At 41.3% G+C, this 72,089-nt stretch overlaps 1 long non-coding RNA gene across 1 annotated transcript; it reads left to right on the forward strand.

Moving 5' to 3' along the window:
• The first annotated feature begins 12,835 nt into the window (after positions 1-12,835).
• LOC133227768 (uncharacterized) lies at positions 12,836-49,770 on the forward strand. The gene is made up of 3 exons (XR_009729935.1): positions 12,836-12,911; positions 13,300-13,381; positions 48,246-49,770. It is a non-coding gene; the product is annotated as an uncharacterized LOC133227768 (long non-coding RNA).
• The last annotated feature ends 22,319 nt before the right edge of the window (positions 49,771-72,089 follow it).

A 72,089-nucleotide genomic window follows, 5' to 3' on the forward strand; every position in this document is an offset into this window, starting at 1 on the left:
TCTGAACTTTCTTTTATATAATTTGAAAAGAAGGGCTCATAATTGTGTCTTTTATAGGGTTGTTGGGGAGAGTAAATAAGAAAAAGCATATGAAGTGCTAAATAAGCTGCCTGATACACAAGAACCAATTGGTATTTATCTGTTATTATCATTATTAAGTGCCAGGAGTTTATGTTCATTATCCTTATCTATGTGTGCTTCACTTTTCCATCTGTTAAGTGGAGAGAGATGAGTTTTAAATAGTGAAATGCAGAAATGAAAGTGAGTTCCCAGTGACCTGCTGAAGTGGCCCAGGCAGGAGAGAAACTGGAGGGTGAAACTTCTTTGGAAACTCAAACCAGAAACTACCCTTGTAACCACACAGCATCTGCTAACAATCAGGAAAGGAAAGAGAAGGCTTCTCTGCAGAAGCTGATGATAAAGATAAAAACAAGAAGTCAAGGACACTTCTTGGGTTAGAAGCCTGGATCCCGGGAATAAATCCTGTGTGTCCATATTTTACTGCAATTTCAATGGAGTTCTGATAATTCACGTCACCTTGGTGCCATGAAATTTGCCCTTTGTTTCATACACAACAGTCCCCTGGAAGGGTTGCAGGATTACAGACATGACCGTGTCAGAAGAGGTGGTGTCGCATCCTCCAGCCAAGTGGAAAGCTGCTTTCCCAAATCACTTTCATTAGGGTTTCTCTCCAGGCGCAGAGACACAGGGCTTGTCTAAATAGGTGCCGTGGCAGAAACCTTGATTCAGCTTTGTTTTCCTGGAGCCAGGCTGAAAACAAGGCGTTATCAGAGCTTTTCAGATGTGTACTTTCACAAGCCCAGAATTTTCAAAAGATGAGCATTTAAACCTACTTTCAATATGAGTCCAGGGAGTGAAAGAGAAGGGAATACCTGGCCATTCCTTATAGGTGCCAGTCTAGGGGTCAGCTCATTTGTAAATATTTCTAGGGCCTCCATCTCTCCCCCAAATAATCAGGAAACCCACTATTTAAACCTAGGTTTGCAAAGTCAAGCTACAAAGGGCATTTTAAATTGAGTGTCTCCAAGATCACTCTTGGGCTTCCCTGGTAGCTCAGACGGTAAAGCGTCTGCCTACAATGTGAGAGACCCAGGTTCGATCCCTGGGTCGGGAAGATCCCCTGGAGCGTAAAATGGCAACCCACTCCAGTACTCTTGCCTGGAAAAATCCCATGGACTGAGGAGCCTGGTAGGCTACAGTCCATGGGGTCGCAAAGAGTCGGACACGACTGAGAGACTTCACTTCACTTTTAAGATCACTCTGGCTTTGTCCAGGTGGTGATGAAATTTTTTAAATCGAAGCAGAATGTGTCTGTATTTTTCTGGGAAAAGGATACGGACATTTTCACAGTTTTCAAAGGGTCTTCCAAAAGATAAGAACTACTGTTCAGAGGGATGCTAGTTGAATTTGGACAATTCAGTTAATTAACTGAAATCAATTAATTCAGTTAATGAGAATATTTTTTTATTTGTCTTTATGCTGACAACCTTTTTTATTTCAAAGCAAAGCTGTTGGTAGACAAATCCATTACCCCATTCTTGTTCATAACAATGAGGCTGATATCTTCCCAAATGTATTTTGTTCTTCTAGGCCAAGCCTGACCACAAGCCAGATCTAATCAATAAAGCTATGTTTCAGAAGATACACTGAACCTCTAAGACACAATCATGTGTGCTGGCTTTCATGTGCCTTGAGTTTCAGTGGAAACACAGAGAGGCTTTTCTATGTCCTCAGTGCTTTCTGAAAAATATCTCACTAGTTATCCCATCACACCTGTAAGGTGGAAATAAGAAATTGCCACAGAACTCTCCCAAGCTCTGCCTGAGCAGGTGACTTCGGTCCCACGTCCTCAGCACCATCCTTAACGGTGTAAATAAGGTTACAGCTTCTTCCGAAGATCCCGGAGGCAGGATTGTACTGGTGCCAGGCACTCATTTACAGGAAGCGGCGTCTGCTACCAGCCTTGGGAGCAGAAGGCGGGAGCAGTGATCACTGTCTCAGCACCAGTGGCCTCCCCAACCTAGTTACTTGTTTTAATTAAGAGGACAATGCCACACCTTTACATGTCCTTCAGGGAATTGGAGCATTACAAGTGGAAGGGGCAGGAGAAAATGGTTCTGTGTACCTATCTTGGGTTCTAAAGATAGAAGGCCATGACTAAGCCTTTGTTTCCCTCCTGATGGCAATGGAGGAGCTGGGACAGCAGGCCCCAAGGATAGAGGGTTTTCCAGGAGATGGCAGTGCTCTCTAAGGTTGGATCCTGGCTGTGCCAGCCTTCCCCATCCACTGAAGAATATTGTAATTGAGACATAACATGATAATGCATTCTGGACCACACAGCTGCTCAAGTGTCACCTCAAAATGCTTCTTACCAGCCTCAAAGTCACTGTAAACAGGGAAGAGAGATGGAAGGGAGATGGAGGGTGGGGACACATGGGAGGGGGCCCGTGGAGACGCCAGACAGCGGCTCGGCTTTGCTGTCAGTGGAGTTTCAATACCTCCAGGCCAGGAGCTACCCTGATACATATTTACAACTGTTCCTTGGTTCACCTCTGAAGACCAATAAAAGGAAATTGAAGGACATGTATTGTCTGCATTTTAATTTCCAGGTTTACAAGAAATGTTTCATTATTCTAATTCAGGGGCAAAATAAAACATCTTCCCTTTGGAAATGAAAGATCTCCTTGTTCAGGGTGAAGAGCATAGCAAAGCACTCTCTCTCCTAAGAGGCAGGGCTATTCCCGAAGCTGTCCCCAGATTCCAGACAGCTAGGGGAATGGTGGTGTGGGGGTGATGGAGCGGGGAGACGAGCCAATGGAGAATACTGGCCAGTGACAGAATTGCCCTGTGTGACGCACACGTAAGAAATGAATTCACGTGACTGCAGAACTGATGAAGCAGATCCTGTACTTCCCAGGACCTGACAATGACATCTCAGGACAGACCTAGGGACAGAGGGATGAGAGACAGGGTAAGCAAATACCTTTCCCCTGCAAGAGACTGTTGGCTGAAGTACTAATTTATATAGGCACGTTTATAGGAATGAATGAGCCTGATAAGATCAAGGTCAGAAGGACAGTAATGACTGTTCAGTAACGTCATGTAATTTACTAGATGTGTTCATAGTTCAGGAGTTGAACCTCTACTTTCGGGGCACTTATTTGTAGTTTTTGTTTATTGCTCCTTGGATTTTGCCAGAGACCTGCATGTGGAGGAGACAGCACTGAGGTCAGCCGGGTGGATTGTTTGGGAAATCCTTGCAAAGGAAACTGATCCTTAAAGAGAAAAAGGCCAGTCTTTAATCAGCTTTGAACACCTCCAGAGTCTGTGTGTGGCTTCCTTTTAATTTTTTGTCCAAAACTAGTTGCTTTCTGTTTTCCTTAACCCTCTTCCACTGGACTCTGTTCTGTATTCTCTGCAAATCCTGTCTTCCATGAAACTCTCTCTTATTCCACCCTCTTACCTAAGTTCAAGAGTCATCCTCACTTAGAACCTGGAAAGAGTAGGCAGGAAACACACAGAAGTATTTCTACTCTTTGCTGTTAGCACTTGAAATGTGCCTGCATTTGCCACAGCCAAGTGATGCTTTAAAAGTTAGACGACGAAGCAAGCAAACAAAAATTCACATACAAAATTTTGTTTTGAGGATTGGGATGATATTTTTCCAAGAGGTCAGTCTTTCCTGGTGGAAACCAGGTTGCTTTCTGGGTAAGGAGGAAGAAGTAACCATTTTGCAGAGAGTGAGAAATATTTCTCAGAGAATACCCAGGCTGTTCACTGTGGGTGGTGGCTGTTCAAGGAGCATTGTTGTTTCTCAGTCACTAAGTCATGTCCAACTCTTTGTGAACCCATGGACTGTAGCCTGCCAGGCTCCTAGGTCCATGGGATTTTCCAGGCAAGAATACTGGAGTGGGTTGCCATTCCCTTCTCCAAGGGATCTTCCCAATCCAGGGGATAACCCACATCTCCTGCATTGCAGGCAGATTCTTTACAACTGTGCCACCTGAGAAGCCCTCAAGGAGTATTACCAATAATCAAGTGAGTGAGGTAGGCAGATGGAGGCTGGGAAGACAGACATGCAGGGTGGAGACTCAGCAGAGGGATAGAATGAAGTGGAGTATCCTCTAGGCAGCATGAGACAGAGTTTTCAGACTACAGCCAAAGAATGCTTTACAGGAGGAAGGCGGTGGAGACCGTGGAGGCAATGAAAATGATCAGCAAAACCTATAAACATTTATAGTGGGAGAGAGCAAAGTCCTATAAACAAAATAAATGAACATTGGGCAAATCACAGAGGAATTGCATGGTAACACCCTGCAACCTATGTAACAACAGGTGTTCTAGACAAAACACACAAATAGAGTCCTAAGACATGGACCAGCCCCGACGAGACACCAATTACCAGCCCAGGTGAGAAGCATGTATGGTCCATGCTAAGCACATTCTTGCTACATTTATCTCTGCTGGCTAATTCTGTTTACCTCTTATAATGTTTACGCACTCTCAGACTTAAATTATTTTCCAAAAAAGACTTCGTGTTTGAGTCTCCATCAAAGGAATCAAGCATTTGTCTGATGCTCAAATATCTGAAACCATGTAGTTCCTATTGACCATCTGGCAGGAATGTTATATCATTAGCCATATTTAAACTCGTAAATATCAGCCAGGAAGACTGAGGAGGTGGTGCCAGGATTATACAAATCATTCACCAAAAATGGTGTCTCTATTTTACAGAAATGGCCTATACAAACCTCATTCAAATTCAGCAAGCACACGGAACAATGTTCTTTCTCCTCCATTACAGAGAGAAATTTAGAATGAAATTCACAAGCAAAACTGAGATTACACAGTTCCAGATGTGCAAGTCTGCAGCATTTGGATGTTAGAAAGGGTTAAATTTCAGAGGCCAGCACCGGAAGATTGGTGGGAAAGCTATTGAGAAATCTTTTACATGAGCCTATTACTGACCTAGGTCTCTTTGTGGTTCCTGTTGATTGTAACATTTGCATTAAGTCAGCTGCCAGATCTGCAATAAGCATTTTCTCCTGTTGTTTTTCAAGCTTAAATACATGGGACTAGGACCAACATCGAAAATTATCCTGTCCAAACTCTAATATTTTAGCAGTGGAACTGGGTAAAAAATAAACAAAAACCAATCTTAATGAAACTTTATCCACCTGGGGTTATTTGGTTGTAGGCAACAGAAACTAGTGAGCTAAATAAAGCAAAAGGGGAGGTCCTAGAAAGGTATTAGTGTAGGGAGGATGGAAGCCTGAGGCTGAGAATAAACAAAACAGCAAGAACAGAAGCAGCGCTGGATAAACTCAGACCATTATTTTTGCCTTTGTAGTTACTGGTCTAAGGGTCAAAATCCAGGAGAGAGAGTCTGATTAAGCTTGGATCACATGCTTGGTGGGCTTCCCAGGTGGCTCAGTGGTAAAGAATCTACCTGCCAATGCAGGAGACTCAGGAGATATGGGTTTAATCCCTGAGTTGGAAAGATCCACTGGAGGACGAAATGGCAAGCCACTCCAGTATTCTTACCTTGAGAATCCCATGGACAGAGGAGTCTGGTGGGCTACAGCCCATTGGGTCGCAAAGAATCGGACACAACTGAGAGACTACATACGCATGCGTGCAAGTGCTTGGCTGTACCAAGTGATGAGAGCTTCTGCTAGAAGAAGCCAGTAGCCTCTATGGCTGATGGGCAGGACATTTTGAAGTTGCCCGAAGCATGGAGGACATAGTTTTCCGAATAGAAATTGGGGTGCTGAGGAGGAATGGGTGCTAAAAAGCAAAATACCATCAAATACACACATACATAATAAAACTGATGAAAATAGTTGAAAAAAAAAGAAAAAGAAAAATAGGAGTACCAAGAACCCCATCCCTAACCTCTTACAGAGGCTGTAGAAGCAGTCATTCCATCCATGGCATAGGATGAAAACCACCAACCTGGTTCACAATCTGGCAATCTCAGATGATTAGATTTAAGTTATTATTCCCCAAATTTTGAGGGAATGAAGCCTACACTCTCTTTTCACAATTTCCTTGAGGAATTCTTCATTATCACATTACCTCCTGTCAACTTAATATGAACCTTCAATATTTACTGTTATCATAATCCTATTGGTGCCATCCTGAATCTGTCTTTCTACCTCTGGTCATGTGATATGATTGTGCTTCCTTTTTTTCTTTGAAGTCGGGTGTGACCATGTATTGGCCAGAGAAATGTGAGTGGAAAGTACCCATGTCACTTCTAGGCAGAAGTTCCAATAGCCAGGGCACAATTTGCCGTGTTTTCTGCCTGCTGCTGTGTGATCATGGCAGCATGGGGCAGATCAAGCCTCCACTGGCCTCATCCTTAATTGGTCCAGGGATTCAGTGATACAAGTGCGCTAATTACAGTTTCTTCTGGAGCAAAACAATGGAATGGTGGAGTCCTGTCCAATCCTAGGTGCAAGAGAAAACTATTTAGAGCTCTGGCCTAACTGTGATGATTTCCCCCAACATGGCCTGGGGAGTAGAGAAGGGAGCAATGAAGTAGATGCAGAGAGGAGAGAGAGGAGGAGCGGAGCATTTGAGGCCAATGATGTGAATGGACTTCTACCAAAGCTTGCCTGCAGCCCTGAGCTCATCTGTGCCACCTCCATTTCTATAAGGCATCCTTTCTTTTACATTTGACTCACTTGGGTGGGGGTAGGGTGGGAGGGGGTGGTTACCTGGAAATAGCAAAGTCTTACATTATTTCAGGCGCCTTCCAATTTTTGTAACCTATTAGATCATCAAACTCACCTGAAACCACGTCTTCTGACTTACATTTGTGTGTTCATCTGTGTTTTGCTTTTTCCTCCTCTACACCAAGTCAGGTTCTGTAGAACCAGAGCCTGAGACAGAGATCTGGGTAGTGTGATCTGAGAGGCTGCTCTTCAGGAAGAAGATGTCAGGGAGTGAGGGGATTGGTGTGGGGTGGGTGTCAGCTAAAACCTAGACTTGGCCTGAGGTACAAGGGGCTCAGAAGACAAACTGCTCACCAGATTTGTCTCAGCCTGGGGAATGGGGGCAAGAATTTTGTATCCCATTAGTATCACCCCACTCCGTACTCTTGCCTGGCAAATCCCATGGACAGTGGAGCCTGGTAGTCTGCAGTCCATGCAGTCTGCTCAGAGTCAGACACGACTGAGCAACTTCACTTTCACTTTTCACTTTCATGCATTGGAGAAGGCAATGGCAACCTACTCCAGTGTTCTTGCCTGGAGAATCCCAGGGACGGCGGAGCCTGGTGGGCTGCAGTCTATGGGGTCTCACAGAGTCGGAAACGACTGAAGCGACTTAGCAGCAGTACCAACTGGCTGGGTGTCTGGGAGGGAGCCAAGGTCAACTTGTTGAACAAAGCAGCTCCCATGGGCCAACAGCAGTTCCCCAAAGAGCAGGATGAGAACTAGCTCTTAGCAGCCACCTCTCAAAGCAACTGGGGAAGGGCCCCAGAAGGCCCCTTGAACAGGGATATGAGTGGGGCACCAACTGTGTCTATGACAGCCTTCTAATTATTCTAATTATTAAGTCCATCTTTCTTATTTTAGAAAGTTCTTTCAAGGATAGTTCCTGTCAGATCTCACAGAATAAAAGAAAAATTCTTTCATTTTTTCTGTAAAATACACCAAAATTGGCATCAAAAGTAGTAACTATCAGGTGAAAGGGGACCATTTAGCACAGAGGGTAGTCAGTGGTACTGGTCATGATCCTGAACATTGTAGGTGGTACCTGGAATTTTACTCCTGTATCCCTTTTCCTCCACTTTCATGATGATAGCATTCCAGATTTCCACTGGGGAAAAGTCCCACTTCTCGTAGAAGTTCTGATTGCTGTTGTTGTCCAGTCACTTAGTTATGTCTGACTTTTTGTGACCCTATGGACTGCAGCACACCAGGCTTCCCTCTCCTTCACCATCTCCTGGACTTTGCTCAGACTCATGTCCATTGAGCTTGGTACCATCCAACCATCTCGTCCTCTGTCGTCCCCTTCTCCTCCTGCCTTCAATCTTTCCCAGCATCAGGATCTTTTCCAACGAATTGGCTCCTTGCATCAGTTTAGTTCAGTTCAGTCACTCAGTCGTGTCCAACTCTTTGCGACCCCATGAACCGAAGCATACTAGGCCTCCCTGTCCATCACCAACTCCCAGAGTCCACCCAAACCTATGTCCATTGAGTCAGTGATACCATCCAACCATCTCATCCTCTGTCTTCCCCTTCTCCTCCTGCCCTCAATCTTTCCCAGCATCAGGGTCTTTTCAAATGAGTCAGCTCTTCACATCAGGTGGCCAAAGTATTGGAGTTTCAGCTTCAACATCAGTCCTTCCAATGAACACCCAGGCCTGATCTCCTTTAGGACTGGTTGGATCTCCATGCAGTCCAAGGGACTCTCAAGAGTCTTCTCCAACACCACAATTCAAAAGCTTCAATTCTTCGCTGCTCAGCTTTCTTTATAGTCCAACTCTCACATCGATACATGCTGTTGCTGCTGCTGCTGCTGCTAAGTTGCTTCAGTCGTGTCTGACTCTGTGCGACCCCATAGACAGTAGCCCATCAGGCTCCACTGTCCCTGGGATTCTCCAGGCAAGAACACTGGAGTGGGTTGCCAATTCCTTCTCCAATGCATGAAAGTGAAAAGTGAAAGTGAAGTCGCTCAGTCGTGTCCGACTCTTAGCGACCCCATGGACTGCAGCTTACCAGACTCCTCCGTCCATGGGATTTTCCAGGCAAGAGTACTGGAGTGGGATGCCACTGCCTTCTCCGCATCCATACATGACCATTGGAAAAACCATAGCCTTGACTAGACAGACCTTTGTTGACAAAGTAATGTCTCTGCTTTTTAATATGCTGTCTAAGTTGGTTATAACGTTCCTTCCAAGAAGTAAGCGTCTTAATTTCATGGCTGCAATCACCATCTGCACTGATTTTGGAACCCTCAAAAACAAAATCAGCCACTGTTTCCACTGTTTCCCCATCTAATTGCCATGAAGTCATGGGACCAGATGCCATGATCTTCGTTTTCTGAATGTTGAGCTTTAAGCCAACTTTTTCACTCTCCTCTTTCACTTTCATCAAGAGGCTCTTGAGTTCTTCTTCACTTTCTGCCATAAGGGTGGTGTCATCTGCATATCTGAGGTTATTGGTATTTCTCCCAGCAATCTTGATTCCAGCTTGTGCTTCCTCCAGCCCAGCGTTTCTCATGATGTACTCTGCATATAAGTTAAATAAGCAGGGTGACAATATACAGCCTTGATGTACTCCTTTCCCAATTCGGAACCAGTCTGTGGTTTCATGTCCAGTTCTTGACCTGCATACAAGTTTCTCAGGATGCAGGTAAGCTGGTCTGGTATTTCCATCTCTTTAAGAATTTTCCACAGTGTGTTGTGATCTACACAGTCAAAGGCTTTCCATAGTCAATGAAGCAGAAGTAAATGTTTTTCTGCAAGTCTAGTTTTTTTATGATCCAACAGATGTTGTCAATTTGATCTCTGGTTCCTCTGCCTTTTCTAAATCCAGCTTATATATCTGGAAGTTCTCAGTTCACATTCTGCTGAAGCCTAGCTTGAAGGATTGTGAGCATTACTTTGCTAGCATGTGAAATGAGTGCAATTGTGTTGTAGCTTGAACATTCTTTGGCATTGCCCTTCTTTGGGATTGGAATGAAAACTGACCTTTTCCAATCCTGTGGCCACTGCTGAGTTTTCCAAATTTGCTGGCATATTGAGTGCAGCACTTAAACAGCATCATCTTTTAGGATTTGAAATAGCTCAGCTGGAATTCCATCACCTCCACGAGCTGTGTTCATAGTAATGCTACCTAAGGCCCACTTGACTTCACACTCCAGGATGTCTGGCTCTAGAGAGTGATCACACCATCGTGGTTACCTGGGTCATTAAAATCTTGTTTTGTATAGTTCTTCAGTGTATTCTTGCCACCCCTTCTGAATATCTTCTTCTGTTAGGTCCATACCGTTTCTGGTATGAGCTCTGATAAGCTTAAGCTGATCTGTAAAATCCATCTACCCCTGTCTCAGGCACAAGGATTGCCTTAGAGATGAGCTCATGACCCAACTGGACCAACAAGTGCAAAGAGTCTTTTCTTTGAGATTTTGGGGGAAAATGCTTCCCTACTATGATTAAAGGCTAGGAAAGGCACTTTCTCTTCTGACTGACATGGGAAAAGGATGTTTCAAACCGTGAAACCATTTCTGGAACCTGAGCCTGGGGCCAACCTGAAGAAAAGTCTGACACTAAAGATTGACAAAAGGTTTTCAAATCAATGGACCCTTGTAGTATATGGTGAATCTCTGAGTCAGACTTCACCAGAAGATATATGCCCCTGAATCATCAATCTCTGAGCCAACAAATGCCATCATTTGCCTATGCCAGTTTTGGATGAGTTTTTTTTTTTTTTTTTTTTTAAGATAAATATCCTAAGTGGTAGCTTGTAGGGAATGGCTGGGGGAGTGGACTCTCATCAAGGAATGTTACCACTCACAGTTTCTTGGCAAACTTTCATGTGTAAACCTTCCCCTCCAGTCCCATCATTTTCAGATTTAAATGCAGGAATAAATGATTCAGCATCCCTGATAACCCCTCAACTGGCATCGTGACCCAGAAGCCAAGTGCCTAGCCATCCACTGCAGGCATCCAATTTAGGATTTATTTCTAGTATGCTAAACCATTGACATAATATTAGCTTCATTTGGAAGACCTCCAGTTGCTAGCAGAGTTTTGCAGAAACATCTTCTGAAATGAGAAGGAAATGACCTCCCCTTTGGGGGTCTCTTCTAAAGTTTATTAATAAAATATGTGATTGAAACTGTGCATTAGTGTCCTGCTGAAACTACTTGGGAAATAGTAAAAGTGCTCGAGATAGCTTAGAGCTTGTACGTATCATTTCATACCGTGGTCCACACTGTCCTGGAACTGGTTCCAGGTGTGGGATCATTGCAAGAGTCCACTCAGGGCCACTCAGGGGACACTAGGAGTCCATCTGGTTCATTCCGCCTCTCTCTCTCCCTCTACAGAATCATTCTAGAGCTCTCTAACAAAAGGGCTATTGTTTTTCGCCTCATTCCTAGAGGTTATAGTACCCCAGGATAGTTTTAAAAAATAATAATTCCAGTTATTATCATGGTTAGATATCTCTTTGTTTCTTTTCTCCATCTATGATGCCTAATGCTATCTTTGACCAGATGGAGAATGCAATTAAAATAAATATAATGTAATATAAAAATAAAACAGAACATATTGCTTTTGCAGGGCAATCTGGGACCAAGATTTTCTGCAGTGGAAATTACTGGCTAAATAAACCTATCTCCTCATTGACACAAAGCTAAGAAGAGAGATCAGTTACAACAAAAAAAGAGAAAGAAATGTGATTATTTCCTAAGTTGAGGTAAGAGAAGTTTTGCCCAAATGGAAAATTGTTGAAGTAGAAAGTTAATTTTTTTTTTCTTTTTGCATGAACACCATCAGCAATTTCAATAGTATCACGGGCCAGGTGCTACAGGGGATGAAAAGAAAGATGAGTAAGTACAATCATCTCCCTAAAGATGCTTCCAGTTTAGTTGGAGAGAATGCACATACATGGAAGAGAAAATAGAACTGCACGGCAAGTGAACTTGAACAAAGCGATTGTTGTAGCTTTTTTCTGGCAGAAGCCCTGCTTTCTTGGAGGGAGCATGAGAAACTCATCCTTCCCTACAGGACACCATTGGTACAGAGTAGCTGGATAATAATCTTGACCACTTAATCATCATACACAGTACTATGATACACAATACCTCAGTTAGATTTTTGGAACAAGTGACAGACTCAGATATGAGAAAATTAAAACTTGTTGAAAGAATCCCTGTGTATCTCATAGAACTCAACAACCCTTAGGCTCCAGGAAAAAAGGAAATAGGGACTGGACAATCCATCAGAACCAAGGGGGCTATTGCCAGGTTTTCTGTGACTATGAGGTTATTTGCTTCTGTATGGATGCTCAGTCACTCAGTAGTGTCTGACTCCTTGTGGAGTGTAGCTCACTAACCTCCTCTGTCCATGGAATTTTCCAGGCAAGAATATTGGAGTGGTTTGACATTTCCTCCTCCAGGAGGTCTTCCTGACTCAGGGAAATTAACTCGCATCTCCTACATTGACAAGTGGATTCTTTACCCCTGAGGCACCTGGGAAGCTCTATTTCTCCCCAGGTGCCTTTTTTTTTTCTCTCTCTCTTTACATCAGTTCCTTTTGCACATGGTGGAATATCACAGGCCCGGCCCTAGAACCACATCACCTCCCACCCATTAAGGTTTCCAACTAATTGGATACCAAAATCCTAAAAGAGAATCTCATTAGTCCAGTTTGGGTCCACTCTCCATCTCTAATCCAACCCACTTACGACCAGTGAAAAAGTGTCAGTCAGTATACATAGAGCTACAAAAGCCTATCCACTTGGGTAAGTGAATAGTTCTTAGAAAAATGGCGAAATGGAGACTAGGCAAACACACCAAAATCTACTACAAAATCTGGCTACCATTTGTTACATTGATTTTGGCAGTTTGCTAAATATTTTTATTTATGATCATTTCTGTGGGTACAAGCCCATAAAGATAGGCAGATTTTTTTTTTAAGGGAAAAATAATACTCACTTTATTAAAAATATAATCCAGCAAAGGAAGCAGAAACAAGCACAGTCACTTGTCCGCCCTGGTCACACAGGGGAGTTGGCAGGGCTGGTATCAGGACCCTTACCTCCTCTGCCACTTCTACAATAATCCTTATTTTTGTCAGAAATGGGAGGTTGGAGTGTCAGTCACTGGGGAGACAGATCCATCATGGAGGTTGGCTTCTTATTGCCCTTGCTCAGGTAAGCACTCTGGGGCCCTTTTCCCAACTGTCTTGTTTCTACACTCACAGCCCCTTTTCATGGCCCATCCCCATTCCCACATTTAGAATAGCCTTATCCTCAACTAGAGTTTACGATTTATCATTGGCATTTAGAACCCAACCTTTCGGAATTCTGTTTCCTGTTTCCAAAACTGAGAGCATGACTGACATAGTATGCACAGGCTACAGCCTCAGAAGAACGCCTATCTACAGTCTTTATTCTTTTTAACCATTCTTTCTTTAAAACCCATACACACACTAAATCAGCATATCAAAGATAGGAGATACAAAGCTTTTTGTGACGAATTTAAATAAGGAGGCTTACAAGAGATTAAAAACCTTTATTCTGCCTTAATGCTTGCCAACAGGAATATCTGAAAGGTCATCAAAAGAGGGAAACAAGTATCTGTGCCATGGAGGAGCCTGATCAGAGGCCATATTGCAGTCAAGGTTTGGTATTTCTGTTTGTATCTTGATTTTCCTTAACCAGGTATAGATCTTTTGTTCTGGTTACTCTTGAATAATTTGAGTGTTGACCAAGGCTATTGGAGAGAACACTCTCTAACATTTCTTGAAAAATTTACTACATGACAACTACTTTATGTAATGTAAGGACAACCATGCAATGTTTATGTTAATCCCCATAAGGCAGCTATGATTGTTATTAATTTGCAGATGAGAAAATGAAAGCTTAGAGAAGTTGAGTGGCTGGCCATAGTCATACAGCGAGTGAGCTGACATATGTCCATGGGTAGAATATATCCCATCTCTGTCCACTATTCCAAGTTTGCCTCCTCAGACTTATGTCTCCTTTACAGTTCAATATGTTTTATCTGCAGAGAAGGCAATGGCACCCCACTCCAGTACTCTTGCCTGGAAAATCCCATGGACAGAGGAGCCTGGTAGGCTGCAGTTCATGGGGTTGCTAAGAGTCGGACATGACTGAGCGACTTCACTTTCACTTTTCACTTTCATGCATTGGAGAAGGAAATGGCAACCCACTCCAGTGTTCTTGCCTGGAGAATCCCAGGGACGGGGGAGCCCGGTGGGCTGCCGTCTATGGGGTCGCACAGAGTAGGACACGACTGAAGCGACTTAGCAGCAGCAGCAGCAGCATGTTTTATCTGATGGTTGCTCATCTATGAGAAGAAACAAAGAAACAACTGGAAATGCAGAGGTTCTAGGTCCAGACTTTGAACTTAGTAGATATACAAACTTCAGAATATCTGTTGACTTCTGCTAGCCCATTTTCTCCATTGATGACAAGGGGACACCATACTACACATAGAAGAGATCAAGCAGCAAGCATTGTGTCAAAGTACTGAAACAAAAGACATGTTCCATGTCAGCACCCTCACTATTGTAAGTTCTCTGCTTCCTGGCACTAATTGTCAGAGAAGGAACCAATAAAATAAAACAATATATTCAGTTTCCTATTACTTCAGATCTCTTGGAAGACAGCTTAGAGATGTCTATGAAAGTTTGGGTGGTAATAGAAGAGGAAATGGAGAAGGCAATGGCAACCCACTCCAGTACTCTTGCCTGGAAAATCCCATGGACAGAGGAGCCTGGTGGGCTGCAGTCCATGAGGTCGCTAAGAGTCAGACATGAGTGAGCGACTTCACTTTCACTTTTCACTTTCATGCACTGGAGAAGGAAATGGCAACCCACTCCAGTGTTCTTGCCTGGAGAATCCCAGGGACGGGGAAGCCTGGTGGGCTGCCATCTATGGGGTCACACAGAGTTGGACACCACTGAAGCGACTTAGCAACAGCAGAAGAGGAAAAGTTAGCTCTACTTTTAATAATGTGATATTTTGCCTGTTGATTGAATGATCACTGCTCTTCCACTGCCGGCCCCTTCTTAGTGGATGCTTTGCTCTCCCTCTGTTTCTGTGGCCAGAAGATAGAGTGGAGTCACCTTCTGAGGAGACCCTTAATCCTGCCCAGCAGACGCACTGGGTGTACTGTGCCGAGAACACTGTATTGGGGAACCACAAGGTCTGGGTATCGGGTTCTATTCTACCATCGCTGACTCAATAGCTAGGGAGTCAGAGCCCAGCTGACTGGGGTCTGGACTTCAGTTGCTCCATTTATAAAAAAAAAATGAAGTCTCTGGACTTCTGTTGCTCCATCTATAAAATGAGAAGACTGGAAGAAAATATCTCCCTGGGACCTTCCAGCTTTCATGTTTTATGACCTTGAGTGGGAAGAAGGAACACTCCTCAAGGCTTACCTGATCCCCTCAGCCAAGTCTTTGCAGGCTTTTTGGCCCTGAAACTAAAGGGGTTTTCTTTATGCCTCTGTCCTGCCTGCTTTCTGAGTCTAAGAGCTCAACACAGAGGGATGAGCTGCAAAGTCAGTGTAGAGCACACTAGGTGAAATTCACTTCCTATGGAATTTGCACATTTCACTGGGACACTCTGTGGTTCATTTTGCAGGTTTTGCTGACTTCTACACAAAAGAGGCATGCACTTGAAGGAGTTCTTTTTCACAGTGAATACTTGAGTATAACTCTAGGTATGAAAGACCCTCTGGATTGCATAAACCAGGGGCTTGCTAGAGTGGTGGTGGGTGGGGAATCCTCGACACCCTTGATGGCAACCGTCACACTTAGAAAGTCAAAGGGCACAACCTGGTTAGCACTCGGTTCACATATTTCATTTTCAATTCAGAGATTTCAAATTCCAATGTCACCACTTATTTGACCTCCGTCAAAGTGTTTAACCTCTTTGCCTCACTTTTTTTAATCTGTAAAAAGAAGAGAACATTCTTTCCTACCTCTCTGGATTGTTGTTGAAGATAAAATTTCACTTTTCATAGAAAATGCTTAGCAGAATTCCTAGTACATCGTAAGTATCCAAAACATGTTGGTTAATATTAGTATCCCTCAAAACACATGCCCCCCCTACTACACACAGAACCCAAAAAAAAGCAATGTTTTGATTACAAAACACAATGACTATTTCCCTATTGCATAAGCAAAACAATTATGGTTTTTCATTTCTTTGAGTTTCAAGCAAAACTATGGGTATAAAATTCAGAGCAGGGCCAAATTGAATTTCCAGGAAAGTAATATCTGAGAAGCTTTTAAGCAATAGAGAGGTTTGCTGGCTGAAAGGCATAAACACATCTTAATCTTGGAATCAGAATGGCAGCAGACAGCATGGCTGGCCCCTGACCACTCACTGATGAACTTCTACCTACATGAAGACCAAGGTACACTGGCCAAACTTCACTTTATTCCATATCTGCTCCCTGTGTCTTTATTTCTTTTCTCTAGAGAAATATTTACATGGCCAGCAGGAGCTTGGGAAAACTGGGTATATTCATGGAATAAAGCTATCATGGAGAATGTGGTAGTAATGGGGTTGGATATTGTGGGCATGCTACTTATGTGTAAGATTATCTTCCCACATGTCAGGCTCACATATATAAATAGCTACAGGGATCAGGCAGACAACATAATGAGTGAAATGGACTATCTTAAGCCTATGGCAGATCAGAAAACACACATCCTCTCTAAAGAAGGCAACCACTACTCTGCTACTGTTGCCATTTAATGCCACCAGATCTTTTCGTTTTAAAATAGAGCAGAAACTGTAGATTTTTAGGTCAGTCTTCTTAAATTTTTAATTAATGGCAACTCATGAAAGTATTTAGAACACCACTGGAGTCAAGACATTAGTCACACTGGAACACCCAGTGATGATCAGAGCTCAGATTTCCAATGATTGGTGCACGTGTTTGAGGGTATGAGGGGCGAGGGCAGTGAGAAAGACTTCAATTTCTACTGCATTGTTTTCACCAAACACATTTGTGGTTAGTTATAAAATCTTTCCTTATGGTTACAAACAGCATTCAAACTTCTGCTCCCAGCCATAAGGGAGTAAATGGTACCAGATTTGCCCTCCCACCATAAACAAGTATAAAGATGGTCGAAGTATATGAAGTATCTTTCTTTAAGCATTAACAACAGACAGTGAAGGATTGTTATACCTGAGAGAAGAGAAACATATAAGGTGAACCTCCATGTTTTCTATTAGGGGCATTTTCCTAATGTTAACAAAACAAAATTAAGCCCAACTGGAGTGGATTGGCACTTCTGCTAAGTTGAAAAGGCAGAGATCAGAATTCCAGACTGTAGAAGTCCTTGGATTTTTTTAGGGTACTAGGAAGAAGGGAGCTCCAAAAGTGGGTGTTCCAAAAGCCTGTGTGGGATTCACCATATGTCCTTGGCTGAAGGCTGGGCTGGGACTTTGCAGGACAAGACTCAAGAAAGTCTTGTAGAGAGCAGCTGCTGCAGGGCTGAAAGCTGACTGCAGAAACAGGAAGTTATATAGTGCTAAAAACATTAAAGCTCTGGTGCAGACAGAGTGAGGAAACCTCACCAAGACCTTGGGGCATTCAGTTGAGAACCCCGAAAGGCCACACTTCTGGAGCAAGAATCATATCTGAAAACAAAGCCATAGCACAAGTTTAAGGCTGAAACCAAAAAAGACCTGTCCTTAAAAAGAAATTCAACAAAGCCTTGCTGCTATTTAGTGACTAAGTTGTGTCCAAGTCTTTTTGCAACCCTAGGGAGTTTAGCCCACGCAGCTCCTTTGTCCATGGGGTTTACCAGGCAAGAATACTGGAGTCGGTTGCCATTTCCTTCTCCAGGGGATCTTCTCAACCCAAGAATGATCCTGCATCTCCTCCATTGACAGGTGGGTTCTTTACCACTAAAGAAGCCACTAAAAGAAGCCCAAACAAGGCCTAAAAGAACCTAAAAGAGTGTCTAGTCCAACCCAGGGATAGAACCCAGGTATCCTGCCCTGCAGGCAGATTCTTTACAGTCCAGCCACCAGGTAAGCCCCCTAGTTATTTACCTGCTTCCCAAAACAAAACTCAACACTCTTTCATGTGTACACCCGTGGCTGATTCATGTTGATATATGGCAAAACCAATACAATATTGTAAAGTAAATAAATAAATAAAACACTTGTTCAAAAAAGAAAAAAGAAAATGACATAATTTAGGTCCCTACAACAAATCATTGACAACATTCATCATACAGTACAAAATTAAGAAATATGGGAAGAGGCAGAAAAATGCAGCCCACAATAAGGAATAAAAGCAGTAAAAAGAAACAGATCCTTAGATAGCCTAGACAAGACCATGAAAGCACCTATTAAAAATGTGTTCACAGGGTTAAAGGAAAAGATGAGATTCCTCAACAGAGAAGTGGAAACCATAAGAAGATTCAATAAAATTCTAGAACTGAAAAATACAAATCATATAATGAAACATTCACTGGATAGGCTTAACAGTTGGAATATTAGAAACTATAGAAGAAAGAGTTAGTGAATATCAAGATAGAGCAAGAAAATTATCCAATATGAAAAACAGAGGAGAAAAATTAACAAAGATTTATTTATTTACAGAACAATGTGACATGCTAATATATATATAATTGGAGATACAAAAGTAAGGAAAGAGAATGGTGGGAAAATACAAAGAAATACAGAAATAATAAGGCCAAAGTTTCTTCAATTTGTATAAAAATATCAATTTATAAATCCAAGAATCTTGAAAAGCCCAAGAAAAATGATATTTACTAAAGATCATACATACAGGCACATCATAGCAGAGTGTGAAAATCAAAGATAAAGAGAAAATCTTAAAATCAATCAGTGGAAACAAGGAGATATCTTACATTTAAGAGAATAATGATATGAAAATATATGATTTCTCCCCAGAAAAAACTGAGGTAAAAAAGACATTGACTTCTTTAATGTGGTGAAAACAGCAATAGCAACATTTCTCTATTGGAAGTCTATATGCAATAAAAATAACCTTTGAAAATGAAACTGAAATAAAGACAACTTCAGATAAATGAAAGTTGAGAGAACTACAGAGTGTAGGCACTACAAAATATGAAATAAGAGTTTCTCGATCCAAATAAAATAATACCAGTTAAATATATGGATCTACCAGAAGGAATGAAGAGAATCTAAAATGGTAAATGTAGGATAAATTTAAAATATATATTTTCCCTCTCTTAATTTTGTTGGAAAACAGTTTATTCTTTCAGTTCAGTTCAGTTCAGTCTCTCAGTCGTGGCCTCCCTGTCCACCAACTCCCGGAGTTCACTCAAATTCACGTCCATCAAGTCGATGATGCCATCCAGCCATCTCATTCTCTGTCATCCCCTTCTCCTGCCCCCAATTCCTCCCAGCATCAGAGTCTTTTCCAATGAGTCAACTCTTCGCATGAGGTGGCCAAAGTACTGGAGTTTCAGCTTTAGCATCATTCCTTCCAAAGAACACCCAGGGCTGATCTCCTTTAGAATGGACTGGTTAGATCTCCTTTCAGTCCAAGGGACTCTCAAGAGTCTGCTCCAATACCACAGTTCAAAAGCATCAATTCTTCGGTGCTCAGCTTTCTTTATAGTCCAAATCTCACATCCATACATTACTACTGGAAAAACCATAGCCTTGACTAGATGGACCTTTGTTGGCAAAGTAATGTCTGTGCTTTTCAATATGCTATCTAGGTTGGTCATAACTTTCCTTCCAAGGAGTAAGTGTCTTTTAATTTCATGGCTCAAATCACCATCTGCAGTGATTTTGGAGCCCCCCAAAATAAAGTCTGACACTGTTTCCACTGTTTCCCCATCTATTTCCCATGAAGTGATGGGACCAGATGCCATGAACTTAGTTTTCTGAATGTTGAGCTTTAAGCCAACTTTTTCACTCTCCTCTTTCACTTTCATCAAGAGGCTTTTGAGTTCCTCTTTACTTTCTGCCATAAGGGTGGTGTCATCTGCATATCTGAGGTTACTGATATTTCTCCTGGCAATCTTGATTCCAGCTTGTGCATCCTCCAGCCCAGCGTTTCTCATGATGTACTCTGCAGATAAGTTAGATAAGCAGGGTGACAATATACAGCCTTGATGTACTCCTTCTCCTATTTGGAACCAGTCTGTTGTTCCATGTCCAGTTCTAACTGTTGCTTCCTGACCTGCATACAGATTTCTCAAGAGGTAGGTCAGGTGGTCTGGTATTCCCATCCCTTTCAGAATTTTCAACAGTTTCTTGTGATCCACACTGTCAAAGGCTTTGGCATAGTCAATAAAGCAGAAATAGATGTGTTTCTGGAACTCTCTTGCTTTTTCAATGGTCCTGCGGATGTTGGCAATTTGATCTCTGGTTCCTCTGCCTTTTCTAAAACTAGCTTGAATACCTGGAAGTTCATGGTTCACATATTGCTGAAGCCTGGCTTGGAGAATTTTGAGCAATACTTTACTAGCGTGTGAGATGAGTGCAATTGTGCGGTAGTTTGAGCATTCTTTGGCATTGCCTTTCTTTGGGATTGGAATAAAACTGACCTTTTCCAGTCTTGTGGCCACTGCTGAGTTTTCCAAATTTGCTGGCATATTGAGTGCAGCACTTTCACAGCATCATCTTTCAGGATTTGAAATAGCTCAACTGGAATTCCATCACCTCCACTAGCTTTGTTCATAGTGATGCTTTCTAAGGCCCACCTGACTTCACATTCCAGGATGTCTGGCGTTAGGTGAGTGATCACACCATCGGTATTATCTGGGTTGTGAAGATCTTTTTTGTACAGTTCTTCTGTGTATTCTTGCCACCTCTTCTTAATATCTTCTGCTTCTGTTAGGTCCATACCATTTCTGTCCTTTATCGAGCCCATCTTTGCATGAAATGTTCCCTTGGTATCTCTAATTTTCTTCAAGAGATCTCTAGTCTTTCCCATTCTGTTGTTTTTCTCTATTTCTTTGCATTGATCACTGAGGAAGGCTTTCTTATCTCTCCTTGCTATTCTTTGGAACTCTGCATTTATTAGTTAGTGAAAGTAAAAGTGAAGCTGCTCAGTCGTTCCGACTCCTAGCGACCCCATGGACTGTAGCCTACCAGGCTCCTCCGTCCGTGGGATTTTCCAGGCAAGAGGACTGGAATGGGGTGCCATTGCCTTCTCCAGGAGATCTTCCTGACCCAGGGACTGAACCCGGGTCTCCCGCATTGTAGGCAGACGCTTTACCATCTGAGCCACCAGGGAAGAAACACATGACAATAATAGCACAAAAGATAATGATTAAACACAACACTGTTGAAGCTTTCATACATTTTATGTGAAGTAATACAATACTAACTTTAAGTAACTTATGATAAATTAAAGTTGCAAGCTTTAATCCCTAGTAAAGTAGTTCTCAGTTTGGTTTGCAGAATAACCATATCAACAACACCTAGGAATTTTTTATAAATGCAAATTATTAGTCTCTATTCAGAATTACTGAATCAGAAACTCTGGAGTAAGGGGCTTATCAATTTTTGCTTTAACAAAAATTTTAGGTGGTTTGGGAATGACTGCCTTAGACCAAAAAAAAGCAAAGCAAAAAATTATAAAGATGTGTTTCTAGGGTGATAGAGATCAATATAAAAGAATATAGAAGCAAAAAAGCATCTTACGATGCCATTCTATCCCTGCTATGAAAATCTGACAAAGACGTTACAAATAGTCAATTACAGAACAATATGTCTCATAAGCATGGATACAAAAATCCTTAATAAAATATTAGCCAACTGATCAAAGTGAGATCTGAAAAAAATGACACATCCTGAGTGAGTGAGGTTTTTCCCAGGAACAAGAGACTAGTTTAATATTTTTAAAAATCATTCAATATAGTTTACCAAATCAACAGATAAAAAAGAGAGCAATGACATGATCATCTTATTAGAGGCAGGAAAATATCTGACATAATTCAACACTCACTCATTCATGGTTTTCCACTAAGTTGAAAAATAGGTAACTCTCTTACCCTATTCTACATCTGCATCTACAGAAAGTCTAAAGCTAACATCATGTTCAATGTTGAATCACTGGATTCTTCTGTCTAACACTGAGAGAATGCAAATTTTATCACTTGTATGCAAATTTCACTAGAAGTCTTAAGGAAATAGAAAGAAAAAAAGAGCATAAAGATTGGAAAGAAAAAGCAAAATTCAGTTTATTCATCTATTTACATGATTGTTTGTGTACATATTCTAAACTATTTCTATGTATAGGTAACAAACAATTGGAAAATGAAATTTTAAAAAATAATATTTAAAATAGCATGAAGCACACCAAATAGTTAAGAATAAATCTGATTAAAGATGTACAAGACTAATACTTATGAGAAAATAAAACCCAAATAAATAGAGAAATACATCATTGCTCCTGGATTGGAAAAAACTGTAGTGCTAAGATGTTAATTCTCTCCTAAACAGATCTGAAATTTTCTACATACTCTCAATCAAAATCTCAATTGATTTTCACTGTGACAATTTATAAGATAATTTCTTGAAATATATTGGAAAAGCCAAAGGACTTAAAATAGCCAAAGCGATTTTGAGAAAGCTGGAGTACATGCACTACCAGTTTTAAAAGTGTACTATAAAAGTATATTAACCAACAGTGTGAAAGTGGTGTCAGGATAGTAGAACATAACAGAATCCAGAAATAGACACAGAGAAAGTCAGCTGGTTTTCAACAAAGTCACCAAGGCAATTCAATGTGGAAAGGAAATCTTTTCAACAAACGGTGCTGGATATCCATGTAGGAGAAAAAAAGCTGCTGCTGCTGCTGCTAAGTCGCTTCAGTCGTGTCCGACTCTGTGCGACCCCATAGACGGCAGCCCATCAGGCTCCACCGTCCCTGGGATTCTCCAGGCAAGAACACTGGAGTGGGTTGCCATTTCCTTCTCCGATGCATGAAAGTGAAAAGTGAAAGTGAAGTCGCTCAGTCGTGTCCGACTCTTAGTGACCCCATGGACTGCAGCCTACCAGGCTCCTCTGTCCATGGGATTTTCCAGGCAAGAGTACTGGAGTGGGGTGCCATTGCCTTCTCCTACCTCTCACCATACACAAATTGATTTTAAATGGCTTTCAGACCTAAACATAACTGCTGAAAGTTTCGTTTCTAGAGAAAAAAAAAAGGAAAGCATTGAATCCTGGGGTTGGCAAAGATTTCTTAGACAAGACACACAAAGCACTAACTGTCAAAAAGTGATCTTTTTTTAATCAAAATTCAAGATTTTCTCCTTTTCAAAAATTGCAGTAAGTAAGTGAAAAGCTAAGCCTGGGGGAAAATATTCACCATTATTTTATTTGACAAATATCTCACCTATGTTTATAAAGAACTCCTACAAAGCCACAATTACAAACAACCAAATTTAAAAACAGGTGAAAAACACAAATAGACATTTTGCAAAAGCAGATATATGGATGGCCAGGAAGCATGTGAAAAAATCCTCAGCATCCTTAATCATCAGGGAAAGGCATGAGGGAAATTTACAGTGTGATGGAAAATTCTGTATTGTGATTGAGGTGTTGTTTACATAGGTTATATTCTGACAAAACAAACTGAACTTTACACAGAAGATTAATATCTCACCATGTATATCTTGCTGCTGCTACTGCTAAGTCGCTTCAGTTGTGTCCAACTCTGTGCGATCCCAGAGACGGCAGCCCACCAGGCTTCCCCGTCCCTAGGATTCTCCAGGCAAGAACACTGGAGTGGTTGCCATTTCCTTCTCCAATGCATGAAAGTGAAAAGTGAAAGAGAAGTCGCTCAGTAGTGTCTGACTCTAGCGACCCCATGGACTGTAGCCCACCAGGCTCCTCCGTCCATGGGATTTTCCAGGCAAGAGTACTGGAGTGGGATGCATTGCCTTCTCCATGTATATCTTACCTCAGTTTAAAGGTGTATAAACAAACAGCTTGTATTTTTTTCGAGTTGATTTGTTGCTTTTCTAGTATTTGTACTTGAGAGTAGGCCTCCTTGTTTGTTTATTATTCATTCATTCAGCATTCTCTATGTGCCAGGCTTTGGGTTTTAGAGTTACCAGTCTGTCATCAATTTGAGAATGATCAGGGACACATGCGAGTGTAGAATGCAGCATGGCCAATTCAGTCGGGAGATTTGAGTATTAAGACAGAGAAGTGACTGGGACGTGAACCTGGGCATTGACATTGGAGATAAAGAAAAGGACAAACGAAGGTGATTTGAGAGGAATTTGAGGAGTATGCTCAATAAGACTGGTTAGATGTGGGGAGTAGAATAGAGAAGTACAGCAGAGGGAGAATTAAAGATTCTTGTCTTCAGTGACTAAAGATTAATGCTAATGTCCCATAATCAAGAGAGGAAATATAAGAGGAATAGGTTAGGGCAGGAAATGGCTATGGATAACGGGCTGACACAAGATCTTGCGTTCAGTTTTGCACAGACCGAGTTGAGGTACCTAAGGAATTGAGTTACCTACTAGGGGAGATCAAATAGGGAATTGAGTATAACATCAGAACACAAAGAATTGTAATTGCTTCATTTTTTTGCAGTAGAAATTTGGCTTGGTTCCTGCATATCTTTTTTCAGTCTCATCTATAAAATGAACTTAGTCCTACTGACTCTTGTCACCAAAATATTCCAAAGTTAATGGCAAAAATTTGACTTGATTTGTACTTTGAAACCAAAACAAATTTTAGTATTAGCCGCTCAGTCATGTCCAACTCTTTGTGACCCCATGGACTGTAGCCTGCTAGGCTTCTCTATCCATTGAATTCTCTAGGCAAGAATGCCGCGTCGATAGCCATTTCCTTCTCCAGGGTATCTTCCCTACCCAGGGATTAAACTTGGGTCTCCCTCACTGCAGGCACATATTTTACCTGTCTGAGCCACCAGGGAAGCCCAATTAAGCTCTATTATGAGTTCATCATGGGGGGAGTAAAAGGTGTATGTTTGGACGCAAGCTGACCTTGATTCTAATCCTTGTTCTGCCATTAAGAACATTAATTGTAGATATATTAATTTAACTACACGAATCCAGCAAAAGGGGACTAGAAATCCTCTTTTGCAGTGGTGTTCTGGTAATTAGGAGGGTGTACAGGAAAATAGCTCTCACAAAACCTGGCACCCAGTAAAGACTCAATCCAGATCCACATACCAGTAGCGTTCCTTCCAGATGATGGAGGGATGATGTTTCACTAAACAGCCCTAGGTGAAAGCATGAAGTTTGACCAACCTCAGATTCCATTTCCCTCCCCCTCCCTCTCCAAAGCCCAGGCCTCCTCTCCTCTTTTCAACATCAAAATCAGCTCGCAGGAGAGGATGTGACATCAGTCACTTGCTTCTGATTGTTAATGAGCTTACGTCATCCCCTCCCTTCAGAGGGAGACTTTACATTCCAAGCCTTTTATGTAACAATAGGAAGAATGGCTTTGTTTCTGGTTAAAGGCTCAGTGTGCTGGGGAGGAAAGAGGCTGTGCAAACAGGGGCCCCTAGGTGAGACTCCTGAAATCTTACCCATGAAGGTAAATAATCCTTCCCTGCAATCAAGTTAGCAGCTAAAAGCAAAGGAGACCCCTATTTCACTATATCTAGTGTCCATACGTTCCCCCTCTCTCTCTGCAGCTGAACATTCCACCCACCACAGGGTCTGATCACCTCCCTGGCTTGTAGTTTTATTTTGGATTTCAATTATTGTATTATTAGTAGTTGTAATTCTCCATAAGAGACAAATAGGGGGAAAGGGAGTATTTGCCTATTATTTATTACTCTTTAAACTAAATGTCTGCAGGTTAATTAAATTGAAAAGTATTCCCTCTGGGATGTACCAGGTCCCTGGTGATCCAATAAGGTAATAAAACCATGGTGAAAGGGAAAGCATTATCGCATGGTGCTTTATTCTCATCAGCAAGGGCATCCAAATACAAATTTAGTCAATTATTGGGTGATTCAGAACAGATTTGCTGGGAACTAAATTAGCTAAATGGTCTGTGTGGGCTCTGTGGTCCCTGTGGGGCAAATGAGCCAAAGTTGTCCAAGGGCCAGTGGTCCCATGCCCTGACTAAACACATTTACCCAAAAAGTGACTATCAAACAAAGAATTCTGCTCTGGTTTTATCAAAAAAGTGTCTACCACTATGGCAGCAACCTCTGTTAGGGATGTGTGTCTCTATACATATTTAAATCACCTCATTTCCTTTGTTTCTCCAATCTCCCTCCATTAATTCATTAATTTGATTAAGACTTTGTATCTTCAGTTCCTCTAAACAATAGGACAGATGTTATCAGATCTGAACAACAATGAAATCAATGAAGACTGTAGAGAAGCAAGAAGAAAGGTAGAGGGTAATGGCAATTCTTCACGGAAAGCAACCTAACCCATTTTAAATTTAATTTGGGGTGTCATTAATTTCAGAGTTCCAAATGCTAAGGCCATTTTAATCATGCAGATCCCACATCCTTCTGAGTTGTGGCAGAGAATTCTTTTTTTTTTTTTCCTTGTGATCCTGTGTTAGTAAGGACATGCTGGGCAAACAGCCAAGGTGCTATAAGCTCAATAATAATAATAATCTGTACTTAAAGTTCACATGATGTCTATTAGCCGTTGGCTCTTCTGATAAGGGGAGAGTCACCTCTTCAGATTCTATTGCTGTTTGACTTAGCACTTTCTTTAGTGAATGAGAAATGCCATCAAGTAAGCCATCTCTCTTACACGGAGGGGAAGAGGGCATGCAACACAGACGACAGAGAAAAGCTCTGGAATAAACAAACATATAAAGGAGATGTGGGTTTGGTGTGGGAAAGGATTTGAGGAAAAAATGAAAAGAAACTGACCTTGCAAAGGAGGGCAAAACCCTCTCTCTTCTGGAGAGTTGTCTTAGGATGTGTGATTTATTCTGAACCCGTTCACTCTCCACCAAAAGAAAAGTAACTTGGTGATCTACTTCACCAAGATCAACAAGATCAAATAGATACTAAATCCCAAGTCACTTTAGCTCACACACTAGGTTTGGATTCTCTTTTCTGATAGGTATCATTTATTGAATTTATAGTGTATGCAGAGAATTCACAAGTTTTTTGAATACATTCGCCTTCTTGTTCATCACAAAATCTGCACTATTTATTTTCCTCATTTTGTAAATGAGGATACTGAAGCTTTAAGAGGAAATAGAAAATTTGCCCACAGTTGGCAAGAGGGAAAGCTGGAAATTTTATCTGGAATCCCAAGCCTTCCACTTTTAATTCTGCATCACCAGGCTTTTTTTCAACAACTTGTAAAGATGTTTTATTGTTGCTCTCTCTCTTTTTTTAAATAAAGAGTTCAAACATGGCCTTCTAAAATATGGGTTCTTTTTTTATTTTTATTTTTTTAGTTAAATAGGTATCTAGATTCTTAGATAGGAACTGAGATGTCTAATATTCTATCCTTTCCAGCCTGCTCCAAATATTTAAATTGGATTTTAAAGGCATAACTAATCAAAATGGTCTTAGAAAATCAGCATGTGATCAGTTTGGAAGATTGTGTGAGTGCTAAGTCGCTTCAGTAATGTCCAACTCTTTGCGACCCTATGGACTGTAGCCCACCAGGCTCCTCTGTCCATGGGATTCTCCAGGTGAAAATACTGGAGTGGGTTGCCATGCCCTCCTCCAGGGGACCTTCCCAACCCAGAGATTGAGCTTCATCCCTGAAGTCCTAGAAATTAGCTGCCAGGGGAATGTAAAACTTAATATGAATATACTGACTGAACTGAATATGGATGTAGAACGTAATATGTCCTATGCTGGACTGGTTTGGGCTAGAAGTTTTCATGAATGTTCTGAAACCAGTTTGTTTCTCAAAGTCCCACATTTATTTTCCCTGTGCCTCCTTAGAAAGTGGGATTAGCGATTTTATTATCTCATTTTGCAAAGGGTCTTCCCTGATAGCTCAGTTGGTAAAGAATCCACCTGCAATGCGGAGACTGGGGTTCAATTCCCAGGTCAGGAAGATCCGTTGGAGAAAGGATAGGCTGCCCACTCCGGTATTCTTGGACTCACAAAGTGTTGGACACGACTGAGCGACTTTCACTTTCACTTTGCAAAACAGTCAAGGATGAATAAAATAACACTAGCAAAATACTAATTGTTAGAAAGGTATAAACAATTTAAAAAATAACTACTTCAAAAACTTTATTTCCTTCAATTCACCTTCTAGGGAATGAAGACACAAGACAGTCAATAATTCAAATTCCCTAGTAAAATGGAAAAGTATTATTGACCCTGAAGAGCACAGAGGTTAATTTATTTGCAAAAATCACCTCCTGCCACATGCTCTGGGTGGAGAAGAAATTATGTGAAGCTGTATGAGAAAACAATCACCTTTCTCCCTCTACATCCCTCCCCCCATTTCTGTTCATTTTGGAGGAGTGTTGGTAAGGGATTGCTTCCCAGAAAGTAATACAAGGAAGGTGCTTGAGTATGCTTGAATGTATCAAAGCATATATGTTTATTTTTGTCCATGAGAGAAGCCATAGAGACCAGAAGTATTGGCAATATGGATGACAGCCAAGCACATTTTGCAGGCCAGGCAGAATTTTTGCAGGCCTATTTATTTATTTATTTTTTAATGATTTGCAAGGCTGGGTAAATTGAATTACTCACTGTTGATTATAAAATGGGTTAGTAGGCAAGCCCAGAAGGTCAACTTGTTTACCACTACAACTGCTATCATTTCTCTCCATCCAAAATTATTCTTCAAGGAAATTATTCCCATCTTTAATCCAATCTATAAAGACGATGGCATGTCTTCAAATCATTCCCAATAATTCCAGTAAGAGAACACTAAATTTGTCATGACTTGTTGACATTTGAATTTTAAATTAATTAATCTCCATTAGGAAGCTTTTTTATTTAAAAGATTCTTCTTTTAAATTGTATTTGGAATGATATATATGGGTTTCCCAGATGGCTCAGGTAAATAACCTGCCTGTCAATGTAGGACACATGCGTTCGATGAATCCCTGCATCAGGAATATTCCCTGGAGGAGGAAATAGCAACTCACTCCATTATTCTTGCCTGGAAAATCCCATGGACAGAGGAACCTGGCAGGTTACAGTCCATGGGGCCACAGAGAACTGGACACAATTGAGCGACTAAACACACACAATGATATGTAGTGGACGATTGCTCTTTATTTGATTATTCACAATCTATCCCCTTGTCTTCTGATAAGGGAATCCCAATTCCTTTAAAGGAAAGTATTTCCCCCTCCCAAAGTATATATCATGGATGGGACTATAAATGAAGCCTTTCTATCCTCCTCTAAAAGAGTGACAGGGGGAAAAAAAAAAAAAGCCATGTCAATTGGAGCCATTCTGGCAGTAGAGCCTGGTGAGATGGACTAGTAAATATTAAAACAGAATTCTAAAGCAGTTTGGTTCCTTTTCTGTTTTTTTGTTTTTAACACTTAATCAGTCCAGTTCCTGAGTTTTGCCTTCCCTTCTGTGATCTGCCCTCAATGGTACTCCCCTCTGCCTCCTTGTCTATTCCCATCTTGTGTAAGTTAGCCAGAATCCATTCCTTTTGCTTGTAACCACATATTTTAAGGTCTCAAGATACTAAAGTCAACTGGAAGTAATGATGTCAAGACCAAGCCTGATCCAGGGAGGCAGAGGACTTGTTTTAAATAGTTCTGGCTTTGATCTCATTCTCCCCTTGTGTTGTTTTAAAAATATCTAGGAGAGGAAAAAAAAGTTACAACAGAATCTTTTAATTAGTTACCAGATCTATTGAAGAAGAGGTGCAGACTTAAACCTTTTCTAGCATTTGCCTTTTTGCATTTTGTACCTTGGACAGTAGTCTGTGTCCAAGTCAATTCTGATATAAAAAGTAAGCAAAATATATCACTTAACAAAAAAACAAGACCAGGTGAGATTTTCATCTGACAATTTTCATCAGTGTCCCTTCAAGAGACAACATTGGGAATTTATGAATGAAATTAATTTTGAATTCTGTATCAGACCATGCCAATTCCTTCACTTTGTGAATTCAAGATCTGTTTCCAAATTAGGTATTTCATTAGCTTTAATGTATCTTCTAACCTGATTGAGACTTTAGGATGTATTTTGTAATTTGGGTTCATTCATAAATCACTCTTTAGGAAATTATTGTATGAATAAAAACTGGAGAGAATCATACTCTCTGCTCTGTTCTAAGAATTGAGGTAATAACAACAAGTTAGCACATGTTTCCCTAGGCATTGAGATAAGCTACTTGGGTAATATAGTGAATGGCTAAGACCGCAAGGAGGGGAAAGTTGGAAAGAAAATAAATATTTATCAAACATATTCTTTGCCAAGTATTATATTAGAAAGTTATTATCTCTATTTTTCAAGTGAAGAAAACTGAGACTTAGAAACATTAAATATTTTTATTACTCATTTACTGAAGATTTGCCATGGGCTAAAGATTGTGCTAGGCCCTGGAAATCCAAAGATGGCTAAGATGCAGGAATAAATGGCAGGTTCATGAATTAAACCCAGGTCCATCTATCTCTGAAGCCAAACACAATAAATAATATGCCTCCCATGGAACATTGCCTAAGTCAAGATCACTTCTCCTGACATGAAAATAAGACAAAGAACCAGAATAGAACCAGTTTTTTCAATGTTTTACCATCAGAACAGCATTCATGGGAATTTTCATAATTAGAATCATTTCTCAGTATAGTAGAGGAATTTTATAATTCTCAATTTTATGATTTTATTTTTCCCAAGACTCCTATAAAATTGAGAACAAATATTCACTCTCAATTAACAAATCATATATCATTCTCATTTAAAATATAGAAAGAAAAAAAAAACTTAATGAGATTACTTAATGAACATCCTAGAATGAAAAAAAAAAAAAATGGTGATGTGGGTTTAATGGTCCAGACAACACAGTGACTTAGCTCAGATTATTGGCTTCCAGCAACCACCCCAGTGCAACTCAACCTTGGAGATGCCACATGAGAATTTAAGAAGCTAAAGTGGCACAAAACCTTTATTATTTATCACTAACTGCAAGTAGCTCTTGGGAGGATAAAAGCAGTAAGAAAAACAGCCTTAGAAGGTAGGTCAATAGCCAAAGTTTTCTCTTCTCCACATTGTCATGGCACATCCCTGCTAACTCACCATTCCCTCAAGGCAGGCCAGTGCCAGTCCAAGGTGGTATAACCTCAGGGCAACAATGCAGCCCAGTAAACTATTGGCGGTGTGAAGCCAAAAATAGACCTCACAATATCAAGAACTCAGTGAGTAGCTTGCACAGTGCAGTGAATGAACATAGCTGAAGAAAGAATTGGCGAGTTAATAAATTATTTTACATAGGGCTTCCCTCATGGCTCAGTTGGCAAAGAATCTGCCTGCAATGCAGGAGACCCAGGTTTGATTCCTGGGTTGGGAAGACCGCTTGGAGAAGGAAATGGCAACCCAGTCCAATATTCTTGCCTGGAGAATCCTATGGACAAAGGAGCCTGGCAGGCTACAGTCCATGGGGTTGCAAGAGTTGGACATGACTTAGGGACTAAAGCACCACCAAATTATATGAACTCCTTATTGCCAAATTCAGACTTAAATTGAAGAAAGTAGGGAAAACCACTAGACCATACAGGTATGACCTAAATCAAACCCCTTATGATTATACAGTGGAAGTGAGAAATAGATTTAAGGGCCTAGATCTGATAGATAGAGTGCCTGATGAACTATGGAATGAGGTTCGTGACATTGTACAGGAGACAGGGATCAAGACCATCCCCGTGGAAAAGAAATGCAAAAAAGCAAAATGGCTGTCTGGGGAGGCCTTACAAATAGCTGTGAAAAGAAGAGAAGCAAAAAGCAAAGGAGAAAAGGAAAGATATAAACATCTGAATGCAGAATTCCAAAGAATAGCAAGGAGAGATAAGAAAGCCTTCTTCAGCAATCAAAGCAAAGAAATAGAGGAAAACAACAGAATGGGAAAGACTAGGGATCTCTTCAAGAAAATCAGAGATACCAAAGGAACATTTCGTGCAAAGATGGGCTCGATAAAGGACAGAAATGGTATGGACCTAACAGAAGCAGAAGATATTAAGAGGTGGCAAGAATACACAGAAGAACTGTACAAAAAAGATCTTCACGACCCAGATAATCACGATGGTGTAATCACTGACCTAGAGCCAGACATCCTGGAATGTGAAGTCAAGTGGGCCTTAGAAAGCATCACTACAAACAAAGCTAGTGGAGGTGATGGAATTCCAGTTGAGCTCTTTCAAATCCTGAAAATGATTCTGTGAAAGTGCTGCACTCAATATGCCAGCAAATTTGGAAAACTCAGCAGTGGCCACAGGACTGGAAAAGGTCAGTTTTCAATCAAACCCCAAAGAAAGGCAATGCCAAAGAATGCTCAAACTACCACACAATTGCACTCATCTCACACGCTAGTAAAGTAATGCTCAAAATTCTCCAAGCCAGGCTTCAGCAATATGTGAACCGTGAACTTCCTGATGTTCAAGGTGGTTTTAGAAAAGGCAGAGGAACCAGAGATCAAATTGCCAACATCCGCTGGATCATGGAAAAAGCAAGAGAGTTCCAGAAACACATCTATTTCTGCTTTATTGACTATGCCAAAGCCTTTGACTGTGTGGATCACGATAAACTGTGGAAAATTCTGAAAGAGATGGGAATACCAGACCACCTGATTTGCCTTTTGAGAAATCTATATGCAGGTCAGGAAGCAATAGTTAGAACTGGACATGGAACAACAAACTGGTTCCAAATAGGAAAAGGAGTACGTCAAGGCTGTATACTGTTGCCCTGCTTATTTAACTTATCTGCAGAGTACATCATGAGAAATGCTGGACTGGAAGAAACACAAGCTGGAATCAAGATTGCCGGGAGAAATATCAATAACTTCAGATATGCAGATGACACCACCCTTATGGCAGAAAGTGAAGAGGAACTAAAAAGCCTCTTGATGAAAGTGAAAGTGGAGAGTGAAAAAGTTGGCTTAAAGCTCAACATGCAGAAAATGAAGATCATGGCATCTGGTCCCATCACTTCATGGGAAATAGATGGGGAAACAGTGGACACAGTGTCAGACTTTATTTTGGGGGGCTCCAAAATCACTGCAGATGGTGATTTGAGCCATGAAATTAAAAGACGCTTACTCCTTGGAAGGAAAGTTATGACCAACCTAGATAGCATATTCAAAAGCAGAGACATTACTTTGCCGACAAAGGTTCGTCTAGTCAAGGCTATGGTTTTTCCTATGGTCACATATGGATGTGAGAGTTGGACTGTGAAGAAGGCTGAACGCCGAAGAATTGATGCTTTTGAACTGTGGTGTTGGAGAAGACTCTTGAGAGTTCCTTGGACTACAAGGAGATCCAACCAATCCATTCTGAAGGAGATCAGCCCTGGAATTTCTTTGGAAGGAATGATGCTAAAGCTGAAACTCCAGTACTTTGGCCACCTCATGCCAAGAGGTGACTCATTGGAAAAGACTCTGATGCTGGGAGGGATTGGGGGCAGGAGGAGAAGGGGACGACAGAGGATGAGATGGTTGGATGGCCTCACTGACTCGATGGACGTGAGTCTGGGTGAACTCTGGGAGTTGGTGATGGACAGGGAGGCCTGGCGTACTGCGATTCATGGGGTCGCAAAGAATCGGACACGACTGAGTGAATGAACTGAACTGAACTGAGTGAAAGTTGCTCAGTCATGTCCAACTCTTTTGCAACCCAATGGACTATGCAGTCCACAGAATTCTCCAGGCCAGAATACTGGAATGGGTAGCCTTTCCCTTCTCCAGTGGATCTTCCCGACCCAGGACTTGAACCACGGTCTCCTGCATTGCAGGCAGATTCTTTACCAGCTGAGCTACCAAGGAAGCCCCAAAAATTATACATAAGAACTATCCTCAAAGTCATTAGAAAGATATAAAAGTTGTAAAAAATGAAGTAGAATAAATAATAAGGAAGTTAGAATTAGAATAGACTCCATCAGTTATGAGTTGCAGAAGAAGATAAATCAACCTCCATATAGAGAAAATAAAATATTTGCAAAATAATGGTGAAGAATTTCCTGAAATTGAAGGAAAAATACATCCTTGGCACCATTTGTCCTCTACTACTGTAGTGTGTGATACACTACAAAGAGTTGACCAGGAAAGAAAAAGACAAGAGATCCAAGAAACAAGTTTCATACCAGGAGAGAGGCAACAGAGATTCTTAAGTTAATGGGGAGAGGGATTCCAGGATGACTGTCTTGTGGCAGAGCCAGGGAGGAACAAGTTACTATTAGAGAAGGAAGTCAGAAGAGGGCTCTGGAAAAGTGCCTCCAAGAAAATGATATTTTAGAATATCTGGTGTGTTTGAAAGTATTGGAGAAAGACATAATCATGGCAGAAATTTCAGAGGTGAATCGATGTTTGGTGCCTGTGAGAATTTGCTGTATGATGCAAGGAACCCAAAGCTGGTGCTCTGTGACAACCTAGAGGGGTAGGATGGAGAGGGAAGTGGGAGAGAGGTTTAAGAGGGAGGGGACATTTGTACACCTATGGCTGATTCATGTTGATGTATGGCAGAAATATTGTAAAGTAATTATCCTCTGATTAAAAATAACATTAAATTGAAAAAAGTAAAAAGCAAATCAATTATTAATGCCAAGAAAAAGAAATAAAAACTGTACAAGAAGGAAAATATGAGAACATATTATGATACTTAGTTTTGAATAATCTCCATTTCATATAAATTGTGTCCAAAGATGGAAAAGAGGAAAGTTGTCTGTATTAGTCTGATGGTGCTGACATAGAAAAGTACCACAAACTGGGTAGCTTTGACAAGAGAAACTTACTATCTCACAATATCAGGGACTGGGAGTCCAAAAGCAAGGTGTTGGCAGTGTTGGATCTTTCTGAAGGGAGGAGGATCTGTTCCAGGCATCTGTCCATGGCTTATAGATGGCTGTCTTCCTGGTCACTTGGCAGTTTCCACATATACATTGTCTGAATTTCCCCCTTTTATAAAGAATAAGCCCACCTTACTGAGCGTACTTTAATTAATTACTTCTATAAAGATCCTACTTCCAAATAAGGTCACATTCAGAGGCAAGGAGAGTTAGAACTTCAAAATATGAGTCAGTGAGACACAATTTAGCCCATAACACTAATCAACACATTTCATGAGGTTAGTATATCTTTGATAGTAACATCAAATAAGAACGTAGTTGAATAAGCACTGCTTTGTTACAGTATAATAAAGATATGTATAGGTCAGTTTCAAGTATGAGCAGAGAGGTAATCATCTTAAATAACTGAATCCAAGAGCATACCAAAAAATTTTATAATTAACTCAGGTTTATCCTTGAAATAGAAGAATGAGTAAGTCAGACATTCTATAAATATAGTTCACCACTTTAACAGACAAAAATAGAAAATCCCTGATCATTCCAGATGCAAAACACTGTTTGATAGAGTTCAATACTTATGTTCATAATTTGAGAAAACTTAAAACAATAAGAAAAATAGCTAAATGTGATAAAACAATTAGATTAAAATAAAATGTAAGGTAACATCTTTGTGACATAGGGCAGAGAAAGGCTTCTTTTTTTTCTTTTAATTGAAATATAGTGATTTATGCGTACGTGCGTGCTAAGTGAATGCATGCTAAGTTGCTTCAGTCATGTTCGACTCTTTGCGACCCGATGGACTGTATGTAGCCCACCAGGCTCCTCTGTCCATTGGATTCTCGAGGCAAGAATACTGGAGAGGGTTGCTATAGTTGATTTATAAAGTTGTGTTAATTACTGCTGTGCAGGAAATTGATTTAGTTTTATATATATATATACACATTTGTTTTTTATATTCTTATTCTTTATGGTTTACCATAGGATGTTGAATATAGCTCTCTGTGCTATATAGAATGACCGTGTTGTTTATCTATTCTATATATAAATGCTTACATCTGCTAATTCCAAATTCCCACTCCATTCCTCCCCCAACTCTTTCCCCCTTGGCACCACCAATCTGTTCTCTCTGTCCATGATTCTATTTCATAAATAGACTTGTTTGTGCCATATTTTAGCTTCCACATACAAATGATATCATATGGTATTTATCTTTCTCTTTCTGACTTACTTCCCTTAATATGATAATCTCTAGTTGCATCCATGTTGCTGCAAATGGCATAATTTCATTCCTTTTTATGGTTGAGTAGTATTCCATTGTATATATGTACCACATCTTTTTAAAATTTTTTATTTATTTTTTTAATTGGAGGACAATCACTTCACAACACTGTGGTGGTCTCTGCCACACATCAACACGGATCAGCCTTAGGCACACATGCATGCACCCCTTCCTGAACCCCCCTTCCACCTCCCTCCCCAGCCCACCCCTATGGTTGTCCCAGAGCACTGGCTTTGAGTGCCCTGCTTCATGCATCAAACTTGCACTGGTCATCTCTTTAACATATGGTAATATACATGTTTCAGTGTTATTCTCTCATATCATCTCACCCTTGCCTTCTAGCACATTGTCCAATAGTCTGTTCTTTATATCTGTGTCTCTTTTGCTGCCCTGCATTTAGGATCATCATTACCATCTTTCTAAACTCCATACATATGCATTAATATACTGTATTAGTGTATCTCTTTCTGACTTACTTCACTATGTATAATAGGCTCCAGTTTCATCCACCTCATTAGAACTGACTCAAATGTGTTCTTTCTTATAATTGACTAATATTCCATTATGTATATGTACCACAACTTCCTTATCTATTTGTCTACTGGTGGATATCTAGGTTGCTTCCATGTCCTAGCTATCGTAAACAGTGCTGCAATGAACACTGAGGTACATGTTTCTCTTTCAATTCTGATTTCCTTGATGTGTTTGCCCAGCAGTGGGATTATTGGGTCATATGGTAGTTCTATTTCCAGTTTTTTAAGGAATCTCCACACAGTTCTCCACAGTGTCTATACCCATTTTCATTCTCACCAACAGTGTAAGAGTGTTCCCTTTTCTCCACACCCTTTCCAGCATTTATTTTTTGTAGACTTTTTGATGGCAGTCATTCTGACCAGTATGAGATGATACCTCATTGTGGTTTTGATTTGCATTTCTCTAATAAAGAGTGGTGCTGAGCACTTTTTCTTGTGTTTATTAGCCATCTGTATGTCTTCTTTGGAGAAATATCTGTTTAGTTCTTTGGTCCACTTTTTGATTGGGTTGTTTGTTTTTCTGGTATTGAGCTGCATGAGCTTCTTGTATATTTTGGAGATTAATTCTTTGTCAGTTGCTTCATTTGCTATTATTTTCTCCCATTCTGAAGACTGCCTTTTCACCTTGCTTATAGTTTCCTTCATTGTGAAAAAGCTTTTAAGTTTAATTAGGTCCCATTTGTTTATTTTTGCTTTTATTTCCATTACTCTGGGAGGTGGGTCATAGAAGATCATGCTGTGATTTATGTCAGAGAGTGTTCTGCCTATGTTTTCCTCTAGGAGTTTTATAGTTTCTGTTCTTACATTTATATCTTTAATCCATTTTGAGTTTGTTTTTGTGTATGGTGTTAGAAAGTGTTCTAGTTTCATTCTTTTACAGGTGGTCGACCAGTTTTCCCAGCATCACTTGTTAAAGAGATTGTCTTTTCTCCATTGTATATTTTTTGCTTCCTTTGACAAAGATACGGTGTCCATAGGTGAGTAGATTTATCTCTGGGCTCTCTATTTTGGTCCATTGATCTGTATTTCTGTCTTTGTGCCAGCCATACTGTCTTGATGACTGTAGCTTTGTAGAAGAGTCTGAAGTCAGGAAGGTTGATTCCTCTAGTTCCATTCTTCTTTCTCAAGATTATTTTGGATATTCGAGTTTTTTTGTGTTTCCATACAAAATGTGAAATTATTTGTTCTAGTTCTATGAAAAATATCATTGGTAGCATGGTAGGGATTGCACTGAATCTATAGATTGCTTTGGGTAGTGTACTCATTCTCATTATATTGATTCTTCCAATCCATGAATATGGTATATTTCTCCATTTATTTGTGTCATCTTTGATTTCTTTCATCAGTATGCTATAGTTTTCTCTATATAGGTTTTTTGTTTCTTTAGGTAAATTTATTCCTAAGTATTTTATTCTTTTTGTTGCAATGGTGAATGGGATTGTTTCCTTACTTTCTCTTTCTGTCTTCTTATTGTTAATATACAGGAATGCAAGGGATTTCTGTATTAATTTTATGTCCTGTAACTTTACTATATTCATTGATTAGCTCAGGTAATTTTCTGGTGGTGTCTTTAGAGTTTTCTATGTAGAGGATCATTCTATCTTCAAACAGTGAGAGTTTTGCTTCTTCTTTTTCAATCTGGATTCCTTTTATTTCTTTTTCTTCTCTGATTGCTCTGGCTAGGACTTTCATAACTATGTTGAATAGTAGTGGTGAGAGTGGGCACCCTTGTCTTGTTCCTGATTTTAGAGGAAATGCTTTCCATTTTTCACCATTGAGGATGTTTGCTATGGGCTTGTCATATATTGCTTTGTACCACATCTTCCTTATCCAATCTGTCAATGTTTATTGTTGTTTCCATTTCTTGGCTATTGTAATAGTGCTGCTATTAACATATGTATGCATGTACCTTTTTGAATTATACTTTTGTCCATATATATGCCTAGAAGTGGGACTGCTGGATCATATCATAATTCTATTTTTAAAACCTCCATACTATTTTCCACTGTGGTTGCATCAACTCACATCCACACCAACAGTGTGGAAAAGGAGAATGACTTCTTAAATGAAAGTTTAAATGCATAAATCACAAAGCAGAACAAAACATCTAAACTAAATTTTAATACCAAAATTAAGAATTTTAGTTCAATTGAGAGCACTATGCACAAAGTTCCTACTGCTGCTAAGTGGCTTCAGTTGTGTCTGACTCTGTGCGACCCCATAGACGGCAGGCCACCAGGCTCCCCCGTCTCTGGGATTCTCCAGGCAAGAACACTGGAGTGGGTTGCCATTTCCTTCTCCAATGCATGAAAGTGAAAAGTGAAAGTGAAGTCACTCAGTCGTGTCCGACTCTTCGTGACTCCATGGACTGCAGCCTACCAGGCTCCTCCGTCCATGGGACTTTCCAGGCAAGAGTACTGGAGTGGGGTGCCATCGCCTTCTTCACCAAAGTTCCTATACCTATCAAAATGGGAGAAGATATTTGTGGCATCTAAACCAATAAAGAATACATTTTTGAACATATAAAGAACTCTTAAAATTTGATAAACTAAGAATTCTCATAGATAAAATGGGCAAGGTAATTTATAGAAGAGGAAACCCAAGAAGTTAATAAGCATTCATCAAGGTGCTCAAAATCACTGCTAACTGGTGAAGGCAAATTTGGCCATTAGATTGGCCAAAAAGAGAATGCTGGATAATGCCAAGTATCAGTGAGGAAGTGGGGACAGACGGACTTTCACACACTGCTAGAGCAACAGTAGGCTGGAGGCAATTCATCATGACTCAGCCTTATTAAGCGGCTATTAGCCTTACATATATCACAAGGAAATGATTCTTTGGGTCTGAAAGGGACCTGAAAGAGATTTGGAATACCCTGGGTATTTAGTACTGTGAATGAGAATAGGAAAAAATGTGATAAGTAAACATCATGGAGTATTACTTGACAACTAGAATCGAAGGATTAAATATACACATGCTTGGTGAAAAAAGTTGGAAGCACAAAGAGATATACACTACAATATCATTTACAAAAATTAAAAAAAATTATATACACTCAAAAATACATATATTTCAAGAACATATTAAAGTAAAAAGATACACATAATTAGCATTAACCTGGCCGGTAGTGGTATGAGGATAAAATAAGATACATAAACAGAGGAAGGAAGGAACCAACGGAGGGAGGAGGGAGAAAGAAAGCCATATTAGTTAGCTGTTGTTGCAACTATAATGCATAACAAATGCTAGAATTTCAGTATTACAAAAAACATTTATTTCTCATGCCTGTGCAGGTCATCTGGGAGTTGGCTGACCTAGCCTGGAACTTGGTTACAGGGACAAATTGAGTCCAGGTCTGTTTGATATGTTTCTCATCCTCCTTAGACTAGTGGGTAACCAAGGTATGTTTTTTTTGTGATGAGAAACAGGAGCTCAAGTATGTGAGTTTAACCAGGATAATGCAGTTGGACCAATATTTCATTGGCCTGAAGCAAGTCATATGGCCAAGCCCAAGTCAAGTATCAGGAAAAATGCTCCACCCACCAGAAAGCTCTGGCAGGAGTGTAAATATATCAATCAGAAAGTTAAACTTTGGGAATCAATAATTCCATTTACTGTGATTGGAGGATGGATAGATAGACGTTATATATGTGCATTTGTGGATACATAGACACATACATACATACATTTGTAACAAAAGAGTTTTGCATGGACAAGTAATGATGACAATACATAAACTGAGGAGTGTGACTAATCAACCTTATGCATCTAATGTCCCCAAAACAATACCAAAACAAACAACACTTAGAAACAGTAAATGAGTAGAAAGTTCAGACTTAACATCACAGGCGGCACTGCAAAATATCCTAATTGATACTAGTCATCTCCATACTCATTATGGGGCTTCCCCAGTGGTTCAGTGGTAAAGAATCCACCTGCAATGCCAGAGACCCAGGAGGTGCAGGTTCGATCTCTGGGTGGGGAAGATCCCCTGGAGGAGGGCATGACAACCTACTCCAGTATTCTTGCCTGGAAAATCCCATGAATAGAGGAGCCCAGCGGGCTACAGTCCATGGGGTTACAAAGAGTTGGATGTGACTAAAGTGACTGAGCGCACACACATACTCATTATGGAAAATAATGGTACAAAGAGAATGTATTATCCTTTTTGTTTAGAACCTGAAAATGTACTGTTTACAAAAATAAGTAGAATCTGCACTGTTTAATATAGCTATGATGTAGTTTTGTTCTAAGCAATTCAGCAACAGGGGTGAGAGCTTCTAAAGCTTTGGAGTTCCAATATAAAGTAAGATGAGACCCATTCTAATTCGACTCTATTTCGAGATGCTTAAGGTACTATAGCCAGTTCTTTGCTACTATGTACATATTTAGCATATCAGAATGAAAACCAAAGTCTGTCTAGTTAAAGCTATGGTTTTTCCAGTGGTCATGTATGGATGTGAGAGTTGGACTATAAAGAAAGCTGAGTGCCCAAGAATTGATGCTTTTGAATTGTGGTGTTGGAGAAGACTCTTGAAAGTCCCTTGGACTGCAAGGAGATCAAACCAGTCCATCCTACGAGACAGCAAAAGAGACACTGATGTATAGAACAGTCTTATGGACTCTGTGGGAGAGGGAGAGGGTGGGAAGATTTGGGAGAATGGCATTGAAACATGTAAAATATCATGTAAGAAATGAGTTGCCAGTCCAGGTTCGATGCACGATACTGGATGCTTGGGGCTAGTGCACTGGGACGACCCAGAGGGATGGTATGTGGAGGGAGGAGGGAGGAGGGTTCAGGATGGGGAACACATGTATACCTGTGGCGGATTCATTTTGATATTTGGCAAAACTAATACAATTATGTAAAGTTTAAAAATAAAACAAAATTTATCATTAAAAAAATAAAATAACATAAAGGAAATCAGTCACGAATATTCATTGGAAGGACTGATGCTGAAGCTGAAACTCCAATACTTTGGCCACCTGATGTGAAGAACTGAATCACTAAGAAAAGACCCTGATGCTGGGAAAGATTGAAGGCAGGAGGAAAAGGGGATGACAGAGGATGAGATGGTTGGATGGCATCACCAACTCGATGGACATGAGATTGAGCAAGCTCCAGGAGTTGGTGATGGACAGGGAAGCCTGGCATACTGCAGTCCATGGGGTCACAAAGAGTTAGACATGACTGAGCAGCTGAACTGAGCTGAACTGAGCTGAATGAAAGCCAAAGCTTTTACACAAAGGCTGCTAATGAAAATCTGTTAATGGAAAAGAATTTGGTAGACATGACCACATCTAAATTAAAGACTTCAATTTTGACAAATCAGCAAAATATTGTGAAAAAGATATTTACGAAAGAGATGTGGAATTGGTATCTAGAATATATAAGAAGCTTTACAAACAAATAAGAAAAAGAAAGCAAATTTTAAACAAAAAAATGGGCAATGGACATGAACAGGCAATTGATAGATGGGGAAATGTAAACAGCTACTAAGTATATCTTTCATATCAGAGACATGCAAAATTTTAAAAAGATGTTATCTTATACCTATCAGATTAGTAAAAATTAGAAAGTGCTGGCAAGGATGTGGAGAAATTTCACCCTTACTGGTGGTGAAATTATAAATTGCTGCAAATTCTATAAAGCAATCTGAAAGTACTTAATGAAGTAAAGTATACCCTCACAACCTGGAAACTCTACGCTTGGGAATATAATCTAGAAAACATCTTGCTAAGAAATCCATAAGTAAACATGATGATAGAGTATTGTTTTAGCATTATTTGTGGTACCAAAAAGTTGAAAGCAATCTAACTACCCTCTAGAGAATCTAAGTACCCATTAGATATCCACCAGGGAAATGGATAAGTAAAATGGGCTCCATGTAAGAGTCAGAAATGGTATATGCATTGGTATTGACATAATCTGCAGGACTCCAAAGCAGTAAACTGGGTTTATACAGAGAAAAATGTGTAGCTGTCAAAACATTCTTTTAGAGGAAAAGTGAAAAAAAGGGAATGAGATTTTTTTATGGGTGTATAATTGCTTTACAATGTTGTGTTAGTTTCTGCTGTACAATGAAGTGAATCAGCTACAAGGATACATATATCCTTCCCTCTTGGTCCCCTCTCCCACCCCTCTCCCAACCCCACCCCTCTAGGTCATCACAGAGCGCTGAACTGAGCTCCCTGTGCTTTATAGCAGGTTCCCACTAGCTATCCATTTTGCATATGACAGTGTATTTATGTCAAACCTAATCACTCAATTTGTCCCACCCTCCCCTTCCCCATTGTGTCCAAATGTCCATTCTCTGCATCTGTGTCTCTATTACTACTGCTCTGGAAATAGGTTCATCTGTACCATTTTTCTGGACTCCACATATACATGTTAATATACGATATTTGTTTTTCTCTTTCTAATTGACTTCACTTTATATGACAGACTCTAGGTCCATCCACATGTCTATAAATGATCTAATTTTTTCCTTTTTATGGCTGAGTAATATTCCATTGTATAGTTATAGCACATTACCATCTATATGGGCTTCTCTGGTGGCTCAGTTAGTAAAAAATGTGCCTGCCAATTCAGGAGATGCAGGTTCAATCCCTGGGTCGGGAAGACCCCCTGGAGAAGGAAATGGCAACCCGCTCCAGTATTCTTGCCTGGAAAATTCCATGGACAGAGGAACCTGGCAGGCTACAGTCCATGGGGTTGCAAAGAGTCAGACATGACTTATCACGCATGCACACACACATACACACCATCTATATAACTTTAAAATGCATACATAAACAACACAATAAAATCTTCCAAATAAACACTAATAAACTAAATAAACAGGTGGAAGGTAAATAAGAAGAATCTATGGGAAAACTCTTTAAAAGGTGTTGATGGGAGTGCTGAGGGATACTAGGGATAGGGATCAAGTTAGAAACAAAATAAAATAAGATGAAATAAAACTAAAATAAAATAGGGGTCTTGCAAGAATGAGAGTGTTTCATGAATTATCTCAATTCTATTCAGAATAAACAGCAATGTGGCTCCTCTAACAACTCTCTTTATTTCTTTGCAAAGTGTTATGATCAGAAAGTATATTTTCAACTTCTTGGAGGAGTCCAGCACCGGAAAGCAAACTAGAATGGAAGGAAACAATGCCATTTATAGATTCTCTTGCCTAATCATTCATTTATATGCAGTAGTGGAACACTGCTGGTCTAGGGAAATATTCCACTTGTTTTGAAACAAGTTTACAGCAGATGAGTGAACTTAAACAATGGCATTTGTATAAGTTAACTTGTTTTCTCTTTGTTCACACGCAGTGACCATCATTTGGGGACTAAACACCCAATCAAGTAACCCTCTGTATCTGACCAAATAATTGATTGCCGGAAAATGCGCAGGCTAAAAACATTCCAACACAAGTCAGGCAGCTCCAAACCTCGCTTCATCTTCTTTTGGAACAAACAGAGATCCTAAGAATGGCCTGAACCCTAAGCAAGTACAAAGTTCTGACAGAACATAAAGGTGGCACCTCAAATACTTTTAAATAGACATTACCTTCCCGCTCATGTGAAGTGAAGTGAAAGTCGCTCAGTCATGTCCGACTCTGTGATCACATGGACTATACAGTCCATGGAATTCTCCAGGCCAGAATACTGGAGTAGGTAGCCTTTCCCTTCTCCAGAGGATCTTCCCAACCCAGGGCTCAAACCCAGGTCTCCCGCACTGCAGGCGGATTCTCTACCAGCTAAGCCACAAGGGAAGCCCAAGAACACTGGAGTGGGCAGCCTATCCCTTCTCCAGTGGATCTTCCCGACCCAGGAATCAAACCAGGGTCTTCTGCGTTGCAGGCGGATTCTTCACCAACTGAGCTATGAGGGAAGCTGTTTCCACTCATAATAAAGAGCAATTAGTGTAACAGGGTTAAATTGCTCTCTTTACTTGGAACCTGTAAACGTGCTGTTTATTAATAAAGGTTAATGAGACCTGTGCTGCAAAATGGTGTGGATCTCTCCCAAGCAGCCCTTCAACATGGGCAAGAAAGAGTTTCTCCAGCCCTGGAGCTCTAATACAAAGTAAGACAAGACCCTTTTACATCTGGCTCCACTCTATTCTGGGCTGCTTAATGTACCAGTGCCAGCTCTTTGCCACTAGACGTATATTTAGCATATTGGAAGGAAAACCAAAAGCAAGGATTTTACATAGGAGCTAATCAGATAATTACATGGGTATCCAAAAGCCAGACAGTAAGGGATAGTGGAAACAATATAATTAAATAACTTGAGGGAGGCAGGAAGACTAGGGGAGAGGAGTGTCTGCCTCGGAGCCTGGATGCTGAATACATTTTATCAAAGAAGGAAATCAAAAGAAGACTTTGATGCAGAAGCACATTCACTCTCAGAAGATGGATGGCAGTTAATAATCCCAAACCTCCCCCTTGACCCAGTGTTCGGTTTTCAGCGAGAACTCAAATTGTGATTCTAACCGAAAACAGAATGGCAAGGAGGATGGGGGAGGAGTGAGCACTTTTCACCACATTCCAGGTCAATTCTTCTAATTCCCAAGGCTTGGGGATGACAGCCATGAGAAATTTAGGATCCCTAAGAATGGCATTCTATAAATACTGATTATTTTCAGTTAACGTTCTTGTTGTCAATATACAGCATTTCCATTTGCTATAGTCTTCCAGGCCATTTCTGAAGCTGCCCCAAATGATGCCTCCAAGGGGCTGGCCATCATTACTCCCAGGTCCCAGATGGCGAAGCTGAGAGGTTAAGTGAGTTGCCTCAGGCCACACACTTCATTTCAAGGCCTCAGGTGCCAATATGGGATTATCTCTGTAAGTTTCTGACTCTTTGTACTACAAATAAATCTTTCCAGGGTAAAACACATCATGTGGCATCTGCTGTTTGTATAGTATGAGAAACTCTCAGCGGTGCAGACCTCTTGGGATGTCACATCTACCTGTTGGGGTACCCAGCAGGCATTCATTTACAACTCCCCTTGATAACACGGGTGGACATCGTACTTATTCAGCAGCAAGAACAGGAGGATCATTCAAAGAACAAGAGTTGAGTGGGCCCCAGATCTTCCAGGTCACTAGCAAGGTTGAGACACGTCATAAGCAAACACATTGGTTCTTAAAATGTGTTACTTAGGGAGAGGATCAAACTACTCTCCTGAGAAGGCAGCAGGATGTGGACAGGAAGAGGGAAACCTTAGAATTAGACTTGATTTTATTCTTGAATTTGGGCAACACTTTCCTGTTCTGCAAAAGAGAGGAGGGGTTACTAATGGGGTTGTATGTGTCCTGCAAATTCCTCACCTCCAGAAATTCCAAATGAGACTTTCCTTGGAAATTGAGTCTTTGCAGATGTCAAGTTAACCTGAGATCATTAAGATGGGTTCCAATCCAAAATGACTGATGTCTCTATAAAAAGAGGAAATTTGGACACAGAGAGACATGAGCAAAGGAAAGACACGTGAAAAGACACAGAGAGAACAAACATCATGTGAAAACGGAGGACTGGAGTGATGAACCGAAAGCCAAGGAATGCCAAGGTTCGCTGAGAACCACCAAAAGCTAGGAAGAGGCAAGGAAGAATATTTCCCCTCCAGGTGTCCAAGGGGACACAGCTCTTCCATAATCTTGATTTCAGACTTTCAGCCTCCAAAACTGTGAGACAATACATTTCTATTGTCCTAAGTCACCCAGTTGGTGGTACTTTGTTACAGCAGCCCTGGGAAATTAATTCATTGTAAATATTAAAAGTAATTATTTAGGTAAAGTGCAAAGGAGGACCTCAATAAATTTAAGTTTCCTTCTTCAAAGAAAAAAATTGATGCACTGGAATGCGGACAAATCCTGCGCCTTTCTCTCTGAAATTTCACTCTGGTCTGACCACATGGCAGATGGATTTCTGAGTCTGTTGAGAATTGCCTTAAATTCTCCAGATCAATGCCAGAAATTATCTGGTTTCCTGGGAGGATTTCTGAATTAGAAAGGACAGAGAACTGAGCCAAAATTCCTAGGTCTGAGCTGAAACAGAGGAAACTTCTGACTGGAACATAGCTGTCATTTATTGGGAAGAGCTAGGAAGCCTTTCTCCAAGGGACACTGGGACACAGTGCCAGATCAAGCCTAACTCCTATACACCCTCTCACTCCACAGCTGGGCCCCTTAATACTCACCTGCAGGGTCAGCCCGGCCAAGGCTCTCAGACTCTATAACCCTTAAGGAGCATCTGCTTTGAGGCGTTTTGGATGCAGTGGTTGAATATGGACCTGGAGTCAGACTGCCTGGGTTGGTTCCAACTCTGCTACTTGCAGTGCATCCTCAGGCAAGTTATTCTCCAAGCCTTACTTTCTACCTTGGAGAAGTGGGCATGATAATAATAGTACCCAAGCCACAGGCTTGTTGTGGGGATTAGTGAACACAGCCAAAGCATATGAATGGGTATTGGGTATGAAGTATTACCTACACGTGTTTTCTTATCACTGCTACTGCTGTCATTGACAGCTAGTCCCTGTCTGCTCTCCAACACTGGCAGCTGGTTCCTAACTCAAGCCTGAAGCCCTTGATAGCTTGCCTAGTATTTAGTTTTTAAAAATCCAAGATCCATACCAGACTCTCTCAACCACCTCAAACCACTGTCATGAAAGGGAATCCAGTGTATGTGGCCCCACTATCCTCTGCTCTCCTGATCCTGCCCACCTGCCAGGATGTTCAAATGCTTTGAACTCTCTACCACTGGGCTCCACCTTCTCATAGAGTCATGTGATGATCCCCTATGTTAACTCCTCCAATGATGACAAACGGCTGGGCTCTTACCTGCCACCTGACAACCAGAATGGACCTGTATCACACCTCAGCAGCTGCAGTGTCCTTCAAAAATCTGCCCAGATGCCCACAGGCAGGCTGGATGCCTCCTGCTGACTCTCACTTTCTGTGGTAAATGGATTCCTGTCTAAATGTGAGACTGGATGTTTCCACAACCTGCCAAAATGGAATCTGCTCATTTTGACCACAAAGCTGCTAAACATTAAAAACATGCGGTGACTACACAGGCACTTGACAATGTCTATGTAATGTCAAACCCATGATGCACAAGGCATTACATTTGATTGAATCAAATCAGAAGATTAAGCAGAATTAGAAAGTCAACATTTGTAAGACTTTGTAAATGCTTCTTTCATTTTACAGTAGCTATTCTAACTCTTCAGTGAGTGGTATTTAGAATAAACATCAACAACAAAATACCAGTCAAAAGTTAAATCCTTTTCTATTCTTCACTTCCTCAGGATGACTCTGTGCGTGCATGTGTGCTAAGTTGCTTTAGTAGTGTCCAACTCTTGGTGACCCTATGGGCTGTAGCCCACCAGGTTCCTCTGCTTATGAATTCTCCAGGCAAGAATACTGGAGTGGGTTGCCATGCCCTCCTCCAAGGGATCTTCACAACCCAGGGATTGAACCCATGTCTCTTATATCTTCTGCACTGGCAGGCAGGTTCTTTATCACTAGCACTAGCTGGGAAGCCCCAGGATGACTCTACCTGTGCAGTATTAAATTCTACAAATTGAAGAGCTAAAAGGGTAACAGATACCAGAAACACAGAGGGAGTAAAGCCTGTTAAACTAACATTTGTCAAGTATTAATTATGTTTCAGACTCTGTGCTAATTGTTTCACACAAATAATATAGTTGAGTACTTACAACACACTTGTAAATTAGGTACAAATGCTATGTCTGCTTTGTTTTCCAACAGATAAGGAAACTGAGGCACAAAGGAGATGAAATAACCTGAACAAGATTCAAAATCTACTTCAGCTGAAACCTGAACCTAGGTCCAAGTTCAGACGCTGGACGATGAAGTTGAAGAAATTAAACTCTTCTACACGTTTTCTTCCTTTTCCAGTTGGTTTTGGCTCCTATAGCATGGTGATGTCCCGCTAAGCATGCCCCTTCCAAATGTATTCAGTGACATTTGCTTGTGAGAGCCTCAGCCACAAACACTACTCTCATTGTCCCCGCATAATGCAAAGTCACTGTGGCTCTGGGCAGCAGAGGCTGTGAGCTCCTTTTCAGCTGCATTAACTAACCTTGAGGAGGCTGGGATGGGGGAAACACTAAAACCCAGTTCTCCCAGCCAGCAGCCAGCTTGGCTAGCGGACAGAGGTGGAATGTGACCAAGGTCTGTCTTGGTTGATGGTTCACTCCTGGATGAGGTAGTCCCTGAAAGTTGATCTTTGGGGATTTCAAATCTATTGATATTAAAGGAGGGACCTTGATAAAAATGTTGAGGAATGTAGGCAGGAAATGATGGCAAAATTCTCCCCACCCCTATCAAAGAAAATGGCTTTAGGAAGTTGAGTTTCTACCCCTGTTCCTGTCTCCCCCTTATAAATCTACCCCTAAATCATCTTCAGGGAATTGGACCGGTTGCTTTCTCCCTGGCAATAACAGGGAATTCCAACTACAAGCCAATTAGAATACACCCAGAGCTGCCAGTAAAATGTTTCATTGACTTCACTTTATTGGTTTCGTAAAACAAGAGAAAGAAATCAGAGATAATCCAGAGCCTCACCAAGATGCAAGTGTCTTTATGAAGCAGACTGAAGCCTGCCTCCATGGGCTCCCCATTCCACATCCTTCCTCCACCCAGATGTTTTCAGCTGCTGCCACCTGCCCACGATCCTGTGGTGTCAGGACACTGGCTCACAGATCTGAGCTGTATAGTCCTTACTTCCCTGGTTATTTGATCGATGTCCCTGAAGGGTTCACTTCCTTTCTCTGAGCCTCAGTTTCCTCCTTTGTCAGTTTCAGCTGCTACCCCATTTATATCTATCTCAGGCACGGGTGTCACTTAAAATCTTAGAAAAGTGACCCCTCAGAAATGCAAGGGATTGTCTTCCTTCTCTTTCCGCTCCCCACATCACACTTCTGCGTTGGTTTTCTCTCGGCGTTTCCAGGCTCGGCATAAATTATCCTTGCTCCTATTGACTCGTTACTGCAAGTACTTGCCTCTGTGTGTGTGTGTGTGTGTGTGTGTGTGTGTGTGTGTGTGAATGCACGTGCCTAGCATGTCTGTAGCCTTGTCACTCTTTCTTTGTTCTTTCCCAAGGCTTCCGCGAGAGTAGCGAATGGACTGGAATGTCCTTGACCAGCCCCTCCCCCTCACCGGGAGGAGGGTGGGCCACCTACGGCCACCCCGCGCTAGCCACCCCTCCCCCATCCTCAGTTGGGCTGTGGATGAAATGAAAGCTGAGGAAGAGTGATTCGATTATTTGCCTGACCTTTGCCAGTGCCGGAAAGTGTGTAGATCCACGTGCTTTCCTCCAGTGCCCCTTCGGGGCCTTTCTGAAGGGTTCCCGATGGAGCCCTCCTGCGGCTCCGTGGAATCAGGGCTGGATGTAGTTCAAAGCCGAGCGCACCCGTCTCCCAGCACTACGCCCCCCCACGCCACCCCACCCCCTTTACCTCGCTTCGTGTTCACTACAAATAACATTACTGACAGTAATTAGCTGCCCAGAATAACAAGGACATTATCTTTGCTCAGCTTTACTCTAAAGGCGCATGAGCAAACTTTACTGCGCTTAAGCACAGTTAAAGTACATTTGAAAATCCCCTTTTAGAATGCGGAAAACATGACCCTTGCACTTCCTTATAACCCTGAGAGATAATTTTCCTCTTTATTAGGTTGGATTTTTCCTTTGGGGTAGAGTACAAAGAGGTGGAGAGAAAACTTGTGTTTAAGAAAGCTGTCATTTTGTTCATATTTTTTGACAGCCTCATTGCTTGATGAGAATTACTTTACCATACACCCTCTCTCTCATGCATTTCTTGGGTTATAAGGCTTCAGGTTGCCTTGAAGTTGGCAATATTGAGGCAAAGCAACAATCAAATGTGCAGCCAGAGAGGGGACAGGGTGAGAAGTTAAGACTCTATTTAAACCACTGAAGAGGCTGGGAAACCAACTTACCAAAATAGAAATATCAAAAAAAAAAAAAAATCTGAAAAACAAATTCACCACCAAACAGTTTCTACTGCTCCATTTATTTCAACTAGTGTGGTATTAATAGAACGCCTAACAGCAGGGAGTTGGAAAATAAATGTATTCTCACTCACAAGGGAATGACTAAATGACTCACAAATGCAAAAATAAATAAATGGCTCCCTATGAAAATTTGAAACTATATTACCCTGACTGAAACAACTAAGCATTTTAACTGTAACCTAACATGTTAAATTCAATCAGTTTTATTTGAGGCCATAGATAGATCGAGTGATCAATCTCCATTATTCTGGGCCTTTTTTTTTTTCTCTTCATGTTCATTGTGCTATTTTTCTTCCTATAAGACATTGCAGTTCATTTCCTTGAGCCTTCTTCAGTTTAATGGATGATTCTCAGACCAAAAAAAAAAAAAATTCCCCCTCCTTTAGAGGGAATAGAACAATAGTGGAATAATTTTTATTTTTTTTTGAGAAGGGCAAGTCTTAATTCCCTGTAGTAAAGAGGAGAAAGGAGGACACAGGGTGAGAAAAAGGTAACAAGTAGATAAATAATGTGTGTTATATCTTGTTTCAAATGCTATGTTAAATGTTAACAGGTGCTGCCTCCTGACACTATAAAAAGATCAACTTTTTGTCTCCTTTATAATTTGTGAACAGGTAGGCCCTGAGGACTTGAATGAGGTCATGCCAATTAACTCACCGATTCCTGCAATCAGAGTGATAATGACATCCTTAGCAACCATCCTATCACTATGGCACCAGCCCGCTGCTATAAAAACCCTTTTCATCTACACTAGTTTGAGGTTAGGTGGCTAAAGCTGTGATCCTGAAAGCCACAGACTGAGAATTTATGTTAACGCCCCCCTCTGTCTCACCCAGGGTCATATCTTTCCTCTCTTAAAAGAGAAGCAGCCAGAGAAAAATTTTCTCTGGTTCCAAAAGTTAAGGATTAGGGCTTTTCCCAAACATACTATAAATCATTGGTTGACTCTTTGGAATCATTTCCTACTAAGAGCAGCTAATGAACTTTATCTTTCAACTTTAGGCCAGCCTGATTATACTATACATATATACTCCTTGCATAAATCTGCTTGTTACTGGACTGCCTTTATCCATAAAGACTACATCAGTTACTTCACAGGATAAGAATTGATACCCCAAATGCAGCTAAATAAAAACCATTAGCAACATCTAAGTGTTTCTTCCCCAGAGTGCTTTAAGTTTTTTTTTTAGTTCTCTGAAGATAAACTGAATACAAATAAATAACAGAAAGGGAGAGACCAGGAATGGATAGTCAAAAAATGTCCTGGGTGAGCAAATTTATCTCAACAACTTTCTCCAGCTAGAAACATTTTAGTTTGAGGCAACATTTATTATCCTGAGCCTCTCCTATATGCCCCTGGTTATATTAGGCACTTTGGGAAATCCATAAAAATGTAAGATACTTCAGTGTGTCCTTATTTCAAGGAACTTAAAATCTATGTGGGAAGAAAGAGCAGCATCTGAACAACAATGACAACAAAATTCTGTTTGGGAAGAGAAGGCTTTATGATATAAGATCTTCCTGGCCATAAGACTTTCTTAAATGACCTCTGACAGTATAAATAATAAAAGAAAAGAAGGAAGGAAGAAGGTGGGGAAAGGGGAAGAAAGGGAGGAGCAACCAGTCTGAGGAGCAACCACAGACTAGAGAACAACGAAACACACCAGGAGGTTAAAGAGAAGACAGTTGAATATACCCCAGGGCTTTTGCAGTCGTTGGTCCACTAGCTGGAATGCTCCTTATTCAGGCCTTCACATGACTTGTTCATTTCATTTTCCTATGAAAATACCTTACTTTGCACTTTTCCATTGTTTCTGTCACCCTACCAGAACCGGAGACAGTCCATCCTAAAATAGTGCTACCATAAGGTAGGCTGTCAGTAAGCTTACTGAATAAATGAATGAGCAGATGAATGAATGAATAGAAGGAATTGGTTGCAGGGGATAGAAACTGCACCTTGGGTGAGACAGTGCCTGGTAAGAGCAACGTGCAGAATAACTGAGGTAAGCTGTGTTCTCAGATTCCCCAAACGTCGATGACAACTGTCGGGTAGGTCTATGACTTCAGAGATGATTTGCAGAGCTGACATTATCTGTAATATCAGCAGTTATCATATATTTCTCATTGGAGGATACCAATTGTCTGTTTTCCTAATTGATTCCAGTAACATAGATACCCTGAGTGCTGTATACAGCTCACTGATTGCTGGGCAAACATTATTGAAGTGTCAATATTTGCTCTTTTTCCTAGAGCATCATTTTCAAAAAGACTGCAATTCATTTGGGGACACTTCTCTAATATTTAATGCATGGGGAGTGCCGATACAAACTAAGTCTTCATTTTATTATTCTTCACCCTTGTTTTGGTCACAGGGACGGCTAGACTTATCCGCTGTCATGGCTGTCCTTGGGCAGCTCCAGAAGTGCCTCAGTGATGCTGAGACACAGTGCTCCTGCCACCTCTTCTGATGATCCCTGCAGTTTAGAAAAAGGGACTCCACAGTGGCTTGGGCCACTGATGGTCAAGGGTCTTGATTCTAATCTTTTGGACTGCATTAGATATGGCATCTGACTTTCCTGTCTGCCCTCTTGGTCCTCAGTCTCCCGGGTTAACATGAAGCAAGGTTTGGCCCAACGGTGAGACATAAAACACAACAAGAAATCATTTAGCTGTCACATGACTGCATGATCATAAAGCTAAACACATACAATCTATAGAAATAGTCTCTTCCATCATGGCAAATGTGTGTGGTTGCTTTGTTGGTTAATTTGTTTTGCCTTAGAGAAGAGAGCCTTGGCCTTGGCAGAATCAGTGAACTTGAGGCTAGATCCTCAGAAGTCCTATGGAGGTGATTTTTTTTTTCCCTACTTTGATTTTCAGGTACAAAAAAAGCCAGATTCCAGTGCTTTCCATAGCCTGGGAAATTCCTGTAGCTCACTTCTCCTGAAGTGTGTGTCCGACAACCTCATTAAATTACTGGGTGCTACTCTAGTCCTGAGCAGTCCCATTTTTCAAGATTACTTTCTTCGCACTCCCACTGAGTGAGAATTCCAGAGTTGAAATCACACTAGATCAAATCATTATCATGTATGTGGAGTCAAGGAAATGTTTTGACCAGTTTTAATCCTAATGCCCATGGACCTTTGTGTGCTTCAATTCCTGGACACCCAAGTTGAAGATATTATCAACTGCTTCATTCCTTCCAGCCATGTTCATGGTAATTGAGGTACTTCTGAAAATGATGAGTATCTGTGATGATCCTGAGTTATGATCTGATGTGAGGTGCCAGGCAGTAATATTTCTAATTAGTCATCACCAGGCCACCTAGACTTTCCATGAGTTTACTTATAATTGTGTTTCAGATATGCTATTCCCAGTTAGGCAGATGATCATTGTAATTTCTGGTAATGAAATGGCTAGGGAGTCCATTCTGTGCTGGGAAGAGAGCCAGATCCTGGCACTTTATAAGAAACAAGTGCTATGGTCTAGGATAGAGAGATGAAGCCAAAGCACTAGATGAACATTTCCAGCTTGGATCAGATTGAGTCTTTACCTAGTGCCATCTCACATACTTAAGACTGATACAACATCCTCCAGCCTGAAAGCAACTGTGCAGAAAGCAAAAACATTGACATTTTTTCTTTCCTCTTTGGACTCTTTAATGTGTCAGAGAGTCACTGTTGGCCTTCCACAATGGCAAAGTCATTTTCTTGCAGTGGTCAATTTTGATTTGATCAATAATATACACAACCAGCATTGATAAATTATAATGGAGCTTTTTCACTGTTTACAAATAGCTAGGACATGGAAGCAACCTAGATGTCCATCAACAGATGAATAGATAAGGAGGCTGTGGTACATATACACAATGGACTATTACTCACCTATAAAAAGGAACACTTTTGAGTCAGTTCTAATGAGGTGGATGAACCTAGAGCCTATCATAGAGTGAAGTAAGTCAGAAAGAGAAAGACAAATATTATATGTAAACACATATACACGGAATCTAGATAGATGGTACTGATGAAATGATTTGCAGGGCAGCAATGGAGACACAGACATAAAGAACAGACTTTTGGACTCAGTGGGGAAAGGAAAGGGTGGGATGATTTGAGAGAAAAGCATTGAAACATACACATTACCATATGTAAAGAGATAGCCAGTTGAAGTTTGATGTATGATGCAGGAAACCCAAAGCTGGTGCAGTGCTGTGATGACCTAGAGGGATGGGGTTGGGAGGGAGGTGGGGGAGGAGTTCAAGAAGGAGGAGACGCATGTATACATACCTATGGCTGATTCACATTGATGCATGGCATAAACCATCACAGTATTGTAATTATCCCCTAATTAAAAAATAAAAAAATAATGGAGCTTTTTGGTGAAAGTTATTGAAATGATTGTGGATAGAGCTCTCTAGATAAGAAAAAAAAAAAGAGATAAGGAATAAAAGAAGCTTCCCCAAAGGTGTGGGATTGTCATTTCGCCTCCTTTTCTGTGTTCCTAATATCTTATATCTCAGATATGTTCATCACAAAATCATCACCTGGTTTCAAACTTCTGGATCTTTAGGCATCCCCAGCTAAAAGTTGAAAGCCAAAATCTAAATGGTTTCTTCTCAGTGTATCAAGCAATTTTTTTCTTCAACCTCACAGCCATGAAGAGTTTTCTCTTCCGTGGTTGGAATACGTCTCCGTTGAGTCTATAGCCATTGATGAGTCTGCAAACTACATTTCTCAAGCTGCCTCATCACTGGGCTTCTGGCCAGGTTCAATCACTGCCCAGGAGGATAGAAGGAAGGGAGAAGCTGTCTGTCTGCTTCAAGTGGCAGTATACAGTAACGGCTGAACTCCTCTGTGGTTCAAGTTGCCCTCCTGAAAACCCCTCCTCTGAGGTCCCACCTCCCACCAGGGAACCCCTGGCTTCTGGCCTCTGTGCTCATGCTCAGTTGCTTCAGTCGTGTCCGACTCTTTGCAACCCTATGGACTGTAGCCCACCAGGCTCCTCTGTCCATGGGATTTTCCTAGCAAGAATATTGGAGTGGCTTACCATGCCCTCCACGGCAGCAGATCCAGGAATCTTCCTGACCCAGGGATCGAACCTGCGTCTCCTTCGTCTCCTGCATTGCAGGTGGATTCTTTACTGTTGAGCCATGGGGAAGCCCTTTGGCCTCTGTAACATCAACTTTTCCCTGAATTTCTTCAGTCCTAAGGGTGGCAGCAGCTTCTTCCTATTCTTCCTCTCTGGATGGCTTCCCTGTCTTCTGTTTTGGCTTCTCCTTTCTTCCACCACCTGCATCATTTCTTGTATTAAATTCCCTTTGTTTACAATACTTCGAATAGTTTCTGTTTTCCTGACTGGACCCTGAAATCGCAGCCCAGTCTGTTTTTTTCTGAGACTCTTCATTGGCTACAGATACAGATAACAACTTAATCATGTTTCAGATCACCTTACCAATAATTAAAATTAATAGCACAAACACAGCAGTAATAATAGCTTTCCTCTCCACTCAACCCTGGTTCGTGGTGTTCTTACAGGCAGCCATTACCATACTAAGCAATCATGAATTCACATGAATTCATCTTATTCTCTCAAAATCTTCTGGCAACCCACTCGAGTACTCTTGCCTGGAAAATCCCATGGACAGAGGAGCCTGGTAGGCTGCAGTCCATAGGGTCGCTAGGAGTCAGACATGACTGAGCAACTTCACTTTCACTTTTCACTTTCATGCATTGGAGAAGGAAATGGCAACCCACTCCAGTGTTCGTGCCTGGAGAATCCCAGGGACAGGGGAGCCTGGTGGGCTGCCGTCTATGGGGTCGCACAGAGTTGGACACGACTGAAGCGACTTAGCAGCAGCAGCAGCAGTATTATCCTTCCCATTTTTCAGATGTGGAGACTGAGGCTTGAGATAGTTTAAGTAACTTGATCAAGGTCATGCAGATAACAAATAGCAAAACATTGACCTGAAAGTATGCTCATTTCAAGCCCCTAGTTTCTAACCCCTCTGGACACTTCGATAACAACCAATGCCAAGTATCAAAGACACAGCTACTCCAGAGCGTAATCATTAAAGGTTCCAGGCAGCATGTCTTTGAATAACACTGTCCACTACCAGCCTTAACCTTTGAGGCTTATTCCTTCTACTTAGAGGCATGAAAATGGATCTTTTGTTTGTGTCAAGGACACAGAGAAAGGAACAAATGCCTGAAACCGAGGATGACCATTAATCTCCCTCAGGGTGCTTGTGAGGGATAAGAAAATTGCCCTCTACTCCAGGAGGGCAGTCGGGGAGTGTGGTCCCGGTGCTCCCCCCAGGTCCTGGCTGCCTGGGGAGCCACCTGCCTTTGGAGCCAGTGCACAGGCTCTGATCTTTCCCTACCCAAGGGCTGAGAGATAAACTACAGAGAAAAATTAATAAGAGTGAAGGAAGAAAGGCTTCTGAAAACAAAGGGGGATTGTCTAGACGCGGGCTGCATCCTCTTTGGTGGTTCTTTTTTCCTCTTTTTCCATTTTGTCCTAAGCTTTGTGTTCAGACTGATTTGCCTAAGCATTCTTTCTTTGTCTTTCCTCTTCCATGTCTAAATATGGGGGGGTCGGGAATAAGAACCAAATTAGCTGACCATTGTACCTTTGGGACCAAGGGATTAAAAATAACAGTCTGGTTGTCTGAATCATTTCAATAGCACTGGAGGCATGTGGATGAGTGCCCCAGGAGGGGGAGCTGGGAGCAGAGGGGTTAAGACTCTCACCCTGTATTAGAACTTGATTTATGGCATGGATCAAGTTCATGTTCCTCTCAGGGTCTGGTTTTGAGCAAAAGCAATGACAACCTGCCAAGTCCAAAGTCCAGAATGGTCACGCAGCATATGAATACGTCGCCTTGGCCTCCGGGAAGCAAGCGCTGGTGAGAAGTTGCAAGCCACCTCCCTCCGCCCCTCCTCTGTCACCCTGACCCCGACCCTTCCACCACCCCCCACCCCACCCCCCGCTTACTTTGAGGTGTACCAAATGTTTTTGGTCCTTCAGCTCGATGGTGTGTCCAGAAATAAGAACAGTCAACTTTCTGTGGTGGATGGAACCTTTGATTTTGTTTCTCCCACTAGCTGCTTGCCTTCAACACTTCCAGAAATGTGGGCAATGGGAAAGACTTGAGAAATAGCAATGTTAGCAGGTTGGCCTACTGGTACTCACTGGTTTCTCAACAACAGTGGTGTTGCTTGTTTAGCTGTCCTGTTTGTTTTTTTTTTTTTTTCCTTTTCTTTTTTGAGTACACAAAAGGTTGTTTTTGAATATCAAAACGTCAGTAGATATAGGTACCCTATCCATAAATTCCTGTTTAGATTTCTGCATTTAACAGACACCATATTTTTAATTTGACTGTGTGAAGAGAAGAAAGGGGGAATAGGAAGATATTCTTGCTGACCCTTTGCACAAACTGGTGAATGGTGCCTGTGTGTTAATGCCTGAGAGGCCCTACGGGCACATCTTTTCACACCCAAAGCTAACAAATGCCATGATGACTGAACACTGCGATCATAAGAACGATGGAAAATTCAGTTTTTATGAAAATAAAGCATTTTCATATAAATAAAAGGATGAAGAAATGAAAAAAAAAACAAATTCAAAAGTAAACCTTACAAAAGATAGTTGCCTGCTATATCAATTATCGTTAAAAAGAAAAATAGCAGATGGAAAAAGCTGAAGAAACATTAATGTGGATTGAAAGACAAAGGAAAGAGGAATAAATGATGTCTTAGCACTGAGATGCTCACCTTAGCAGCAATTATTACTGGTGTATTCTTCCCTGACAGGGGAAGACGGGATTGATATAAAAGGGCTTTTTCATTTTTACTTCCTGGAGTTCGTGAATAACTGGCTTCCCAGGTGACAATTACTCTGCCTTCTCCAAACACTCTTCCCGTCCCCGCTTCGCCCTCTCACAGCACAAGCACTTAAGAAATGAAAGTCCCATTGGGTCCTCTGTGCTCTTCTTTCTCTGAATTGCAAGTTTGGCCTTGACGCACCTAGAGTTGGGAGGATGGAAATAGGAAGAGAAAGGCTGCCTTTAACAGAAAAATCTGCTTTTCAGAACCGGGCAACCCTCCAACATCACCTGAAATTAAAACATATTCCCCAGCTCTGTGAGCCTGTCAACAAGACCCAGACATCAGGCGTTGCGCTACTGGGACCATTTCAGAGCTGCCAGAGTGCCTGATGGGTGGCGTCCAAACGTGCCTGAGGCAAGAACTGGTCTCTGGGAAACGGCTGGTGCCTGGCTTCTGGGTCCCGGTGGAAACACTGTAGGATACCTTCACCCAAAATCTCTCCCTAAGGCTTCCAGAAATTCCATGAAGACTGATTTATAGCACTGGAGTAAACAATGAGCCATATTTGCAATTTAGAACATCCTAAGGAGATAGGATTTCTCCTTAGACTAATCATTTCTTATTTTCCCAAGAACTTTTTTTTTTTCCTTTTCTAAGATCCCAGTATCATAGGGGAAACTGTCATAATCAGTGAATTAGTTTGTTCAAATTACATTTCTATAAACACCTGTTTATGAAATAATGTGGCTTCCCTGATGGCTCCGTGGTAGAGAATCTGCCTGCCAATATAGGAGACACAGGTTCAATCCCTAGGTCAGGGAGATCCCCTGGAGAAAGAAATGGCAATCCACTCCAATATTCTCGCCTGGGGAATCCCACAGAAAGTGGAGACTCCTGGGCTACAGTCCATAGGGTTGCAAAGGGTCAGACACAACTTAACAACCAAACAACAACAACGAAAGAACACACCAAGGTAACTTTCTGAAGATACTGGCAATCAACTAGGGGAAGGGTGGGGATGAACGTGAAGGTCACAAAAGGATAGTGCATCTTTGCAACATGAAATGGACAAATGTGAAATTACAATCTCAGGCAGAAGTAAATCACAGAAGTCTTCAAAGAGGTGGTAAGACTTAAGTTGGAAGGGAAGATAAAACAGAAGGAGAAAAATATAGTAATTATCCAACTTTTTGCAACATTCACCATTTGGAGCAGTTTCTGAGAGAATGATATAAGACCAGGCATTTTTATTCAGTATTGTGAAAACTATATGGCACAAGAATTGGGGTAAGGATTACTTAATTTACTGACTAATGAGCACAAGACTGTTCAACACCAGGAGTCAAGAGACGTCCGAGGCAGCCTGCATTATTTAGTTCTGTATGTTTATGTTTGCTTATTTATTTTTGATGGTGACAGAAGTTCCACTGTGGTCTGTGTACAAAGGGGAATTCATGATAAGGATTGGGGTATAATTCCCTGGTGGTTCAGCAGTAAAGAATCCACCTGCAATGCAGAAGAGTGGATTCAATCTCTGGGTTGGGAAGATCACCAGGAGAAGGAAATGGCAACCCACTCCAGTATTCTTGCCTGGGAAATCCCATGGACAGAGGAGTCTGGTGGACTACAGTCCATGGGGTCACAAAAGAGTTGGACACAATTCAGTGACTAAATAACATAATTTATTATAGGAACATTAAAGTATCTTTGTGGAAACCCTAGAAGTGGAACACACCTTCTAGAATTCTGAAAATGGGGACTGAAGAGCTCAAGGCCCCCCATCTCAGCTCTCTTCTTCTCAGCTCATTTATTCCATCTTTCTCTTTCTCAAGACTCCCATTGTTTTGCTCTCATGTCTGAAAACATGGATGCCAGTAATGCTAAAGCTTACTGCTTCACAACCAAAACAGGTTGAGCTCCTTTTCTCAGTTCCAATTCCCAGATTGGACCAGGAGCTCACCCTAAACCAAATGACTGCCCTTCAAGATGGGATACTCTGCTTCAGGAAGGTACTCGCTCCCAGTCCATCCATCCATGCAGGAAAAGGGGAGGGATTACATTAGACTAGCATGGAGGATCCTCTGATGACTATATGGCTGTAGAGGGAAACAAGCTTGTCACTAGAAGAGGGATGTGGGAAAGACAATCCCGTCAAGAATGGACAATCCTTACCCTCATGAAGCTTCCAACTCCATGATCTATGCACAGATAATGACACTGTAGTTACATGAATTCAGTTAGAGAAATATATCAGATGGCTTTAAAAGCAGAGGGTATCAGGAAGTTTGTACAGAAAAAGTCAGGTTCAAGCTGAGTCTCAAAAAATGTCAAGAGGATCATCAAAGAGGAAAGGGCATTCCAGGCAGAGGGACCAGCATGTCAAAAGTTTGGGGGGCTTGAAATCATGACATGAAGGAGTGAAAAAGTGAGGCTGGAAAGGGGAACAGACCCTTACGTCCCTTTGTACTTCTGACCCGTCCACCTTCTCCATCCTTTGAGGAGCAAATGAGATTCTGAAATGATAGAGGCACATAGTGTGGCACTTCTGGCTTTTTTTGTTTATGTAAAAGAAATCTTTCTGTTTCTGACTTCACACTGTGTAACAGGCTCTAGGTTCATCCATCTGACTGAAACGGACTCAAATTTGTTCTTTTTTTATGGCTGAGTAATACTCCACTGTATATATGTGCCACATCTTCTTTCTCCATTCATCTGTCAGTGGAGGTCTAGGTTGCTTGCATGTCCTGGCTATTGTAAATAGTGTTGTGAGAAGTTTCTGGATAGCACAGGGAGTCCATCCTGGTGCTCTGAGATGACCTAAAAGGGTGGGATGAAGGGAGGGAAGGGAGGCTTAAGAGGGAGAGGATTTATGTATAATTATGGCTGATTTGCCCTGTTGTACAGCAAAATCAAATGGTGTGTTGACAACATTATAAATCAATTTTGCTCCAATTAAAAAATAAATTAGAAAAAAAGAGCACTTTCACATTAACTCTTTCATTGGGTTCACACAATTTTGCCATGATGTAGATAGAACTCACCTCCCTGCCCACACACCCCACCTACTTTGTTGATGAGAAAAGAAATTTTAAAGGACTATGACTTGACTAAAGTTCGTTTAGGGATAAAATCAGAACTAGAACCCAGGTTTTCAGTTCCCAACTCAGTGTTCATTCTTCCTCTTCTTGGGGTCTTCCTTTAGTGCCAATTTAAGGGATCACACCTGGGTTACTAATCATTCAGTTTACTATGACAAACCACTCTGATGGTCCCAAATGAATTGTATATGTTTAATTTTAGTCACTTATTAAAGTATCTTGCAAAACCTCCATTTTCAGATTTTCAAAGGAAAGATCTTTGTCACCTGGAATGGGAGGGGAAGAGGACAAAGAAATGACTTTTCAATAACTTGTCCACTCCTGTGATTCTTTCGTTATAACCAGTACATGAAGGTTTAAGCAGATCTCATAAATACGTAAAAGAAACTGGTGATTGAGTTTCAGCTTAACAAAAAGCCTGCTAGATTTTAAGCTACATGAAGACAGGGGATATATCACATTTTTCAAGAGCCAGAATTTGCCCAACGTGGCTGTTGTAACTGGTCTTTATAAATGCTCAATAAATGTTTGATAAATGAATGAATAAATGAACACAAGAAATATTTAAAAATAAGGACACAATATGGATTTATAGGGAAGAGCAGGCCTTGTTGTCAGATATACTGGAAACAATTTCTGGCTTATACCACCTATTCAATGAGCAACAATGGACAAGTTACTGCCTAAGCCTCCATCTCCTTAGTTGTGAAATGAATAATGGAACTTGCTCCCAAGGTTGTTTATTTATTGAATAAAATTTTATTGACCACCTATTATATGCCAGGCACTGTTCAAAGTTCAGAAAGATAGCTCAGAAAACACAGGTGACCGGGCCCCAGGTAATAAACACGGCAATAAATCAGTGAATGAGCTCATTGTAATTGTGACTCAGCGCTGTGAAGGAAATAATCAGGATAGTGCAGACTCAACTGTGGACTTGTAGGTTGCTTTAGACAGAATGGTAAGAAAAGCCTTCTCTAGAGAGGTGACATTTGGACGAATACCCAGGGAGAAGAGAGTGAACGTGCAAAGTGAAAGTGAAAGTTCCTCAGTCGTGTCCAACTCTTTGTGACCCTTTGGACTATAGAGTCCGTGGAATTCTCCAGGCCAGAATACTGGAGTGGGTAGCCCTTCCCTTCTCTAGAGGAGCCTGGCAGACTATAGTCCACGAGGTCGAAAAGAGTCAGACACGACTGAGTGACTTTCACTCTAATCTATCTTTCCTGATCTAAGCTATTGCAAGGCTACTTCAGACACTGTAAGTGTGAGAATTGACCAGACTTTTAAGGGGAGAGGTGATGAGGTAGGAATTCGAACATTTAAAACTAAATCTCAAGCTTGGGGTTACATGAGATAACACACATAAACCTTTGGCACAATGCCTGGCTGTGAGAATGTTTTTAATACACATTCTTAAAAATTAATACTCATCCTTCTGGTACTTTTCAACATGATGAAAAGATCAAGGGATTTGGAGCAGGAGACTTAGGTTGATGTCTTGGTTTGTAAGAAGTGTGGCTTTAGACAAGTTCAAATTTCTCTGAGCTTCTGCTTCCTCCTCTGGGGAATGAAGATGTGAACACCTGTCCTTTCTACCATACAGGGTTATTGTGAGCATCAAACATGGTGATGTATGTGAAAATGCTTTGTAAGCTGAAAAGCATCTTTTCATGAGCGATCAACTATATGAAATTGTATTTAATTCAGTTTCCCTTTGTACATGACCTCTCAGGTTCCTATACTGTAAGACAATATCACAAAATAAATTTTATTATAGGACATTGGGATCTTCAGCTTACAGGAAGACTGAGTCCCAGATTCTTGAACCTCTGCCTTGTATAGTCAAAACCTGTGCAGTCCAATAGACCTCTGCTGAAACAGAAATATGTATCTCTCCTGTCCAACTTGGTGGCCACTAGTCATTGTGGCCATTGAGTTCTTGAAACATGATCGGTTTGACAAAGGAACACTATGTTTAATTTAATTTTTAAAATTTCAATTTAAATAACCACATGTGGTTAGTGGCTACTGTATTGCACAGTACAAATCCAAAGCTCTATTTTCTCATTTTATTGATAAGGACCATTAAGGTCTTTTGTAGGTCTATCTCTGCTTCTACATACACAATTCAGAAATGGTAAGCCAATTTGGATAAAATAAAAGCTGAATCCAGAGTTACTTTTCTCATTCTCAAATCAAAGATAATCCTATACATTTTCAAAAAGTTCATAGCTGGTTTATTTATCAACAAAAGGAAAGACTTTAAAACAATGACAACACAGTCTCAAGTACAAGGCAATCCTAGAAGATGAACTACTTATGGAATACATTCTCCTGGGAGTTATATTGTGATATCAAGTATAATACTTGTTCCAAAGTTGACATTCTCCATTTCTCATTAAGAAAAATCACCAGGGGAAAAATATTTGGAATTGAATAAATAAATGATGGCTGCAGCGGGGATTGTTTATATGATGCTGACAGTTGCCAGGTCATAAGGGGTTTCCATGATGAAGCTGGCACTAATTTTGTCTCTTTGCATAAGAACTATGTTCCTATTACTGGATACTTAGAACATAAGGTGAAATACACAGAGAAATAGAAAAGGAAGGTAACATGATTAAATTGTTTGAGGGGAAAAAATGAGAGCTCAGCAGAAAAGAAATCAAAGACAACTGAAAGGATGAGAGATGGCAAAAAGTGAGAAAAGCTTTTGAAGGGGAGAAATGAATATGGAACTGAAATCAAGAAGACAGAGAGGGAACAGATTGGGGTAGGCGGAGTGAGGATCAGAGAAGAAATTCCAGATCCATTTGTGAACGACAACAGGAGCTAAGCCTGTCTGTAGAGGAAAAAAATAAGAAAGACCAGGAAAAAAAAATTTACTTTGGAAAGAAAGAGAGTGACAAGGTAGCGAGGACAAGAAGGGACAGCTGTCATCTCATTTAATTAAGAAATTATTAATGGAACAGACGGGCCAGCCACAATGAGACTTTACTGATAAGATGCTACTAAAATTCCAGATAATAGCAGCTGAAAAGTTATTGAGAGCAAAAGTGGTAAGAATGCTAATTTAATTGATAATAACATTATACTTAGCACAACGCTTCGGAATTTAAAAATCACACATTAAATAAATTTAAATGACTCTGGTTATCATCTAATTATGGTGTTTAAATAATATGATACAATTAAATGTTTTAAAAAAAAGCCTTAATAATTTCAAATGATTACTCTTATGCTCTGAATTCTCCTCTGAAGCATTTACTGTTCAATCTTGCAGTCCTGGTGAAGGTAATAATACCCTACTGACTACACTTTTACCAAACAGAGGTAGCTGTTGAATCAGAAGATAATGGCAAACTTAGCTTCTAAATGCCTTATTTTTTTCTTCTCCATCTTTCTTTTTTCCATTATCAGAATAGGTGGCTTCTTTCCTCAAATGACTACCTTGTTTCCTTCTCCTTCCTCCTCTCACCAAGCAGGTCCCCTGACAACACCTCCCTGCCATCGTTATGAGAAAGATGTGGTGCCAATCCTGTTAAACTAAACATAATACAAGTCACATAGGAGCTCAGCCTTGCAGGTTCCCTTCACAAAAAGCTGCTGGGATCGTGTCATTGAAAGTCAGAAACATAGCCTTGTGGCCATGACTACATTGCTGATGGTTGTTGGAGGAGAGAAAGACATTTTGTTCCCCGGACTCATTTATAAGCAATCCATCCAGAAGTTCTTACAGTGAGTGGAAAGAAAAAGGCAAAGCAATGGATAAATTTGAAAATATTTTTATTCTTCCTAATAGTACATTAATGTTGTAAATTATCACCCCAAAATATAGAGAAAGCTTTCATAACGCTAACCTGACCATCACTGTCAAGAATTTTATGCATGTTTCCAGAAATCAACATACATATAAATATAAATGGGACTTCCCCAGTATCTCAGCAGTAAAGAATCCTGCTGCAATGCAGCAGCTGTAGGAGACCTGGGTTCGATCAGGAAGATCCCCAGGAGGAGGGCACAGCAATCCATTGAAGTATTCTTGTTTGGAGAATCCCATGGATAGAGGAGCCTGGTGGGCTACAGTCCATAGTGTCAAAGAGTAGGACGTGACTGAAGTGACTTCACAGCAGCAGCATGAACATAAATGGGATCTTATCTAGGTAGTGTTCTGTAGGATCCTTTTTTAACTTCATGTGCGATGGCCATCCTTCCATGTCAATATGCCATACCATTGAGTGAAAGATGCTTGTGACTCTAAGATTATGCACCTTGTATGTAAGAAGGAAAAACTGCTATAGATTATAATCAGCAGGTTCTGTAGACTCTGTATGCTCAGTTGTGTCTGATTCTTTGCAACCCCATGAACTGTGTAGCCAGCCAGGCTCCTCTATCCATGGGATTTTCCAGGCAAGAATACTGGAGTTGGTTGCCATTTCCTCATTCAGGAGATCTTCCCAATCCAGGGATCAAACCCATGTCTCTTGTGTCTCCTGCATTAGCAGGCAGATTCTTCCCACTGTACCACCTGGGAAGCCTTTTATGGATTCTAAGACATGTCCTAATTTCATAGATGTTAAGATATTAAACAGACATCTTATAAATAATGACATACAGTATTTAAATTTCTACTTAACCTTCTTGAGAGCTGCGTCATATTGCATTGTGTGGCCATGTAATAAATTACTTAACAAATCCCCCATTAGTGGACATTTGTATTGTTTCTAATATTTTCAAATTTTCATGAAGTTCCTTAATGGTGGCTCGGATGGTGAAGAATATGCCTGCAATGCAAGAGACCCAGGTTTGATCCCAGCGTTAGGAAGATGCCTTGGAGAAGGGGAATCCCATGGACAGGGGAGCCTGGTGGGTTGTATAGAGGTTGTATAGAGTTGTACATGACTGACCGACTACCACAACACTTTCCTTAATGTCTATCTTTGCATACTTGTCCTATTACTTCCTCAGGTTGAATTTCTAGAAGTAGAATTGATGGATTAAATGTGCTAATCTTGACTGCACCAGGTGATACTGATCTACACTCTCACCGGTTGTGTTTCAGAGTGCTACTTCCTCAGGCCCTCAGCAACTGACAGATCATCTATGTAAACCTAGCCTGGACCACAAGTAAGAAAAATCCAAAGCCTAACACCTCTATTACCATCCATTCTTATCTTTCTTCTTCATTTTTCCAACATTCAAGAAACTTCAGGAACTCGAAATAGTGATGTCCATTGAAGATTCCTTGATAATGGACAAAGCCCAGATCTATTTATTGGCAAAGTCCCACCCTTAACGACGGGGCTGTATTCAATGATCCACTTTCCTGATCTTCACTTTTCTGCCAACTAGAGACAAGGCCTAAAGATCATATCTTTGGATATGACGTAATATTATTAGTGCTAGCAATTAGGAACTAAACTGGGACTAATTCCTGAACTCTTTTATTCATTTGATCTGAAATCAGTTGCGCCCACACTGTGCAGTACACTATAAGGACAAAAGACAAGCAGCTTACAGTTCCTGCTCTGGGAGCCCACCATCGAATGCGGGAGATGAGAGTCACTCACATCAAGTTATAGAACAACAGAAGACACAATCATTGACTTCCTGAGGCAGGATATGATTTAGTGTCAAATATGCAGACATCAAGTCCAGAATTTGAATGAAATCTGGAGACAGAATGCCCTGTCCCTTTGAGAGTCACCAAGACCAATGCTAATGTGCCATGACCCTCTGAGAGCACAAGCATTCCACACAGTCAGTCTTTCCTAGGCAGCATCTGCGTCCTGCACCGTTCCCTCAGGAATCTAAGGCACAGCAACAAATGCCCATCTTTTCCTGGAGCACAAAGGCCAGCTGTCCTATGTGTCCTGGAGGGGAGAAGCTGAGCCTATTGACTTCAGCCCCTCTTCCGGAGGAGTGACCCTAGGGCAAGACACAGAGTTGGGGTTGGGGGGAGTGGTGGTGGCTGAAGCTCTAAGAAAGAAAGTAGAAATTCACCTCTCACAATTCTGTGCCTAGTGGCATCAGGAACTAAAGTCTGTTTGTAAAGCAAGCTTTGCAGTTCATCAGCAATTCAAGTTTGGGGACATAAGCCTCCCAAACCAAGTTTCAAGAAAGAGAGAGAGAGATGGCCTTTTCCTTTTATTGTTTCTGAAATCAGATATACGTGGCTTTTAAGAGCCCCCACCCCCTGCCACCTCATGTCTTGCTTCGGGGCTCTGATTTAATAAGGATGGCAAGAAACAAACGACTCCGCTTGCTAATATTGGAAAAGTGCAACACACCTGCCCCAGGCCCTCCAGCTCAGGGCATACGTCAGTACCTGACACTGCTTGTGAGCTAGAGGGAGGAGCCCTGGACTGAGACTTGGCGGAGCCTACTGGACCCCATCAGTGGATTTTAATCAAAACTGGAGGTCAGAATACCAGAAACTCAGAATAGGTGCAGGTTTGCTGCTGCTACTGCTGCTAAGTCGCTTCAGTCGTGTCCGACTCTGTGCGGCCCCATAGACCGCAGCCCACCAGGCTCCCCCGTTCCTGGGATTCTCCAGGCAAGAACACTGGAGTGGGGTGCCATTGCCTTCCCGGTGCAGGTTTAGACACACCTAAACCTCCTGAATCCAGAGAAGGCAATGGCACCCCACTCCAGTCCTCTTGCCTGGAAAATCCCATGGACAGAGGAGCCTGGTAGGCTGCAGTCCATGAGGTCGCCAAGAGTCGGACACGACTGAGCGACTTCACTTTCACTTTTCACTTTCATTCATTGGAGAAGGAAATGGCAACCCACTCCAGTGTTCTTGCCTGGAGAATCCCAGGGACGGGGAGCCTGGTGGGCTGCCGTCTATGGGGCCGCACAGAGTCGAACACGACTGAAGTGACTTAGCAGCAGCAGCAGACCTCCTGAATCAGACTTTTGGGGTCAGTGGGGCATTGTTTTTCCATAATTTCTCCTAGAGACTCAGATGTGCACCTCTCTTTAAAAATCACTAAACTAGATAATCTCTAGCCAGGAACTCTCAGAATCATTTCTGACATTTGGGAGCACCTATGTAATATTTTTTAAAATGAAGGCAAGTCAAAATGGGGCTTCAAAATCATTAAAAAATTTAGCACATCTTGAATCCCATAACTTGTGTTTATATTTAACCTAATCAGAGTTAAATAGGATTGTAATGCAATTTAATCTCACAAGATAATTAAAGATTTATGAAAAATATTTATTCTTGGGGAACCATAGGCAGTCTGATCCAAAAATAGAACACAAGTTTAAAACTGTTTGATGAATGGCTTCGTTCAGTCCTGCCAGGGTGACTCTGAACCTGAGGATACCATCTCATTTGGGGAAATGATTGAAGTATCAATTTGAGCCTCTTCATTAGAGAGAAGCCCAGGCCGCCAGTCATCTTGTCTCTCTCTCCTTCTCCTTTCCCCCTGCCCTCCCATAGAAAGTCCTAGACTACTATTGTAATGATCGCCAGCCCTGTGGTCTAATATCAGTCATGATGTTTCTAGGCCGACGACTTCATCCCCCTGGGGGAAAGTTGTTCATGATAATATTAATAAGAACAGCTAACATCTGCTGAACTCTTACTACATTTCAGGCGCTATGCGCTGGGCGGAAAATAGATTTTCCTTTCTATGCCAGGAATCTGGGTCCCTGAGAGTTTACTATTCAAGAGAAGCAGTCTGTTTTCCAGAACAGGCTCCATATTAATCGTATTAACAAGAGTGAAATATGGTTTTTTCCTACCCTTTCAGCCAGTGTACTGGCTTTCATATGATTGTTATCTCTTTTGAAGATACTCAACCATCACTCCAGAGAAGGCAATGGCACCCCACTCCAGTGCTCTTGCCTGGAAAATCCCATGGATGGAGGAGCCTGGTGGGCTGCAGTCCATGAGGTCGCTAAGAGTCAGACACGACTGAGCGACTTCACTTTCACTTTTCACTTTCACGCATTGGAGAAGGAAATGGCAACCCACTCCAGTGTTCGTGCCTGGAGAATCCCAGGGACCGGGGAGCCTGGTGGGCTGCCGTCTTTGGGGTCGCACAGAGTCGGACATGACTGAAGCGACTTAGCAGCAGCAGCAACCATCACTCAGGCTCCAGGACCTTGACACTGGATACAATCTTATGATTTGGTGACCAGGAAATACATGGAGCTTGTGGGGGCAAGACCAGATAAGTAGCAGGAGCATCCAAATGCAATAAGAAGGAGATGGGAGAGACCCCCAGTATGCAGCCTCAAGGGTGATTGTGGTCCTCATGGGTCCAATCTCTACCCCCTGCTCCTAGGGTTGGCACCCTTCCCCCTTCTTACAGGCTCTCCCTTCCTTGGTTCAGAGTCGTGTACCCCTTTGCTGATTTCTGGTTAGCACTTCTGGGACTTTGGGCTATCACTCAAGCTCCCTGGGGCTTGAGTTTCCTCATTCAAAAGGCAAAAAGGAGATGGGGAATTTGACTTGGGTAAGATCTGTTCTCCTGACCTTACATGTTTATTATGAATATTAAATGAGATAATGTATTAAAGCTATGGACAAAGTATTAAAACAATCATCAAAAAGAGTATATAGCCTTCTCCATTATCTCATTATATCACTAGTGAACACTTGGATAAATCACGTTCTCTGTATTTTGTACCTGTGGGTGGAGTTGTTGTTTAGTTGCTGATTTGTGCCCAACTCTGCAACCCCATGGACTATTGCCGGCCAGACTCCTCTGTCCATGGGATTTCCCAGGTAAGGATACTGGAGTGGGTTGCCATTTCCTTCTCCAGGGGACCTTCCCCACCCAGGGATGGAACCCAAATCTCCTTCTTGGCAGGCAGATTCTTTAGCACTGAACCACATAAGTGGAGAGCTGTAACTGAAAATCTACATAATCAAATCAATCAGGTCCATTAGACTAAAACAGCTTTACTCTTGCAAGCAGTGCAGCCTGTGACTGGTTGGTGAAAACGACTCTTAAGTTCCTCTTAGAGAGAGGGGAGGGCTGGAGGAGACAATGTCTCAGAATATTTCTTCCGTGACCCTGTCTGGGGCCTTTCCCTTCTCAAGGCTGCCCTCTCTTTTCTTCACCTCTAACTGAGTGCTACTTCCCAAGACAGAAGCCTTTTACAATAATAATAGTATGTTAGACTTGCCTGACATTTTATTTGGAAGGAAATCCAAGTCATTTCTCAGGCTGGTATTGTCTCCTTTTAAGGGCTGAGGAAACTAGCCCAGGGAGACGGCACTCAGGAAAGCCACACTGCTGGTGAGTGACAGAACCAAAGGGAAAATGCTGAATCTGCCGTGCATCTCATCTAGGATCTCTTCACAAAGACACTGTCTTTTTCTGGACAAAAATAACCGATGCAGAAACACCGCAGAGTCCTTTCCCGCAGTTGTGAAGGAAAAGGATGGAAATGAGTGGGCGCTTAATCACTGCTCCCCTCTGGGCCTAGCTTCCTGACCCTTCTTCCTCTCGGTACTCTCCAAGAATGGCAGGAAATCAGACCTCTAGTATGGAAAAAATAACACTTAGCCAAGAAAATGGCAAACATTTCCACTGGGGTCGTGTTTTCTGAGAACACATTGATTTGCTTCATGGGGATGAAGAGCAGGATTGAGCCTGGAAAACATTGGTCCCCCCAGTGATGGGGGATCTGGGCTGGCCGAAGAATAGGGGCATACATTTGGGGTGGCTGCAGGAGAGGGGCCAGCATGCCCTCTCTCCTTCCTGGAGCCTGAAGCAGAGGCCCCTGATCCAGGTCTTGGGGTAAATGGGAGCGGCGGATCTACTTTCTCAAGGGCTAGAATTAGATTCCATGGGCTTCCCTGGCAGCTCAGTAGTAAAGAATCCCTCTGCAATGCAGGAGACCTGGGTTCGATTCCTGGGTAGGGGAGATCCCCTAGAGAAGGGAATGGCAACCCACCCCAGTATTCTTACCTGGAAAATTCCATGGACAGAGGAGCCTGGTGGGCTACAGTCCATGAGGTTGCAAAGAGTCGGACATGACTGAGCAACACACACTAAGAAACTCTGCCCTGAAATATGTCAGCTTTCTGTTAGTACCGATAATGATTCCAGTACCTAGTGAGTAGGCAACATTCACCAGGCCCCACTCCCATCATTGCCATGGATTCATCTGTGTAATTCTTGAAATGATCTTCAAGTGGCTCAGAGAGACCAAGACAGTCCATGTGGGGAATAATTCGTAATTAGTGTCTGCTGGTGTTTCACAATGCTTTTATATTTATCCTTGAATATAAAGGCTTCTGATGTTTTTGGAATTTCTGAACCTAAAGGAAAAGTCTGCTTAGAAAGACCTGATACTGAAGAAGATGGAAAAGCAGGGAAATTTCTCTATCTGGTCATGGCCATGTTTTTCCTTAGCAGCTGAGTGTTAGGGTTTCAAAGTGTCTCACTGAGAGAGGGAAGGCTTCTAGCCCAGTTAGACAAAGAAAAAGAAGCCATACATCATCAATGTATGAAGAGTGCTACAGGAGAAAACAGAATTGTATTTACATAAAAGAAGGTTTATCTCAGAAATACTGCGATGCAGATGATAAAGATTTCCCTTAATGTGCTAAATTGTGCCTTTGGTGAGTATAGGGATCATATTTGCACATTGCCATTTGCACA

This window comes from Bos javanicus, chromosome 2, assembly GCF_032452875.1.
Source record: "Bos javanicus breed banteng chromosome 2, ARS-OSU_banteng_1.0, whole genome shotgun sequence".
Classification (NCBI taxonomy): domain Eukaryota; kingdom Metazoa; phylum Chordata; class Mammalia; order Artiodactyla; family Bovidae; genus Bos; species Bos javanicus.